Below are 72089 nucleotides of genomic sequence, written 5' to 3'. Positions count from 1 at the left end.
ACATTTTGTTAAATAAGCATCGGGAATTGTTTACTACCTATTGCTTCTTCTCCTGCGTGTGAGTCAGATGTTACCTACTCCAGTATCGGTCGCTTTTGTATTAATTTAAAAAGCAGGTGATCTGACCCTAATACTAACGAATTCTCAGTTCTGGGATATTACTTTAACCAACCCACCATTAAAAATTTCCCGACCAGAAACTGTTTTTGATTTTTCGCCATCTTCTTTGGATTCACTGTGTTTCATTTACAATAACAGTCTTGATGATCCCGATAATCACAAGAAGTATTTCTACTGAATTTCAAATTAAGACATTTTTGTATACAGGGTGCTTCAGAACGTATCCAAAAAAAAAAAAAATTCTGGATGTACAGGGGACCCTTACAAATACAATTTTGTATAGAAAAAATCAAAAAGGGAGTTCGAAAATGATTTAAAAATACACTTCTGCACGGCACTGGAAACTGGTGCACTGTAAAATCTGACCTCGCACAATGCGACCGGCATGGCGGACAAAAACTTTCGCAAGAAAATAAATAAATAGAATTTTATAGCACTTATTTTATATCGGCAAATTCAACTGCTTTTGTCTTTATTAATTAATTAATTTGTGTTTTTAAATAATAAAATCATTTGACATACCCGATGTTAAAACAATTGTTCAAAATTTTATCCACCAACGTGTAAACACATTTGGGTCCGTCTTAATCAGTTTCTACGAACTAACACAAATGTTGTCTTGCTTCACCATAACACAAATGTTTCACCATAATACAAATGTCTCGCTTTACCATAAATTAAAACATCAACTCCGAGTTGCTATACACGCAAACCATTTTTGACAGTAACTACTAAAAAACTATTGTAAACACCACAGATAACAGGTAAACATTATCGCAACGACGATTACAATATCGGATTTCAGTATTCGGAGTCGCTGAGGCCACGTGGCTCTCCACGGGTATTGCTAGTTGACGCTAGAGACTACAGTTGTCCTGCTATGTAGGTAGTGGTTGAATATACTAGAAGTAACTTCAATAATTTTTTTCTCGGAAACTAAGGATTTTACAAAAATTTTTTTTACGATATCGACTCCAATTCTCATGCTGCAACTATTCCCAAATTTTTTTGGATAAGTTGTGAATCACCCTGTATAGGTAAATAGGGTTAAATCGTCGTATTATTATTGTGTTTCCGAAAATACGCAGATAATTCAATGATTCGCTTTTTTGTTACGCCCTGTATCTTATGCACATATATATATATATATTCTATATCTAACTAAAGTTATGAGTAAAAAAAATAGAAAAGTTGTAATATTGAAGATTTTAGTTACATTTCCAATATGTGCAAAATTGATGAACTAGGTCTTTATTACAAATAAAAACGCCCTCTTACAATAGTTTAGTTTTTGCGTCTAGATGTTCACGTTTTTGCCGTAAAAAATTTAACTTAAATTTGTTTATTCATTTGAATATCTTAGCTTTCCAAAAATAAAAATTTTATAAAAATAATATTCTAAATTAACATAGAACATGGCGATATCAGAGTATACCGATAGGTAATTTGTGTTAATTTAGGTAAAAACTGATGATGTTTGATCCAAGTAATATTAATAAAATACAGTTTAAAGGTAATAAAATGTAGTTATATGTTATATATTCATTATTCGGAAATATGCAAGAAAGCTATAATACACGAGGAAAAGTCTATCTATTATTACCCATCGCGCATTCACCATTTTCTATAATGTAACTGAATACTGTTGCGAAAATAAAGTTTTTGAAGTGTGCGATATATAGAGGGTGTTTTCAAAATAAGTGCACAAATGGCACCGGTGAATCTATAGCTATAAAGAACACGGCGTTTTGCATAAAAATGACCTTAGTGAAATGTTTACTTTACCCCTTAGAAACTACAGCCCAGATACAGTTAGTTAAGAAATATGGAATAGCAGCATTAATTTGAAAACTAATAAAGGTATAATATTCAAATTTTACACTAATTTTCTACTAATGCATGTGCAACAATTTTTCGAAAATTTCTGGTTGTGGTCACTATTTAAACAGCCATAGTTTTCTCCAGAAACATTTTAGAAATTATGTTCACATAAACATTTTCTCCTAATTTTTCAGTACCGATGGTCTCCCTTCAAATTATAAAAGTGTAATTCTCGAATATCATGTATTTTCAGCATATTCAATTACGAAGATATTAATTACTTATATAATTTCTAATCGAAATTCGTAGGGGATATCATAATTTCACGAGACAAAAATTCTTTAGAAAGCATTTCATATTAAAAAATGTAAAAGAATCAGTAAATACTCTTCCTTTCTATGTGAAATAAATTTAATTAAAACCAGTGGCGGCTCTTCACTTCCATACCATGGAGGGCGATAAATTGTAGGCACCTACAAAGTATTGAAAAAATATATATTATATAATTGGGTAGTTTTATTTTAAGTAGGTACTTTTGTAATATAGGAAAAATGTTCTTATAATCTAATTTAAACTTTTACAATATATTAACACACAAAGAACAATACATAGGTAACAACATTTTATACCACACGCAATAAGAAAAAAAAACAATTGATAGCTATCATTTGGTTATTGGAAGACTAAACAGAGGCCAAAATGCATAATAAATATGCGCTACTCCCTCTCCGTCTTTCACTGTTGCACGACGGTAACCATGATCACCGCTGTAAACACTTCACAGATTTAGGTTCGAGCTACAAAGAGCCCACGAATTCAGTGTTTTTCAAATGGATTTTGCAAGTCGAGTTAAATTAACTGCACATTACAAATTTAACAATTAATTTTTAATGTGTTGCATGAGTTTAATATATTTAATAGATAACATTGTAAACTAAATATTAAATCAAATTTTTTACCATGAAAATTCCTAGGGAGGGCGGCGCCCCAGAACCTCCCGCACCAGCCGCCGCTGATTAAAACAGATTGTGATGTCACTTTGACGTCATAACTAATTTGATAAAACTGTTATTTTTTAGAATTGATTTTTAGTATCATGCAATGTGGAATGCCGTGTACACAAATCTGTTGGCAACATATTGCTGCTGATATTTTAAGAATACAGTCAATGTTCAGTAAAACTGAATCTATAATTTATTGTTAAACAAATTTGAGAAAACTTGGTAATGTGATACCTACGCTTAATATGTGGGTACAATCAACTGCTGCTTTAGAATAATAGAATTCTAGCCCTAATATCTGTATACATGATACATGTTCAATAATTGCGACGTTTGCTTAGGTAATTGACCTAAATCGGCTTATTTTGATCCCAACAGTCTGTTGTCGAGTGGTGTACTAATCTTTCTGGGACACTCTGATGAATACTAGAGGATTATTTAAGTTTGTTGTTTAATAAGTGTAATATTGGAATTTTAGCCCTAGTATAATGCAGAACATGGAATTTTTATTGTGAAGTGGAGAAATATTTATATAGTTAATTTCCAGTGCGATAACAATAGGAAATGTCGGTAGACGATAAATTGTTGCACTTAACAACGCTATATCATAATAAAGTTATTTACCTTTGAGAAATAGTGTTAGGAAATCTTTGAAATGATATGAAGTCGATCAATATCAACTCTCATTTAATTTGACTAACTTAAGAATAAAAAACCTTTAAATTAAGTTATTAATATTAACTTATTAATATTATTAATAGAATCTACAGCGTCACAGAATAAGTAATGTCGAGACCTCTATAAGAAGTCAAAGCCTTGAAAATAAAAAATAAACCAAAAAATCCTTTTTATTTATTTTTCTTAACGTGAGTTAAAATAAAATTAATTGAATGAATTAAATCTTGGCAATGCAATGCAGAATTACGTTAATGCATTAATTATACAGAGTGTCCTAAGAGAAAGTGTATAAACTTTAAAGAAACATTTTTCAGGTAAAAGTTACCAAAATAGTCTATATAAACATTTGTCTGGAGAGATAGATCCCGGCTTTCAAACTATTTTAACAAAATATAATTTATTTTAAAGTGTTAATAATAATAATAACATCATATAATTAATCAATATTAATAATATTAATAAAATTGTGTCTTCTATTTTCAAAATATTATCCAATTAAAAAAAATAAACAATATTCATCTAACTATAGTCTGTTTGGAAATGAAAGAGAGTAATAAAACCCCGAGATAAGAACCGGCCATGGGCGTGGTAATATTTCGTTTCAGGTAATTATCGGGTAACACTAATGCTAACAAAAATGACAGGGATTGGAAAATCGACTATCTACAGACTTTTAAAGGAAACAAAAAATGAACAAGATACTGTAAATCCCCCAAAATCATCTACAGGGAGGTCAAAAGTCGTTATAGATGATTTCTTCAAAAATGTCATTCGCAGAAAAGTACACTCATTTTATTTTAAAAAAGAAATACCAACGCTAAACAAAATTTTAAGTGAACTTTCAGAGGACAACGATTTGCCAAAAATCAGTAGAAGCAAATTATGGGCCGTCTTACGAGAGTTGAATTTTTGCTGGGAAAAGCAGAACAGGAAGTCAGTTCTTATCGATAAAGATGAAATTATTTGTTGGCGAAGATCCTACTTAAGATCAATTAGAAAATTCCGTGACGAAGGGAGGAATATTTATTATCTAGACGAAACTTGGGTCAACGAGGGATATACTGTAACAAAAGTATGGCAAGATAAAAATGTAAAAAGTTTTCGACAAGCATTTTTGGATGGACTTTCAACAGGGTTCAAGGCACCTTCAGGTAAAGGGCGAAGATTAATAGTGACACATATAGGTAGTGCCAGTGGTTTTGTAGATGGCGGTTTACTTTTATTTGAATCTAAAAATACAGGTGACTATCACGAAGACATGAACGCAGATGTTTTCGAAGAGTATTTTACACAGATGTTGGATCTTATTCCTCCGGGGTCTGTAATTGTCATGGATAATGCCAGTTACCATTCACGGCAGACCGAGCGGACGCCTACGACTGCTTGGAGGAAAGCCGATATAATTCAATGGTTATCCGGAAAAAACATTTCTTTTGAAACAAATATGGTGAAAAAGGAACTTTTGACACTTGTCAATCTTAATAAAGATCAGAAAAAATATGTTATCGATGAAATGGCAACAAATCGCCAAATAACGGTACTACGGTTACCACCTTATCACTGTGAACTTAACCCAATCGAATTAGTCTGGGCGCAGGTAAAAGGAGATGTAGCGCGAAATAATACGACGTTTAAATTAAGTGACGTGAAAATTTTGTTAAAAAATTCCTTGGAACGAGTAACTGCAGATAACTGGCAAAGATGTATACATCATGTACAAAAAGAAGAGGAGAAAATGTGGGAACTCGATAATTTAATTGACGTTACTGTGGAACCTATCGTTATCAATCTAGGAGACGAAGATAATTCATCAGAATATTCAGAGGATGAATTTTAATATACCTACTTTTTTATTTTCTTTATTGTACATTTATACAACACTACATTTACTCACCATAATTTGAATTTTCAAAATACATATATTTTTGTGTGGAATAAAAGTCTATTCATTAAATTTAAATAAATATTTTGATAATAATATTGAATAATTTTATTTGAATTACTAAAAACCCTCTTAACCCGGTTATGATGCTTAAAGTAGCCTCATGTTTTGAAATGCTGTTTTTATATTGTTTACTTATAAGAGAAATGGACCGAGAAATTGAAGCGGCATAGACAAAGACGGGTTGTCTATGCCGCGGGATTAAATTTTAGCTACCTGCTACAATTCAGTACAGTCCAATCACACAAAGTTTTTTTAAAAGTACACCTCATCTATACGGAAAATACATAATATAAGCACCAGTACTACATTTATTTACGATTTGCATACATAATAAGCTTTTATTATTCTCTTTCATTTCTAAACAGACTATAGCGAATAATATTCAGAAAAAAAATATAGGTTACTGCTTGAAAAAAAAAAGGAATTGTGAGTTTAAATAACTAAATGGATTTCACAGGGTCTAACGACACTTACAGTGTACGATAATTCAATAAACAAAGGAATCTAAATAAAAAATTTAGATAAATTTGGAACGAATACACTGAAGATGATTTTTTCGAGACAAAACGTCTGAATCTTGTTCGGGCTGAGGCAGTATAGTATTGGGGGTCATGAAGGCTTGCAAAACATGCAAAAAAATTTCCAGGGTCGTATTTAAAAAAATGAAGTTGATGATGGCCCTGGAGAGACGAAACGTTGCATATAAAAATTGATTGTGCCATTCGATAGAGGGCAAAAAGTGGCCATGAAAAAGTGTTCCTCTTTTGTTAATATCACCTCAAACAAGGCTGAAATGAAACAAAAACGGATTTCCAAAATTTCGGTTTTTTCAAATATTTCGAAAACTAATCATGTTAGCTTTGATTTTTTAGAGGCATAATGTTGGTCCTCTGATTACGCAACTTTGCCCCCATTTAAGCTAATTTGTATATCTTACCGTTTTCGAGATCCCTGTAGTGAGAAGCGAATTTGTAACAGCCTGTATGTAACATTAGTAAAGTCCCGAGTTTGTCCTCTCATTCTAAAACATTTACTCTATAAATCTTCTACATGAAAAGTTAATTTCCAAATCCTTAACTGTCTTTACTCTTTCAAGTTTAATATTTTCAATAAAACACGACAACCAAATATTCGTTCTACGAGTACAAGTAATTACTTTACACATTTATTATGGTTTAACTAAGTATCGTGGAATTCGCCACCATTTGCCTAATTGATTCAAAGCACTCTGAATTGCATCAGTATTCTTAGAATCCTGAACACATAAAAATAACTTCAAATTATCAGCAATCATTACATGATTTCAAGTTATGAGACAGGTCATTAACAAAAAGAAGAAACAAAATGGGTCCCAGATGACTACCCTGAGGAACACCAGATGTTACAATTATTTCGCATGAAGTAGGTAAACCCTTTAATTTTCACCATTTGAGTTCTATTTACTAAGTATGACGTCATAAACAATAACATGAAAAATTTCCTCACCACTAATCAAATTTGTTCATGTTTTTAAGCAGGTTTTACCATAACGGAAGGGCAGTAACTGTCACCAATGCATTTTAGATATAAATCTAATTTAATTATCATCAGTTGCAAATTATCATCATTTTTAACAGCACTTAATCTAAAATAGATTGTTTCCTCTCAGATTTCGATGAGTCTGTAAATTGTGACTATCAAATTTGAATATCTGTGATTATTTTCATTTAGAGGGTTAAATCTTATGCATTCGATGAGAAACTGCTATTCATAGTTTGCCGATTGAAGAAAAATCTGAAATGAATGAGATTTTCTTTGATGAATTTTGTCACCAAAAATAGAGACAATTTTCAATAACTTAAGTGAAACCACATTCAACGGCAAGGTTGTAAACTATGCATAAAGCATTATTCAGTTTAATTAATTAATTTTTAACGATAACTATAGAAAATGTGTTAGTGATGATTATTAAAATAATTAATTACACGGAATCCGTTAGCAATACTAAGACAGAAAACTTAAAACAAGCCATTACTTTTATTTAAACATAAGAACTGAAGTTGTAAGGGCAAAAACAAAGAACAACAATTTTTATTGGGAGTGGTAATATTATTATTATTTCCTTCAGTGTAATAGCTTGATTTTTATGTCGACATTTATGTACAAGCATACCAAAATTCATTTAAATTGTTTAAAGCGCTTTAGACATATTTGGAAAAACTGAAAATATTTACCATCTTTGACCACCTATATCGGCTAAACCAAGCAATTTTGAATAAGGGTAAGTTTAGTTAAGTAGATTTATTTTAACCCCTAAAATCTAAGAGACTTGCCCACGGAATATTTGGTCATCCTGCCTACGTATTTACATGTAAATAAGTAAATAGTTGATTGCTGAAATTAACAAATGTAATTATTTGTTTAATTCGCATTTACGTGCCTCACAACGACGTAAATTATAAGAATCTCAAAAATTTCATGAAATGATGCAACATAATATTAACGCCTACTTCCTATTTGGAAGTCCTTCAGAAGTGAAAGGTCAAGTATATTATTTGTAAAAATAATAATAATTTCTCAATTTATTAGAAGGAATGATAAAGATATTTATATTTCCAAACGATAATCTTCTAAAATTTCCACTGTGGGTCATGGTTGTTTGCGTTTCTATAAATATCTTCACGCAAATCGTATTTTTTTGCACATTACGAAAGCACGCGTTTCCCTATTGCAAAAAATGTGAAAGAAGTTATTTGTCCAGCTTATTTTTCTTAGAATCAGATAAAATTAATAGTAATTTTTTTGTGTACCTCAACTTATTGCTGCTTACGTGTCTAAAGTATTTATGAAAATATTTTTTCACATCACATTACAAAAACATATTTTGACCAAAATATCGAATTGATTATGGAAGACAATTTTATCTAGATAATATAACAAATAAAAAAAAATCATAGATACAGATGAAATATAATTATCTAGATTAAGATAACAGATAAACTAAAATTTCAGATAACTGTCGGTAATGTTATTTCTATAATGTGTCTCTAAATTGGTGAAACGAGCATTATAAAAAGTAAACAAATTCCAGCAAATAAAATTTAGGTTTGGTTAATTAGAAACTAATATAATGAGAAATCAAATTTGGTATGGAAACTTAAAACATTCTCATTTTTCACTGTTTAATCTATAGAAACAATTTCTAAAAACATAAATTATGCACATTAAATTATCAGTGCAAATTTTCATTACTTATTTAATAATAATAATAATGATTTATTTTCCATTAAGACAGTATACATGTATAGGATTCGTCACACACTTAATCTAACATAAAAAAATTAAAAACTTCAATTTAAAAATTTAAAAACTCCGACACACTGTAAAAACATTTATCGAGCAAATATAGCTTTAACTTTCGTTTAAAAATATTTACAGACAAACAGTATTTAACGGCGTTTGGTAAACGATTAAAACATTTTGGACCCAAGCAACAAGGAGCATTCAGGGCTACTTTTAGTTTGGCAAACGGCACTCTAAGATCATCAGCATGTCTCGTGTTATAGTTGTAATTATCTTTGTTAATGTCAATGCTTTTCTTATTTCTATATACATAAACACATAATTCGTATATAAACAAACAGGGAAGGGGTAAAATGTTTAATTCCTTAAAATATTGTCTACATGACTCTCTGTCTGAGATTTTTAACATGCAACGGATGATTCTTTTTTGTGCAATAAAAACACTAACTGAATTGGTCGAATTGCCCCATAAACAAATTCCGTATCTGAGTCTTGAATCTACTTGGGCATAGTAAACGTGTACAAGCTGGGGAAGGTTCAGCACCGTTCGCAAATTTAAGAAAAGAAACTTCAGAGAATTCATTTTCGAAATAAGTTTATCACAATGTAATTTAAAGTTCAAAAATTCATCCAAATAAACACCCAGAAAACGTACACCGTCATGTGCATTAGTCACAATTTTATTATTTATTTTAATATGTAGATCTTCGATAGTTCTTTGATAGTTATGTATTCTTAAAATATCGGTCTTGTCCAAATTAAAAAACAAATCGATACTGTTAAAGTACTGTGAGACCCTGCCCACTGCCTCTGCGGTTCTACTATTCAATGCTTCTGAATCCCTTGACGATAAAACCATTGAAATGTCATCAGCATAGGCTGTATAGGCGATATGTTTTGTGACACTTGATAGATTGTTGACATATAAAATGAACAAAACAGGTCCTATTATTGAGCCTTGAGGTACACCTACATCCGAATTTAAACAACCGGATTGCATAAAATCTATAGACTGTTTAGATTCGACCCTTAAAGACACATACTGTTGACGACCCCGAAGAAATGTTGATACCCAGTTAAGTGCAGTTCCTCTTATGCCATACTTTTCTAAAATAGATAGTAATAAATTATGATTTACACAGTCAAAGGCTCTGCTCAAATCACAAAAAATAACTGCTGGACATTCGCCGGCTTCAACAAATTCAATGATTTGATTATAAAGAGATAACATTGCAGATGATGTCGATCTATTCTCACAAAATCCATGTTGGTTCGTAGATAAAATTTTAAATTTATTAACAAATGATAAAAGGCGTTCTAAAAATGCATTTTTAAATATTTTGGAGAACCCATACGGAACAGCAACAGGTCTATAATTTTCCATTAAGGTCGGATCATTTTTTTTAAATAGGGGAATAACTATTAATTTTAACAATTAAGTTCAAACGACTTGTTGACTAAATACGTCAGTGGCACTATAATAATATCAATAACCTGTTTTAAAATGAAGTCCTGAATCTCATCAGCCCCTGAAGACTTTTTATTTTTCAGTTTTCGGTTTAATAAAAGTGATAGTTCCTTTGGCGTATAAGGGGTCAGATCAGTGGCGACGCGTGAACATTGATTGAATGTGTTCTGCTTAAGGTTGTTACATTTGTTGAATTGAATTCCGGGATATTAAGTGCCCGGAGTTTCTAAATGGCGCNATGTTGGTTCGTAGATAAAATTTTAAATTTATTAACAAATGATAAAAGGCGTTCTAAAAATGCATTTTTAAATATTTTGGAGAACCCATACGGAACAGCAACAGGTCTATAATTTTCCATTAAGGTCGGATCATTTTTTTTAAATAGGGGAATAACTATTAATTTTTAAATTTTGCGGAAAAATACCAAGTTCAAAGGACTTGTTGACTAAATACGTCAGTGGCACTATAATAATATCAATAACTTGTTTTACAATGAAGTCGGGAATCTCATCAGCCCCTGAAGACTTTTTATTTTTCAGTTTTTGGTTTAATAAAAGTGATAGTTCCTTTGGCGTATAAGGGGTCAGATACATTTAATTGACAATAAAATATAATGGAATAACATGGGGAAAAGATATAAAACCAGTTCATTTTAATTACTTGTAGAAATAGTTTCAATTAATTATTTATATGGCGGATGGAAGTTTATCTGTTAAGTTAAAAATAAGTATTGACAAACAAGGAAATAAATGGCAAGCAATAATCTTGAACATACAAATTTTTCAAAGCTAAATCCTTGTTCAGGTTTATCTATTGATATCACCAATGCATTGAATTCGAAGAAGCATAAATTTTGTTGCAGTCTCTTCTACAATATTTGCAAAAGTGTACAGTATATTTTTATATCTACATTTATTGTGTTGACATATAAAAATTGATTGTCTTTTTGTCGTGCAGCACTAAGTTAAAGCTTCAGGTAAAGTTCATCTAACCAAATCATAAAGGAATATTGCATGTAAAATTGAAAACAATTTATTTGAAATTATAATTATGAAATAATTTTATATTTAGTAATTTCTTAGATTGAGAAGATCAGTTTCTTCAAATAAAATTGCTAATATCGAGCTATCAACAACTAAGTTATAACAAAATTTATTACTTATATGTTAGCTACTTCAGCATATGCTTTTGAAGTTTTTTTAAATTGTTTTTATTATATAATTTTATGATTTTTATTTTATTATACTTTGAAGTAAAGAAATAGTTTCACTTTTTTCTTCATCGTCAGAAACATTGACCATATTACCATTCTGAGGTTGAAGACAAAGAAGAAACTACTATTGTGTATTGAGCAAGTACAACTAGGTACCCAATATTACAAAATTTCCTTGTTGAAGCCTGAGAGAAGTAAAAGAGTCGTTATCAATGATGTCGACGTTTACTTCGTCTTGGATCACTGTGACAAAACAACATGTGCACAACTTTAAATTTCAAGTAATTCTTTTAAGAGACGCTACTGAACTCGGCTGCAAATACGTACACAGGTTCAGCAAATAGAAAAAAATTACGCTTGTCATATGCAAGCTCAGTACAGCTATGATAAAACTATGTAAACAAAAGGATATCAAAATAACTCGATTGAATAATACTTTAATAAAAGTACCCCGGTTAAATGACGATTTGTAGAGGGGGAGGGATAATGTCTCTTGCCTCGTGTCTCACGATAATGATATCAGTATCGCGATGGCTCAACCCTCATCTCAAAAACTATATATATAGATCGTAATCCATTAAGAAAATTAGTTGTTAGTCATTAGTTAAAAAAATTAAAAGTTATGAGAAACCATACAATATTTGTGTTGATTTTCTTTTTATTCTGGAGGTAAGAAAGCATTAGTAATGAAAACGTTGTATTTTTTTTGCACCACTTAAATTTTTATATAATCTGATTTTGTAAATCAAGAATCATTGGGTCAGAAAATTTTCTTTCACAAATCGGTGTAACTTAGTGTTGTGAATAAAATTTTTCATAATATTTAGAATTTTACATCTCTTTTAGTACAGTTAATTGTACTTCACAATTATCTTCAATATCTAAATATTGTTATTCCTGGATAGTAAATATCTCAGTAGGTAAACAGCTAATAGACAAGGCAACGAAATAATTATTAAGAGTTAAAAAGAAAATTAAACATATATATTTAATAAAGATCATATACCTACATAAAATTTTCAAAATTAATATTGTCATTTCTGCCCTTAGTAATTATTACTAGAAATAGGAATGCGCTTACTTAACTCTTGCGGATTTAATTTAATTCAATAATATCAAAATGATCAAAATACGTGTTTCTCATTCGTTGTTAGTTATATTATTACTGCACTTTTGAATTCATACTTACGTTTTAAAAATAGAAATGTTATCCCACTTTATCACAAAAATTATTCACAAATCTCAAAATCTCGATATTCCCTTTTCTCAATTGGAGCAAACTGTAGGTACTAATTTATCATTTTTCTACACGTGTTTCTTAAGATGAGTAATAATATAATAACAAAAATATAAACAGAAATGACTTTTTCATTTTTCTAAGTGATCTGTAGAACACAAATTTAAGTAAAGCGCATAAGAGCACTGGAAAATTAAAAAGTCGTTTTCAACTTGACAATACTTTAAATCAACATATTTTGTGTATTTGAAGTCAGATAAATGAAAAAAATCGAGTACACATGTTTGTTATTGCAACTTATGAGAAAAAAACACGATATTAACCCAAAGATTTATAAATAAGCTAGTAGTAAAGGTCGCTTTTATATCAATATTTTTCGTGGTCTGGTAGCACCTGATAATTAAAATATACGCATCATTTGGTGTTAGTTATTAATAAATATACTGTTTTCTATTAACCTAGTAACCTTCATTGCGTAACTGATAATGTAAATATTTATTTACTTCACATTTTTGTTCGTTGTTAAGTCATATTTATTTGATATTTCGATAATATTTTTTTACGTCATAGTACGAGCCCATATTACAAGTAAACAAGATGATAGGACGTAGAATCCTATCGTCACAGAGATTTGTCATATGTTCGTCATGGATAGTTCAGGAATTGCTTCTTACACTTAGAGAAAGATTTTAGCACAAATTGTTCTGCATAAAATAAAATATATTAATGTTTACAAGTTTTACCATAAGCATGAGGAATGAAAATTAATATTTCGTACAAGAACATTTGCTTTGAGGAAAGAGTATGGGAAAGAATATAGGTAAACTGGATTATCAGCAAAGAATAAAAAGTTGCAATTTGAAGTTACAGTTATAGTTACCTCTGTGGCACTTCAGAACAAACATTAATTTCATTCGAGGTGTAATCTCTGATGATGTTGTCACCTAAATAAAAAAATGAGATTTTGGTTATGAGTATTTATTATTATTGATATTATTAAACATTTTTGATAAATTTGTATAAATACGGTAAACACTGATACAAACGCTAATTTACAAATAAATCAAGAGACATTTCCAAAACGGATTTCTAAGGATTCCATTCAAAAATGGAAATTGAAATATGTAGAAAGCCTGTACCAAGAAGCTTGATGATTATAATGCATTAAAAACTTTAACTACTTTTCAATGCATTTGGTAGAGTTGATCATGAGTTGTTAATAAATGCTCTCAATGCCTTTTTGCTGATTTGTTACATGTAGTCACTATGTCAGTAATTCCTTATCAATCCGTTTCAATTTGTACAACATCATGGTTTTATGTGTGACATGATATGTTAGCTTTCAAATATTTTTTATAATATACAGGGTGTAACGGATGCTGATGGCCAAACTTCAGGGGGTTATTATACAAGTAGTTTTCAACAAAAAAGTATTATAAGATTTTTTTGGAATGTTGATAGTTGCTCTTTTATTTAACATTTTTTGATTTCAAAAAATTTTGTGCCTTTTTTCATAAAAACAAAAATATCTCTGTTATTCTTACAGCCACATCAAATTTAGACATACCATCGGAAAGAGCATTAAATTTACTACAAGACGAGCATATATGAGTGTTTAAAAAATCTTCTATACCAGGTGCTGTAAAAAGTTAAATGTAATAATTGTGAAATGAGCAAAATTAGTGGTATCTCCTTATTGGTGGTAACGCCAAAAATTTGTTAATGAGGACGTGTTTTTTCTTCAGCAAAAACTACTGTATTTAGTAAGCTCTTCAACGATATATCAACTTTTGAGTTTACTATTTTTTTTTGGCAACAATATCAAGGGCAAAGGTAATAAACACCGTAAAAATCGAAAATACACAAACTTTATAGTACTTTATTTTTATTTTAAGACTGCTTTTTTAAATTAAAGTAACAAAATTGTTGAAAAAATTATTTATAACTTAGTAACATATTTACAATGACTTAATAATTTTCGATGTAACCTCCCCCTTGACGGATACATAAAGCGCACCTTCTCCGCACGGAAGCAACTGTGCGACGCACTTCTCCATTTTGCTGTCGAAGTAGCTCCCAACAAGCAAAAATCCTTTGTTCGAGCTGTTCTCGAGTTTCAATTGGTACTTCATATACCAAAGATTTTAATCTACCCCACCAAAAGAAGTCTAACGGAGTTAGATCAGGACTTCGAGGAGGCCACCTAACTGTACCAAAGCGTCCTATCCATCTATCTTCATAATGCTCATTTAGCCATGCGCGAATCTCCCTGCTGTTATGTGCAGGGCAACCATCCATTTGAAGCCAGGAATTAATCCGAAAATTTAAAGGAACTTCTTCTAATATATTATGCAGTTCGTTCTGAAGAAGATCAAGAAATGCCTCTGCATTTAATGTATTTTCTAGTATAATTGGTCTAAGAACGTAATTTCCAATTATACCCATCCATACGTTAACTTTGAATCTGTATTGATTATTGGAGGGCCTGACAGCATGAGGATTCACAGGTGCCCACGTATGGTCATTATGATAATTAAATATGCCATCTCTGGTAAATGTTGACTCGTCAGTCCAAATTATATGCTTGTAAAATTGGGGATCTCTATTAGTTTGTTNATTTTGTGTATAGCCACAACCGGGGACACAACGCAACAGAAACAAGTTAAGAATGAAACATAGTGACCTAGGTGCCCATAAGTGTGGTCCGCCTCGCCCAATCCACCTATCTATCACCAAATGTTGCGTTGAGGTAATTTCTAACTTCGCGACTGAAGTCATGAAGTATACCTTTTTTATAGAAAAGTAACAGGGCTATCAGCCTGCAAGGGCGAAATGTCAAATTTGGCAGCTCTGTCAAAGTTGCCTAAATTTTAGAACATAATTTCGACCGTCCTTGTATAATAAAAAATATTTAATTCAATTTTAAATGTACAAAGATACATTTGAATGAGTTGCTTTGATCCCCCAAATTTCAATTTAATCAAAGTAACCCTTTAAAAATTATGGGCATTATTCATTTTTCAACTTTTTACTTTGAGTGACAATAACTCCTCAACAATGGTACCTAGGAAAAAAGTTTATATGAAGTACTAGCACTCTTTTGACCTGCTCTATATAACCGTTTAATTTTTCCCCGTAGTTACCGGACACCCTGTATATCTCAGGTTATCGATGAAGGAAGTCAGATAGATGTTATATACGAGTACACTGACTTATCTAAGGCATTTGGTAGATTTGATCATAGGTTGTGAACAAATGTTCTCAATGACTTTTGTGATTGGTACATCTACAGATTTCAGTAATACGTTATGAATTTGTACAGAATTGTAGTTTCATGTCTGATATGTTGTGTTAGGCTTTAGATACTTTTGACTCGAACGTTAGACATTTATCAATATCAACAGTAGGATAAAGTAAAATAAGTTCAAAGTAACACAATTTTTAATTCATCGTTAGTGTTTCGGTGTTGCATATTCAGGGCTCTAAAATACATACAAATATGTTTTAAAATTTGTTTAAAATAAATAACTAAAATTATTAATCAATATAAAGTTTGAATAGTTTTAGATATAATTTATTTACTTATTTTCAAATTTGGGGATACATGCAGGCTAAAAGTCCAAAACTGCATCCTCTAATGCACGAAAAAAAAAGAAACTAAACATTAACAGTGAGAATTAACATTAACTTAATTACATAAACAGTGGAAGAACTTAAAGAACTTAAAGATCGACAACAAATTATTCTTAGATGAAAACCAATTTATATTTTTAATACTTATTTTAAAATTACTAAAGACTATTTAAACCCATATTGGTATGCTGGGTCGCTACACATGTTCACACCTCTGTACTTCTATCGTGAACATTATAGATACCATTAACCCTAAAATTAAGATATACTTAGAAAAAACCTATTCTGAATTCTTTCCAACCTTATTTTATAGACATTTATTTAGCTGGTTGGATATTTTATTGACAATAAATAAACTCGTTAGCCTTTCTCAAAAGCATATAAAGCCATAGCAATAAAAATTAATTGAAATCAGAATGGATTGCTTACTGCAAATTTGTCAGCCTAAACTTCAGGTTATTGAGAAATGAATGATCCAATAATTGATATCAAGTCCTTCGTTATATTCTGTGTATGTACAAATTGATGTAATGCAACCATTTTTCTAAAATTCAGAAAATACAGGGTGTCCCGCATAAAAACCCACACAGGGCAGGTGCATGTAGGGGTGTCCAAAATATTGTAATTTAACCGAACTTACCTATATATAAAGTTGTATCCCTGAGGAGTTATTAGCCCCCAAAGTGAGGCCCTAAATTTTGAAAAAATTAATATCACTGCAACACTTTACCGTAGAAGAGCCAAATTTGGTACATAATTTAGGTTTATTACTGGTCTTCTTTGACTGTGATTTAAAGTTAATTGAAGCACTACAAGGTGGTCATTGGGGATGACTCACTCCTAAAATTGTACCGAATTTTTTTTCATTGACCGAATTGAAAAATAATAATATTAATTCACAGCAGAATTTAATTTTATTTTTTTTACTCTTGTTAAATTTAAAAAAACTTTAGTCAGTAGTAGAGTAGGTAGACTTTATCTTTCAAATTTGACAAATGGCCAAATAAATTTTACTTCACTTCTCTCCTAATTCTACAAAAAAACGATAGTGTGTTTTTTCAAAAATGTACACCTCCATTCATTATTACATTTCATACTGTATTATATTTTTTTAGGAATACAGATGCCTTAAGCAACCACACATTTCCATCATTCTTCAAGTTCGGGGTAGCCACCGCTGCATACCAGGTGGAAGGTGCTTGGAACGAAGACGGGAAAGGAGAGAACATATGGGACCGTCTGGTTCACAACACTTCCATAGTAATAAACCATGATACTGGTGACGTCGCATGCGATTCATACCACAAGTACAAAGAAGATGTGCAGCTGTTAACACAACTAGGCGTTAATTTCTACCGCTTTTCTATATCTTGGTCTAGAATCTTACCCACAGGATACCCGGACCAAATTAATAAAGCTGGAGTTGAGTATTATAAAAATTTAATAAATGAGTTGAAAGCGAACAACATAGAGCCCTTTGTTACCATTTACCACTGGGACTTGCCGCAACCTCTACAAGAAATCGGAGGCTGGCTGAACGAAACACTGGTGGACATTTTTGCTGAGTATGCAAAGACTTTGTTTACTTTGTTTGGTGATGACGTCAAGTATTGGATGACTTTCAACGAACCCAGGCAGATTTGTTACGAGGGGTATGGGCTTGGGTGGAAGGCGCCTGCCATGAAATTGCTTGGAATTGGACCTTATAGATGTGCTCATGTACTTATTAAATCTCATGCCAAGGCCTACCATATTTATCAAGATAACTTTAAAGAGAAGCAAGGAGGTAATTTTAAGTTATATTCCAATTTTGTTAGTGTGTTAACGTTGCTCATATACTTATCTTCATGTTTTTATTCTTTTGCAAACATTAAATTTTTATTATTGAATATAGTTGGTGATCATTTTAAGTAATACTTTAGCTAATTGGAAGTTTTTACTTTTTCCTAATTTTCCCAGTTGAATAACTTTGTAATTGTTAAAAAGAAAACGTGGTTGCTTAGAATGTGTAAAGAACAAGGACATCACTTGTATCACCATTCTATTTAAAATATTTAGCGTTCGGTGCTTGTCAAACTAGTTCTATAAATTGAAGAACTGCGTTTATATTGCATAGTACTTTTTTACGTAAACTTTTGACTATAGTTTAATTATACTTTAATTGTAACGACATTAATTTTCAACTAGTACTACATAGTTATATTAAATAACTGAAACGACTTTCTTAGTGTAGTATACGCCATACAGTAGTAAAACACAGACACATATCTTTTTTAATCCATTTATTTTACGTTAACCTAGTTCTGCTATTATGGCTAGGCACTTACGCCAGGAGAATAGGAACTCCCAACCTGGAAAATTTGCCGAACCCTCTATTTGTCATAGGGAGGGATCTTTTACTTGCCTAACGTTGCTTAAACAACCTTCCTAAGGAGGATGAGCATCGCTAGCCTTCCCTGGATAGTCATTCACCCATCCAAGTGTTAACAGCAATCAATGTTTCTTGAAATTTTATATCAATGACATGAAGTCGCTAGGCTGCACTCATTAGAAAGGATATTTGCTAAATTTGATCATTCTTAAATAAGTATTAGACACGTTTTTTGTTTTCATATTTTTAGAATTAGACTCAGTAATACATATTGGGCGATTCGCTAGCTTTGTTGCAAGTTTTTCTTATACTTTTGGACACAAATCATAAAAAAATGCATAAACATAGGCCAGATTTTCTTTTGTTAATGAATTCAAAGTTTTATACGCTGAAATTGTAATAACCATAAATTATTATTAATAAACAATTAACATTAAGAAACACAAATTAAATAATTACAATAAATATTGAAACGTTAACCGTTCATCACGGGAATTTTATTCGCAAAGATGATTCAAACTTTTTTGATAAAAGATGCAAGGTGTTTTTTATTAATAAACAATTAACATTAAGAAACACAAATTAAATAATTACAATAAATATTGAAAGGTTAACCGTTCATCACGGGAACTTTATTCGCAAAGATGATTCAAAATTTTTTACTAAAAGATTCATGGTGTTTTTTTATTAATAAACAATTAACATTAAGAAACACAAATTAAACAATTACAATAAATATTGAAAGGTTAACCGTTCATCACGGGAACTTTATTCGCAAAGATGATTCAAACTTTTTTGCTAAAAGATTCATGGTGTTTTTCATACAGATTGTGCTATCGTGTACCCTTTACACTACCTAATTTGTTTCTGTCAGTTATCTCATTGTGATAAGAGTTGCTTCAAGTAATTCCATTCAATTCAATAATAATTTTAGGTAAAGTAGGTATAGTTGTGGACACCGATTGGTACGAACCAGCCACTAATAATCCTCTGGATAGAGAAGCTGCAGAGAGGACCCTACAGTTTAGAGTGAGTTGTAATCATGTTCCTACTACTAAAAATTCATATCTCTCAAAGCCCGTCGATTAATTTGTATTTTACTTTAGCAAAATAACTATAGAGAACTGAATGTCGCAAATAGTCACTTCATATGGTATTTTTTCAAAACTAACATATGAATCGGTAAAAATAAAATATATTATTTTATTTCAGTGGGGATGGTATGCTCATCCACTTGTTCACGGTAACTACCCCAAAATAATGATTCAACGAGTTGCTATGCGCAGTAAATTGGAAGGCTTCGAAGGTTCCAGATTACCTGCTTTTACTCCCGAAGAAGTAAATTATATTAAAGGTGAACTATTCCAATTTTTTACAAGTCTATCGTTGAATTTCTAGATTTTCTAGGACAAAAAGAAGTATCTAAAATGGAAAACTTATATTTCCTGGTACTTTTTTTTTGTCGAATTTTCATATCACTGTGTTAAATTTTAGGATCTTACGATTTTCTGGGCCTGAACCAGTATGCGTCATCTTTGGTGAAATTTAAACCGGAATCTGAAATTGGTATTCCCAGTTACGAAAATGATATGGGTACCTTGACATTCCGAGATCCTTCTTGGGAAAGGGGTGCATCAGATTGGCTTTATGTAAGTGATTTCAGTATTTTCCCTATATTTGATGATCTGTATCTAAGGTTTTAATACATTTAAAAATTACTAACTTATATGTTGGTCCATTTTTTGTATTATTAACTCTCTACTTCACCATGTCCATTTTATCTTCAGGTGGTACCTTGGGGAATAGGAAAAGTTTTGAAATGGATTAAAAAGAATTACAACAGCCCTGAAATAATTATTACCGAAAATGGATACTCGGACTACGATGGTGCTTTACAAGATGACAAACGTATTAATTACATACAGGTACAATTATTAAAAATTAAATCCTTAACACCTAATACAAAAATAATCAGTTAAAAAGTCTAAATAAATAAAATAGAACGAACCATAAATTCAAACCCTTTAAGATAGTCGCCTTTTTATCTCAAACTTTTTGGTTTACTGATTTTGTTTATTAATGTTATGCAAAAATACGAAACATAAACTCTATCCAATTATCTAATAAAATACTTATTTATTTGTAGGGATACCTCAGCAGTATTTTGGAGGCCATATATGAGGATGGTGTTAAAGTGACAGGGTATACGGCTTGGAGCTTAATGGACAATTTTGAATGGTACAGCGGATACCGGTAAGTGGCTTAGATTTAACGTGTTGCAGTTTGAAGAAATAAAAGCTATTCTAAGCAAAACATTTTACTTATTTCCCATGCGTTAATTAGCATGTTTTCGTTATTTCTTCCTATACATAAGAACCGACATACAGCAGGGACATGTAGGGAAACCCGAAATATGGCGATTTAACGCAACTTACCTTTATACTAAGCTGCACCCCTGAGAAGTTATAGGCCTTAAAAGCAGTGACGGCTCGTGACATTGAGAATAGGTGATCATTTTGAACAATTTCTATAACTTATCAGTGCAAATTGTATGTTATTTCTGTTGTTTAATATTCTTTACAAAATGCTGAGTGCATTAGAATTAAACAAGAAGAATCGGGAACAATGACTGAATCAGTCCACCAGTTTACAGAGGGAGTGAGCGAGATGGACATAGTGTAAGGGTCAGTTCAATATGCATTCAATTTGCAACTGGACACTTTGCGTTGCTTTTAAATCTATTGTGTAAAACTGACATAATTGATTCCAATTAATAAATTTTGTTCTATGAAACGAGTTAAATTACTATTTGTATCGAAGGTATTTTTGTAAAAATCTACTAAAGAAATATGTGTCCAAATAAAGTAATGCCATATTTCCATACATCTTCCAAAATTTTGATTATAGTTACAGGGTGATTATTTAAATTTTGAATATTACTCTTCCTCTCTCCAAAATTCTTATAGTTGACAATATTCTGGGTTTCCCTACACGCCCCTGCTCTGTGCCGGTTCTTATGCGAAACACCCTTTATAAATACCTAAGTACTGCAGTAATGATATATTTATGGACATAATTTTAAAGATTCTACACCCGCGGTTATCAATAACGGCTACCTCGCGAGGAGATTTGTGTAGCTTTTAGAGTTATTGTAGCTCAGGATTAATTATTGGATATACAACTACATACATATTTATTTTTTTAGGGAGAAATTTGGGTTGTTCCAGGTAGACTTCCAAAGTAAAAATAGAACTAGGACAGCAAAGAAGTCTGCAAATTTTTACAGGAATGTTATACATTCCAGAAAACTGAATAATGTAGGAAAATCATAGACATAGATAACAATACATAGACAACAATAATAACAAATAGGAAAAATGTATTTATTTTATCTAAAATATCTTTTATAATTTATTGATAAAAGTGGTAATAATTATTTGTGGAATATTGTACCTTATAATATTTTTATTAAACGTATTTATATAGTATATAGTGTTTTAATCTAAATCATATTATGTTATAAAATGTATTTACTCCTTTACATTTTTTTTATCAAAATGCAAAACTAAAATCTTTGGAAATTGGAAATTAAAAATTATCGTTGAAAAATGTCTTCCAAATTGACCACCGCACTGTTATCTTCAATACTGAGTACGAGTTGCTGCATAATTTTATAGGATATAAATGAATTTAAGTTCGTTTGGGTCTTTTTTGAAAATAATTAAATGAATATTATTTTATATCACTATGTATTCATTATACCATACAGTGTGGTCCATTAAGAACCAGAATACTCCTTTAAAATTATTTGGGATCCGCAATTTGACTGAATTTTTTTCGATATACATTCATGGGATTCTAAATGTTCTTGTTGAACCTTACACAATGATTTTTGAAAAATTTAAAGATCAAGCATCACTTTAAACCATTTTAAACTTCGTTCATTTATAATACTAAATATTTTTTTATGTAGACCTTAAATTTTAAATTTATGAAATTTCCGTTTCAATTTAAAAATCCAGGAAGCTTAGGAAGACTTGGAGATGAAAGAGAAAGAAATCGCAGTTTTAAATTGATCAGCAGATTCTGTTATTTGCCAGTTCAGCAAATTGTTCGTTTTTAGAAAACTCCAGTCTTTTAAATTTTTAAATTCAAAAAATTAAAAGTGCATAAACAATTGTTCTGAATAATACCTAAGTAAATTATAAATTTATGAAATTTGAGATATTGGGGTTTTAAATGAATTTAAGCTAGGTAGCCATGTTTATAAGAAAACATATCTGAAGCCGTTTTGCGCAATAACCGCTTCTAAACAAATTCGCAGTAAGCTATGGACTACCAACTGGTTCATCGTAATTAGTTCAACAACTACATCTAAAAAGCTGCTATAAAGAAACTCATTCGAATTGTGCATCCTTAAAAGAATTTAGAAGTGTGCGCTGGTTCTTTATGAGTTACACTATATCTATAATTAATTACAAATGTTCACAAAGGTATTATTTTACGCAACTTATACTGAAAATAATAAATATTAGATATATAATATAATATGCAATATTTGTTCAAGTTAAGGTGGTGTGTTTTTGTTCCTTGCTCAATTATAAAGTAAGTTATAAGAACTGGAATACCACTAAAGTTCCCAGGAGGTATATCCAACACGCTGATATTTTGTTAGCCCAACTGGTAGGTATTTTTAAAGTTCTTGCCAAAGTACCATAGAAATCAGCCGATTTCTTGGGTGTTCTGGGCCTTTCAGGGTCGGTGAAATTTACTTGGTAAAGGCCAAAATGGTATCTGAAATATAACAACAGATAATAACATAATCAGCAAAACAAAAATGTTTAATTTTTAAGATTTATTCAGTACTACTCAAAGTAGTTCATCTAACAAGGTCTTATTTAGATAATTTTTGGATTGAGTATGATTTGTAAGGACAATGAATATTTTTTCAGCATAATTACATGTTCTTCCACAACAGAAATAATAATTTATAAACATTTAATTCTTTCACAGGACTTTTAGATATATTTCCTTATTTATGGTTTATATAGATTATGCTTACCCATATCCTCCCGTCCATTCAAAATTGTCCATTAAACTCCATGCAGTAAATCCAGTTACCTTCACCTCATCTTCATATATCGCATCTAACACCGAACTTAGATAACCCTGAAAATAAAACAATTTTCAACGGTATAACAAGCAATTATTTTTTATTACTTGTAACGATTGTAGTTTTTTAACCGTGATCTTAAGTCAATCTAAAAACTCTGATCGTTATATTTAATGGGTTTTTCTTTGGTTGTGGAGAATATCTATAATCATGGTATACCTATAATCTCTGAAGGCTGTTGCGAATGTAGAAGATACAAAGATATTGAAGATAAAAAAAGAGAGCGATACAAAAAGAAAAAGAGACTCAAGTATATCATGATTGCAGATACAGTGTCTGTGGGTTAGGAATATAGTATACTAAAGAACTATTAAATATGATAATGTAGAATTTGATCTGATTTTTGTATTTTATGGGTGGTTTTCTGGAGCTCATATGAAGTTGATTAAATCTGTTCAGTATTCGTCAAAAATAGCAATTTTAATATAATTAATTTTAGCCTTAGTTTAGTTTGCATTCAAAATAACCCGCTGTTTTGTTCGGTTTTTTATTATTTTGTGTTTAAAATTGCGCGATACTGACTTGCGACTAACACAGCTACATAGAGATGGAGTAAAGTTCGAGTCGTCCATTGTTAACGCTTAAACGCTAGTTTCACGAGTGCTGCTATTTAATACAATATCCTTTTGCCTTAATTAAAACTTAAGTGTGCCGCAATTTTGTTTTGCCCTGGTTCCATTGCCGGACTGGAGACTGAGGGCCCTCTGCTACAGTGAAGACCCAGGAAAATCTGAGGTAAGTCGCAAGCCCCGTACAAAATTTACCTTAAAAATACGTTACGTGCCCAGTTCCATTCAGCTGGAGTTATCAAAAGTAATTATAAAACACATTCAAAATCTATGAATATTCAATATATGCAATGAACCATTCCTATATGATACATTAACTATGCCCTAGGAGAAATCTATCTAATGCATAGTTTTTACTGCTTTTTTTAAGTTTAGTGGTGGCTATATCTTTTAAAAAAGGGTGATGGAGCATTTCCCTTGGCAGATTCGATGTTTGAGGGTGCAAATGGAACAGATAACTTTTTGTGCCCGTATTAATACAGGTTTTGAGAATATTGAACATGATCTTGTGAATTTTCAAAGTTTATTATAGGGCGTAATTTGTTAAAAATTAACAAGCTTTTGTGGAAAAACCTTTCCAAATTACATGCAAAGGAAAATTTCTTTATCTGCAAAGCCATCGACAATTTGCTTTACAAAGTATATTTTAATGTCTTATTTGGCTTCATTTTGGGGCTCTAGCAACTGTTTTTTACTAGCATTAAATATGGTTAACTATTGGTCAGTAACACATCTTCAAATTACTGTGTCCCATTTATGTCAAAAGAAATTAATTTGAGCACTAGCTTACCTTATAAAAATCAATTCTTATATCATCTTCTAATGTCGACCCATCATCTATTACACCATTTTCGGTAATAAATATTTCGGGATTACCATATGTATCTTTTATCCATTTCAGAGTTTTCCTAATTCCCCATGGAACAATCTGCAAATATAGGTACATTTATTTTGTAATGCGGTATAGGACTCAAAAATGTGTGTAGTGTTTTCTGGCTACCTAAATTAAACTTATGAACAAGGTGGGCTGGGCATAATTGACAGCTTTGATGGCCACCTAGATCGCCAGATATGAATATACTGGACTTCTTTATTTGTTCCTAATAATTTTAGTGTATGCTGAACCAGCTAAGAACTCGCAGGTTTTACAAAAACGAATGAAAGTAGGCTGCAAGTTAAAAATGGAATATTTTAGAGGATCCGTAATTCATTTTTAAAAAGATTGCATTGGCATGCAAGAAATATACATATTATTAATTTAATTTACTATCCGTTTCTTTTTCGTTTTCAATATCCTATACGAAACAAATTCATAGGAACTTTATTATTTCATCTCAAAGAGTACAACATTCAAAAGTGACAATAATGAGAATTTTTGGATATCTTCAAAAAGAGTTTAAATTTTTTTTTAATTAAATTAGTTTAGTGTGGGTAAAACTCAAGTTAATATTATAAATAAATTAGGGTAAAATTCACATTTATACTAAATTTCTCCAGAAAAACATATTGAAAATGATCTTAAAAATTTTGGTAGCATTTCATTAACCAAAGCAAAAATAATTATTTTCTATCTAAAATGACAGTCTTAGTCCTGTCGAATTAGAGTTTGAACGTAAAAAATTATTATTAGAAATGTTATTGCAGTTTAAGAAGGTGAAGGCTAAGGGACGCTAAGTTGGCAAATTGTAAATAAGTAGGAAATTTACGTGTTTTTCACTTTTTTACTGCCCATGAAATTCTAGACGACCTATCTGAAAATTAGTTATTTACACCATAAAGAAGGTAAGTATTATTTACCAGTCGAGGACGATTTTGCGTCCGAGTGGAGCGAGGGCTGGCAATAGAGCCCGAGGCTGGTAAATTATACTTAACTGCTGCGTGGTGTATAACATTTTATCTGCTCCTACCGTTCTTTATGGTTCATGAAATAAAGATTAGGTTTTATTTTTTGACATTTCTTAATCAATTCATTTTGACATTATTCGAAATCTTGCAGTCGCCTTGGTTGTTTGGATTTTGTCGTTTCTAAGGTGTTTATAAACAAAGCTACATAAAAGTTTTTTGCTGGTTTTGAATTATTTTCAAATAGTGCAGTAAATGCTGCCCGCGAATTTTTATTGCCCGAGAAGTTGACGAGCATATAGAAATTCCAAAGAATGATGTCAGAACAAAGATACTGGTGTGTTTCTGAAATGTCACTGCTAGCATATTTCATGGAGAAGTCAAGAACTTTAAAGTTACCGGCGAGTTTGTGGAGTGAATACTTAATGATTAAGTCAACTATTTTCATAGAGGAGAAGGTGGATATATCAAGCTGAGAGCATTTTTGAAACTTAAGAATGACGGTTATACACCTAAAAAGTCAAACGTTTTTACAAGAGAACAAGTCAACGATTTTCTCGTTCAGGCAACCGATACACATATTTGCTAATGAAGGTAGTGATGGTCTTAGGCATTGCATGAGCATGCCGTTCTGATGAGGTATGCAAACTTAGTTTGGACAACGTCAATTTAAAAAATATCGACGATTACATTATTGTAGTTACAATTCCAGATTCTAAAAATGGTATGTCACGTACGTTTACAATTACTTACTTCTCGCCTGAGTTCTGTTTCTCACCTAGAAATTCTCAAGAAATATATCAAGATTGGATTGGAAATTAAAACTGAAATTTCACGCTTTTTTATGCGTTATCAAGCAGGTTTAAAGTACTTAAAGTCCTATTTCACCAATTTGTTAAATGTAAAATAAAGGTCGAACGCGGAAAATTGCGCATTATTTTTGCAAAAACCCATGGATGTTGATGAAATTTATGGAAAAGACGATTAGTCCAATGACCACCATGTGCGCTAAAGACTGATTCGATCGACCGTGAAATAGTTGGTTCAGGTATTTGTTAATTAATTTCATTTTCTTGCAACTAATTGTTTAATTACTAAACGTTAATTTTAATACCGTAGATATAGGTTTTAATAGATTCACTTATTTGCAATTTGCCAAATTAGCGTCACTTCTTTCGCAAATGGGTCCTGATAATATTTCTTAATGTGTAATTTGCTATTGTGCTTCCATATTAGCAGAACCATTGGCAATAATTTTTAACATAATTCTATCTACAAATATTAAGAAAGTAAGTAAATGAAATTAGTCAGTACCGCTCTATTACCATCATTTGCAATTTTATAAAAGTTTTTGAATTTGCCAAACGTGACATTCTAAATAATTAATTAAAAAAATAGAATTAGTTCCAATCAGCATGGTTTTATAAAGGGCCGTTCAATATCTATCAATTTGGTATGTTCAACATAATGTATATCGGAGGTCATAGACAATCATGGTCAAGTGGATGTAATCTTTACTGATTTTTTCAAGGTCTATCGATAAACTTCCTCATAGTAATTTATTTCGTAAATTAAGTAACTGTGGGGCAGCAATCAGCTAAAACTTTTTAATTCATATTTCTGTCCGATTACAATATGTATCCTACAAGGGATTTGAGGTTTTATCTGTTTTACCTCAAGGTTCAGTATTGAACTTTACTCTCATTTATTCAACTTACCTGTTATACGGTGTAAAAATGTACTATATCTGGAAGATAAATTCCTCCTTAATATAAATAAATATTCAGTTATGTCTTACTCTCGGAAAAAATAAATTTTGAGGTTTCGGTATAATATCACTAAACTGATTCTAAAAAGACCTGAATATATGAAATAGAAGTTAGGATATTGTTCAGTTATATGGTCTCCAAATTGTATAAAATATATCGATGCAATAGAAAGAGTGGAAAATAGGTTATTGCAGTACCTAGCAGAAGAAGATCATGTAAGTATATTTTTCAATGGGTCATTCTCAAAATATACTTGTATTGCGATTTAAATTTAATTCACTAGCTTTGCCGTAATTTGCAGTCATTTATATTTTTGTTTAACATTTGATATGCCTCAAATTTGACATCGAATTTTACTATAGTATGTATATCTCTAAAGTCAAGATATCATTTTAACACTTTTTATTTACAGCTTAGAAATTATGATCTAGGTAAAGACGCCATTTACTTGTAATATCTCACTTTGTCCCAGCATCATATTTTTTTAAATTGATTATTGGCATTATTTAATTTCGTTTTTCGTTTGTTTCATTTTTGACAGTATATTAAATAGTTTTTTGTGTTGTTCTGTTGTTTTATCATTACTGTTATTTTTTTTTAATGTGTGTATCTTTGTAATTGGAACTTATTCCCCCTGTAGAGTAAGTTAAATAAATAAATAAATAAATTATAAGTGTTTTATTACAATGGCGCATAGTTATAAGTAATCATGAACTGAATTGGATATGCTATTGGTCATACCGATTTCGTAGAAGACCTCAAATTAAGTGTAAGTGTAAGAAATGTAATCTTAAGTGTCAACGTCAAATATTCCAGTAGTTCTCAATATGTTTCATTATTTGTTAATTAAGGTACCGATTTGACCTGTTCTTCATTTATTATTTTGCATCGTACGGTTTATTATCTTTAAAATATTATTTTCAAGTCTGTAAACACGATAATATGGACATTGAATATTTGAATGAATATATGGAGTAATCTACACAAGAGGTAATTAAGCAAAACTACATACTGGATTGCCGTTTGGACTCTTTTCCCAAGAAGGATCCTCTGTCGAAAGTACTCTAACATCCCTGTCATAACCGATATCATCAAAATCCTCTTCTTCTACGTCAGATGCAAGGCGAGTGTAATAGTGGTTGAAGCCCAGATAATCGAAAGTACCGTTTATAGTACTTATTTCGTCTTCAGTGAATTCGGGGAGACGGGATCTGGTAAAGTTTTCTTTTTCGCTTCTGAAACTGACACGATCTTTCACCACTTGCGGCCAGTCTCCGAGGAAGATTGGATTGGCGTAAAGACCAAACTTCAAAACAATTGAAATGTGAGTAATCGTGAACAAATTTTTATTAGAATTAGTTGTCATACTAATTTAAAACATGAAGTTAATGTTTAAAAATATTCTATATAAAATATTAAATTAGAAGTAGTAATAATATCAGTAGGTAACCATAACTTGAAAGTCAATAAAAATGAGGGAATAAATCCACAACTACTTGATGTAACTGACTAATATTCTTTTGTTTTTCAAAACTTCTAAGTTTGAAAACCAGTTATACATATAGTATGATATAGAATGCTTTTTCATTATTTAAATCATTTAATATTTTATTAATCTATGCTCGAATATCTACCTCAAAATGCATTTTTCTTTCTGCAGCTTCTGTATCGGCTGTACTATTGCTAGCTGGTTCAGCCCATTGACCATCAAAGACGATTGACATTTTGCCTAAAATGGAAACAGAAATCTTTAGACTTATGTTAAGATATTATTTGAAGTTGTTTATTTGTGCCATAGTTTTCATTTTTCTTTATCTATTAGGTATTTTGCTACCTGTGAACAAATTTAAAAAAATAAATAAGCCCTTGCGTCAAAAGGAAGGGGTTATTTTTATGAAAATAGTTTTGTCTAACAAAAGCAAACAAAACAAAATTCACATCACTATACAGGGTGTAAATAAATAAATGCGAAAAAATTGATTCGCTGTCGAAAAATAAGGTGGGTCTTTCATATTAAAAAAATACATTTGAAGATACAGAGGGTGCCAAGAAAGTAGTTTTTATTATTTTTTTTAAATACCAAGAATGTTTGAGAAATGAAATTAATAAGACGTTTTCTGCTATCGAGAAGGCGCTCAGTTAACAGGGGTAGAAAAAGCCATCCTTAAGACTTGTTTCATACGTAACTTTTTTCTTCAGATAGCCTGATTCATTTTAAACAAAAAAAGGTTGTAATTCTTCGTAAAATTAACGACTTTTGAGCAAAAAAATAGAAAAGTGTAAAAAGAAGATGTAATTCCTTAACAATATTTTTTTTTTGTTTTCTTGTCGGACTGGCGTCTTAACCCGGTACTTTTGTCGGACTCAACTACTTTTCGTTCTAAGATACATTATTCCATCATGTATTACTTTTGTCCGACATGCATGTATGAGGAAATATAATCTTATTATTTTGACATTTTTGGGGTGTCGGACTACTCGTACGGTACATGATTTTTATCGGACAAGTTGACCACAGTTTGTTTCACAAATTACTTAGGCAATTTAAGTAAAATGGAGCTTACATGTATAATAACATAACATAATGACGCTATTTTGATAATTTAGAGATGGTGGACAAATGGGAACGCGGCATGATTTTTCTCGGACAAATATTTTTTTAATTGTTTTGTCATAGAAACTGACCATTCTGATAAAAAAAGAGAATTGCATGTATCGGATTGTAGCATAGCGTCAAAACGACAATTCCCGGAATGGCTTGTTCAAAAACGCGGCGACGCCGAAAATTTTCAAAGAGTTTGTCAGATTCGTTATAAAGAAGGCACTCGCAAAGTTTGGCACTTGCTTGTATAACTAAAACGCAATGAGTGACTACTACTGGTGACTATATCATTGGCATAGGGTAGAAATTTTATCGAACTGTAATTTATAACATTCAACATTCATTATAATTAGTTTAATAATTTATAATAGCTTGTTTTTTCACATATTTAATAAAATTATTGAACTAATTAATAACAATTAAGTTGCCATTACAAAATGTTTTTTGGCACTTATTTGTTTTTACCTTGTATATCGCGCACTTCAAAATGTTGTTAACATTTCGAAAACTATCTGTTTTCGTCTTCTGAACTACTAACGATTTTTCGTTCTCTGACAGTTCCAATTTGTTGCTTTTGCCTGTTTTTGTAGTTAGGTTAGGTCGATAATGTTTAATCTATTATTTACTTACTTCACCTTTTAGAATTTGTATCTAAGGAGGACCGAATTTCACAGAATTTACAGAACAAATTTAATATTAGAATTTTAATATTAATTTTAGACCACTAATACTTTACAGATTTCATTGTCAAAGAACACCCCACAATAATGCTTTCCAAAATTTAAAAAACTGCATTTAGAGCATACCTTGTGAATGCAATGAACATTATGTTGGAGAGCGATTACTGCGTTTTACTTACCTTTTAGATCTGGAAAATCATTTTTGTACATATGATACACTTCAGCATGCGACTTCACTATGATGTACGGACATATGTAATCGGCGATACCGTTACTGGATATTCTTGGGGCCAAGGATCCCACGCCATAACCGGCTCTACAAACTTGTTTTGGCTCGTTGAAAGTAGCCCAATACTGAACTCCGACCAAATTTTCAATCATGACTCGAGCATATTCCTTAAAATATGTTACCATGTTTGGGTTGGTCCAACCACCAATTTCTTGTAGCGGTTGAGGAAGATCCCAATGGTAGAGGGTCACTACGGGTTCAATATTCCTAGCTTTAAGTTCCTTCACCAAGTTTTGATAGTAGAGTAATCCTTTTGCATTGATCTCGTTGGCAAAACCAGTTGGCAAAACTCTGCAAATATTATCGTGGTACAAATCTTATATTAAACTTCAACGCATATATTCTCGTATGCAAATATTGCCCTAGTGTTTTTTAGATACATGGTACTGAAATTTTCAGAAAATGTTATTGTCTTTAAATATTTTTAAATTGTTGAATGGAAAGTTTGTGTGCCCTTTATGCTCGTATGGGAATGGCATTCAATGGGAAATAATTAACAATAGTTGAGCAATATCCTTGCTATGTGTTGTTTCAATTTATTATTATTTTTATTATTAATATTATTATCATTTTTATTATTCTTTTTTTGCAGCTTTCTCTGGTGTATCCTCCTGATGGACGAGCTAAAACTAATACCAGAAGTTAATTTTTTATTTAAAAAGGATGGTGTTATACTACACGTATAAAAAGTAACTGCTTTTTGTGAAATGGTATAAATATTCTGATCGAAATAAATTTTAGAGGGATGTAATAAATATCCCTGAATTAGTGTGGTGTGATATCTGTAGTTAAAATAATAAGCGGTATGATTTGTTTCCAATTCGTTCTATTGCCAGTTCTAGACATACGTATTTTTTCTTTTCTTATTAGCACCTATTCTTAAATACTTTGCATATATCTCGGAAAATAAGTGCATTTATCATTTGCCATCGTTTTGTCCTTGAAAATATGTGGGGGACTCTATCGGAGGCTTTAAGAGATTTAATTGTAAGTAAATAGTATCGACAGGATTCCTACAATTAAAAGCAAGAGATCACTGGTTTAAACTTGGCTACAGATTGGTGGTAGTAGATCTGTCTGGAATAAAACCGTGTTGTGATTATGTTATGAGTTTAGGAGAAATTCATAATTCTTTCAACAAATTTGAGGCAAATGGGCATCCAACTGGTTTACCAACAACTGCCGAGATCTGTTTATCGCCTTTTTTAATATAGCATTTGTGATAGGTACCATCTAGTCAGACGGGAGAGATGAAGTAGCTAGAAAAAATTGAAATATAAAATATAAAATCTTAGCTATAGCGCGTATTTCAATACAGAAGCCGGAAAACCGTCAGGTCCAGGAGCCAAATCTGCACTATTTGGATCAAATGAGCAGATAGTTTTAAATGGAATTATTTGCCGTAAATGTTATTTTATTCTATTCAAATGTATATACTTTCGTCAAACCATGTGAAATATTTGCTGTAATCTATAATTTTTCTTAGAATTTATATTATTTGTAAGGATATATAATTTAATTCAAATCTTTTGTAGTTTTGAAATTTATTATCTCGGACTTTATCTACAATATCTCTTACAGTTCATCATAAACTGCACACATATTTGTTTCAAAACTACCAGTTCCTTAAAATACATATGTATATTTAAAATTTAGTATTAATGTAATGAATGAATGTAATGTAATGAATAATTCTATTCAAGACAAATGTAGCATATTATAAACAAACTTATGTTTTCTTGAAAGAAAATTGTAGCAGGTCACAGAATGGCGTAGGTGGGAAGTAGCACGATAGATGGAGCCACTTACGATCTATGTATACACATCTCCTTGTGACTAACGACATGAAAGCGGCTGGATCATTCTAAAGCCATAATGATGAGGATCACTAATAAGTTCCAAACCCAAGCCCAAACCGACCTGTCTGGTTGGTTAAACTTACCAACGATCCTAGCTCTTGTTTGTAGGTGTTGTGAGTTTTTAAAAAACAATATATTTTTTATTATTGAGAAATATTTACATCCAAATATATTCTTAAAATAATTATATACAATCAATAATTTGACCAAAACTATTCAATTTTGTATTAAACAAACAATACATTAATCTACAATACAAAACATGTTTTTATAAAATCTATGTAGAGCATAAAATTAAGATCGAATAGAATTCTTTTAACTGTAAGTATCAAAAATTTATTTTAAATGCTGCCTATTTTTTAAAGTAAGGTATTATATTTCTGGGTAGAATAGTTATTTAAAGCATTTAAATAAATAAGTAGTTTTCTTGAAAGAAGATATTTTTTTGCGTAAATATAAACGTGCGATACCTTAAAATCAAATGTACATTTGAAGCAAGAAATTATATTTTGGGTGTACACGAATGTATTGGAAGGCTGCTGCACATCAGTCTTATCAAAATTTGCAGTTTGAACATGCTCCTGTCTAAATATGCAAATGCTGGAATGTTAGAAGGAAGGGCACTTCGGTAAATACGTATGGAAAATTGGTGGCTAAAACTTCTGCACATTTCATTCCACAAGTACCCTATGACGTTACGAATCAACGGAGATTTTAGACTAAACAAAATTTCTAGTATATTTGAAAACGGGCTTTTGATCTAGTTTTTTCGCTATTGATTTTCATAATTCAAATAAAACATTTTCAGAGAAAAACTTATAAATAATTATACTGTAACAATCTGTTTCTAGAAACTAGAGGCTTTTGACCTTTGGTTCTTCAAGCCGTTTCGGTCTAAAATTACCTAAAGAACAAATTTTTGGAATTATGGACAAATATTTAGAAAGCATCATGTATTTAATGTTGCTCCTAGTTTCTCGTTAACAGCTGTCTATTACTTTAGTGTATGTAATTTCCATATTTTGTTTTCTAATACTATACCTAGACCAAGAAACAGAAAACCGATAATGGGTCAGGTTAAGTCCTGCGATAAGTTCAACGTCTTCCTTGTATTTGTGATAGGAATCGCAGGCAACGTCAGCGGTATCATTGTTGGTTATGCTCGAAGGGTCAGTGTGTACCATGCGATCCCATATATTTTCTCCTTTTCCATCTTCGTTCCAAGCCCCTTCCACTTGATAGGCGGCTGTGGCTACTCCAAACATGAACCCATCTGGGAACGTTTTGTTGTTTTCAGCTTGGGCAAAGCTATAAAAATTAACAAACTATTAAAATCTAATTATAATATATAATAAGTTATTTCTATTTTTATATGGAAATAACAAAAATTATGAAATACAATTTTTGTGAAAATAGGTTAGGATATTTGAATAGACTACATTCAATTCAAAGGTGTTAGAAGTAAAAGGGCATCAGTAATGCTTTTTGCTAATTTCAAATAAGAACAATTTTTCTTAAATTCATAATAATTCATAATCCTTAAATTCTTAGATTCAGGAGGGGGTCGAACTGACAAGATAATAGGTACTTAAGGTATAAAAAAAGAGAGACCCACTTTGCCCTTAAAGGTCTGAATTGGTAAATAAGAGAAGAACAAAACTTCCGAACCCAAAATGGGCAAGATCGAAGTAAAATTGTTGAAATCATTGACCAAGGCAGTTCTCCTTGGGTTTCCACACCGTGCGATCTATTTAGAGTCTAGGGTAGAGTCTAGAGTCTAGTTTATTAATGTATAATCTTGATTCCAACTTCTGTCATGTATCCGCGATTCCTGGAATCTAGGAAGCCACGTTACCGCGTGCAAAATAGGCATTTATATTGTTTCTTTGAATCTGATGTATTATATTTGTATTGTGAGATTCAATTTTATACATTGTTATTAAAAAACTTGCTTAAGAAGTTCTGATACTTTTCTGGATTAAACGCTACGTAAGCAAATGAACAGTAATGATTGCAAAAACGTACAACATTTCTAACATATAAATTACCCCTTTACCTACTGCATATGTGATACCTAAATATAATGTCAAAATATACATCTCAGCATGTGTTATACGTTAACTAATATATATTTATAGCTAATATGAGTGGTGTGTGTAGGTCTTCACTTGTCTGCTATTGTTTTCTATATCGTGCAAACAATAAACACGTTTTAACCTGTTTTTACTGCATATGTGATACCTAAAGATAATGTCAAAATATACATCTCAGCATATACGTCAACTAATTTATAGCTATTATGAGTGGTGTGTAAAGGTCTTCACTTGTCTACTATTGTTTTTTATATCGTGCAAACAATAAACACGTTTTAACCTGTTTTTACGTATTCAAATAAAGTACGTTTTTATGCTGTAGTGCTAATAAAATTTCCTGCGGCTATGTGTTTAATGAAATATTATTAACTATAAATTTTTTTTTTGAGTTGATTAAAAATTAATTATGTTTGTAGAATGTAAAAATTGTAAGAAGTTTGTTTACAAAGTTCCTGGCAAAAAAATTATCTCCGAAGAAGAAGCAAGATTATACGGGGTGGTCCGAACTTTATGCAGGAAATTTAGAGGGCTAATAGATCTCCTTAAAATAGTTTGCCTTATAAACATAGGTCTAGAACGGCATCGTTTTAGAAATACAGGGTGTTGAAGTTGTAAAAAAAATAGATTTTTTGTTTATATCTCCGGAATCTATTAACCGATCTCAATAAAATTTGGTACAGATAATCTATGACAGTAGGCCTTACATTCCTTAAAATATGAGCTCTGAAGGTTCAGCAAGTGGTGTACAACTGGACAGGGGTCATCCTCTTTTTATAAAAACACCTACGCCACTATATTTTTACAAATTATTGTACGGATTTATATTCTAAATACATAAAAAAGGTAACTTGAATTTTTTCATTAAGATTCCCGTTCTCAAGTTATTCATACCAATACAATCCGCTTGTGGCAGACACTTCAAACCATAATATTACAAGAATATTTATGTTTATGCTTAAAAGTAAGTGCAATTTGTAAGTAGATCAACAAAATTCTTTCCACATCACCTGTGAGGTACTGTTTCTAGTGTGTTTTAGTTTCCCCTGGAGGCCTAATCCACTATCATTACAAATAAGAACAATTTAAATCAAAATAATAATAAAAATATGTACATTGACCAAACAACAACAAGTATACAAAAAACAAAATTAACGTTACGTATTTACAAAAATTGTTCAAAATTCGAACCAACCACATCGATACATTTTGACATCTTCTATTAATGGAACCAATTGAAGCTAATATCATGTGGTGGTTTTCTTTTCATTCATTACACCCGTCTTCTATTCTGTACAGATACTCTTGTATCTATTGGAGTAGAGTAAACCTTACTTTTCAGATAGGTAACCCTAAACATAGAAGTCCAGGGGATTTAGATCTGGCGATATGGCTGGACTCTCTGCACCATTATGGTTGACATTTGTATTTGCTCTTCTACCTATCCATCGCTCCATATAATTTTCATTATAGCCATTCTTGTATTATTCTCCTAAAATGCGCAGGAGCATCATCCATTTGTATCCAGCTATTTTGTGGTATAGTTAATGGAACATTCTCTAATAATTCAAATAGATGGTTTCCTAGAAAGTTTAGAAATGACTGGGAATTTAGATTGGGTGGCAAGAAGAAAGATCCACAAACTTTATAGCGAATTATTCCGAGCTACACTTTCACAGAAAATTCGTGTTGAAAAGAATTTCATGAGGATTTTCTTGAGACCAAATATTGTGAAAATTTACTACCCATCGTCCTGCGAACGTATCGGTATTGCGAGAATTTTCGCGAGACCAGGTGCGCAAATTATGTGTTGTATTTATACCATTCCGTGTAAAAGTTGCCTCATGCGTCCACAAAATAGAAAAAGAAAATGTATTGTCTGCTGCGTTTTGAATTAAAGTCAAGTTACAAAATTCTAATCTTGTTTCATGATCTCCCTCATGTAGTGCCTGAGTGTACTGGTAATGAAACGGGTGTATCATTTCTCGATTAAGTGTGCGCCAAACGAAAGAATTTGATACATTTTGTTCAGTAGCTATACGGCGAACACTTAAACTATGATTATCTAATACAGCATCAACTACATTTTCCTCATCGTTAACATTGTAACGTTGTTCACGTTCATTAGTGTTACTATTGGTGGTACCTGTTCAACAGATTTACAAGGTTGACAACTATTAGGAAACCGTCTTCGATATTCGCGGTTAGCCGCTCTACTACTTCCATCACAGAAACCATAAATATACACAATATCTGTATATTTCGAAGCACCAAAGTACACCATTTTTGCATATTTATAACAATAATAACAGCTACTGTCAAATCGAAACGTAAGACATGCATTTTGTCTTTCATGGCACTCTAGAAAACAATGTAGTATTTCGATGTCTATTGATATGAACAGATTAATTTTCAGTGGAAGCATAAGAATTTAAATAGGTTTTTCTGGAAAACCGTTGCAGATATCGTAAAGAAAAAAGTATATCTTTTTTATGTAGAAATCGTTAGGGATTTCGATTTTCGAAAAGAGAATTATGAATTTAACAAATAAAAAAATTACAGATTTTGAACTTTTGCTTGCCTCCCGTAGGGACGCTCCTGAACACAATGTGTCAATTTGGTTTAGATAAAGTAATTCCTCGTAATAAATGGTACCTCTGAATAAAATTTTATCAATTTATTTCCAAGCATTTTCGAGATATTGTAATAAAATTGCTTTTAATTGTCCCCCTTGAAGAGGCGTAGCGCCACAGGGGGGGGGGCGTTTTCGGCACACCGGAAATGAAACACCCTGTATATTATAACACATGCTGAGATGTACCTATATTTTAACATTAACTTGAGTATCACATATGCAGTAGGTAAAGAGGTAATGATAATGCACATTATGTTTCTATTAATTGTTTAAGTTTGTAGTAGAAAAAATAAGGTTTTCATTTTATTACTTATAAAGCGCCTTCGGAATTTTAATGAGCTTTGTTGTAGTAAAAGTACGTAATCTAAAGAGTATCTAGAATCTTTTTGGTTGGTGTAAGTATGTTAGAACTTAGAAAAAAAAATTAACAATTATTTTTCATTTTTTTTAGACCAAAAAACTATAATATTCTCTAAAATATTCCTCAAAGATTCGCATATTTTTATCTGTTGTAATTTTTTAGAAAAACTAATTTGAAATATAATAATCTCTGCACGTTATCTCAAAAGTAGTTTGACTGGCGCTAAAATAGTATGTATGATGTTTTCATTGTAAGCTAATATCAAAACTACTATTATTTTACACATTAGTCATGGGGGCCATATCAACATGCTTATCCGGTTAGACCCTTTAAAATTGCTATGCTAATAATTTTTTTTAGCTTATGATTGTATTTAGTAGGTATTAGGTATTCTTATATATATTTATTTAATTATTGAATATTGGAATGGATATACTCGGAATATTGAAATTCTTTTCTTGGAAACGCCAATACACTTATCCAATATTAAGTGACGTCGAAGTTCTAGGATTCTTAGTGACGGCATCTCGCAACATTTTCGCCACATTTTTGCTTAAGTCATTACTTCAAGTTTTATCAGCTTATCTTACACATCGATTTAAATATATACTTTTTCAAACTTTAACATTTTGTATTTAGAAAACGAAACGTTCTTCAACCTATATTTATATGAACATACGTAAATTGATAATTTAACGGGAAAGGTGAATGATTATTGTATTTAACTTAACTGCGCAACTGAGCTGTTCAATAACAAAATGGGGTAGTGGATGAAAGGAGTGAGACATTGACAGGATGCGCAGTAGTATACGTCTTATCTATCTCTTCTTACATCTACGATTTTATTATAATAATATAAGTGGAAAGAGAATAAATAAGTACGTCAAATAATATTTGAATTTTTTTTCGTGTAATATAAATACCTACCGCGATGTAGATAGTAATAAAATTTTGTATAATTATGAAGTAACTTGTTACGTCTGAAGTACATAATTGATATACAATTAACTGATAAAAAGAATATTTCTCATGTGCATCATTCCACTTCATTTAACAATTTTTAGCATAACTAGAAAATCATGTGATTTATAATTACAATTCCTACCGATAGCCTAGCTCAGTGCATACATAAACTATAGATATAAAAACTTTATTATTAAATGATAATTGTAGCGGTGTGATTTTACACAATCTTTTGCTAAGCCATTGCAATAACATTTTATTAAAGGAATTATGAAAGAAAATCTAATTGCATCCTTAATACGAGATGTCCTGACAACAAAAGTATATACTCCAAGAAAGGTACTTTGATCAAGTATGGCAAGTCCCTAATTTGGGCATTTTTCTGTGTATTTGAGCGATGTGTATGAGTAAAATTGTCTACGTGATATTTTCTATGTGCTTAAAATCACACTAATTTTGGTATTAGCTGCCAGAGTTTATTGTTATCGCTGACACAGTCACATGGTTTGATTGGTACATACTTAACAATTATAAAATTTTTGCTCAGACTTTTTGTTCCAATGAAATTGACTTGAATTTAATTTATGTTTTTAAAACCACAAAAACAATTTTCTTCAAATAAAAACTAGCCTATATTTTTTTAATTAGAAACATATTGCAAGTTACCTATCTCAAACAAAGGCGCTTTTTCTACTATAAAATATGAGTAGTTTTCGCTACCATATTGTTATTTTTTTTAATGTCGATAAATACATTAGGTACAGGTACATATATGGATACAAATATTTTTTTAATTTCAACTTGAACATTGCAACTATTAAGTTATATTATTATATTTTGGCCTCGGGATTTTCTGGTACCATTTGCCCTGCTTTCTAAATTTTACATGCTATCCTAATTAATTTATGACATGTCTAAGTATAGCATACTTGCTATTATTCTTTGTACCTACCCTTTAAACAAAAAAAATTATATTTTACTCTTTAGTTTTACAGAGTAAAGCAGTAAACATATAGACGAAGTTGAAATGGCTACTATTAGATTTTCACAAAATCCATTTTTATATAGATATAGACAGTAAACACATGTTCATGCTATAACAGAACTGAATTGTTGTATCCTTCCTGAATTAATAAAACAACTTTTATATCTTACCTTGCTAAAGCTATGAAGCAGCAGCACAATAGAAACCTTGTCATATTAAGATGATTTTGATAACTGGCTCCAAAGATTCCTGTAATCGTTTTTTACAATTTGAGTATTTCATAAACAGCAAATAGCGCAAGATAATTCTAATGACATATTATCTGAATATATACTTGAAAACCTTGACTACTGCCCCTTAAGATACTACTTTTTACTTAACTCTGAAATAATGCGAGATAACGTTAACTACTTATTAGTAATTATTTCATTTTAAATATCTTTTGTGGTTATGCCTTTATATAAAAAACGCTATATTGACTGTAGTGGCAAGTGAGTTATACTTGTGTACAATTTAAATAATAATAGTCATACTCATATTGTCTATTGACTACCTACATACAAAGTATATATACACGTCAAATCACAATGGAAGAACTGTTATTAAACCTTTGGTGGTCTCAAGAAAAGAACAACAAAAAATGCGATTTTTGATCAACATTTTTGTTATATTCAATTCCTTTTCAGTAAATTTCTTTTTACTTTTTTAAATCTTGAGGTCTCATTCTTAGTTAATATTTTTCTAGTTATGGGTGTATTTGCAAGCTTGAAGTAAATGTAGGCGTTAATTAATAATACTTATCATTCAATATATTTTAAATTTCCCGCACCGTAACGTCTGCTTTTACAAATAACATAACCTCACACTGTTATTGTTGGGGACCGTCTAGCCGGATGTCATGTCCAATAGATTTCGATCGGCCGAGGTAAGCATTACGGACGCAGGCTAGAACTTGAATGGGTGACCTAAGGCAGGCTAGGGGACGTGGTTGTGGCAGCCTACCAGAGACCTAGGTCGCTCAACACCTTCCGCCTGCGTGTGGTCCCCGATAAAATGGTAATGAGAATAGAGCAATAAATTTCTGTAACTCAAGACCATACATTAAAAATTGTACGAGATTTACCACCAAGCAACCCGTGTAGTAATAAGATGGTTTGAAGAAAAGTTCTCGAGTAATGAAGGAGGGTGTACAAGAGGCCTAATAAGGCCTAAGTGCCGGTGGAAAAGTGCCGTAGAGAAAGACCTCGATTCGATGCCGGTTTAGCGTAATGGCAACAATGCATTGCTCTGCGATTATAGACTTTAATCAAGTGACATTTAGAGAGGTTAGAAATTTCAAAATATGAAATATGTAAATGAGCTGTAAAAATAAGATAAATGTGACTTTTACAAGATTTAGCACAGGTATAAAAAGTGGAATTTACGCACAGTTGACTTGCAGATGTGTTTTAATAGGAAATCCCATGTTCGGTAAATTTAATTGTACCTACCTACTAGATTGTATAGTTCAATTTAAAATTGATTGATTCTAAATCAACTTGGGTTACCTATACGAAAGATCTAGTAATGCGTTTGCCTTCAAAAAACATTCTATAAAATTTTAGCAAAGAAACACTATATGTCTGAAAAATATCTAAGAATTGTTTTGAAGAATTTTCAAATATACAACGTGTTAATGATAAGTTCAAAAAAATTAAAGGGGTGAAAATGGGGCAAAAACAGAGTTAACTGATGTCACAAACTTGTATTGGATGTTTAAGGTCATAGAGAAAAAAGCTAATTAAACATGTTTAAACACAACTGTTTTGGAACTGCTGAAATACATGTATCGCGGCGAGTACTGTAACACTTTTTTATGAGTTTGTAGGTTTCTTATGATGCCGGTGTATTCGAAAGTCAGTTTGTAATACATTGTTGTAGTGATTGCTGAGTAGCTATATTTAATTGCCGTATTTCCAAGTTTACTTTTGAAAACGGCGCATTTATTTAGCAATCGCGAATGTTATGATATGCTCATAATTTATGGCGAAGCAAACGAAAATGCCCACAGAGCTTGTCAAGTGTACCGTGCAAGATATCCTGAACGACGTGCCCTCGCACCACGAACATTTGTTGCTGTAGTGCAAAGAGTTTCTAGAACCTGAAAAACAAAAACAAAACTGAAACAAACCCAAAACTCTTGTTTCCATCAAGCGGGCTACATTTTGTTCGAGTTTTGTTTTTGTTTTCGGTCCTTTTCCACTGGTTGTCGCGAGGAAGTCAGAACATATTTTTCCAATAACCAACCAACATGTTTAGAGAAGATTTTTTTATTCTTAGTTTTAGGTTTATACTGAAGTCCTTGAAAAAAAGTAAGTGTCTACAGAGTGTCCCACCTCGAACTCCATCGATGGATATCTGGGAAACCGCTGGAAGGATTTTTTTGGAATTGTGATGGTGTGATACGGACCGTGGGGCCCAGCAAGTTAAAATATTTTGAAGGTCATCGTACTTCCGGTTATACAGGAAGACGATACTAACTTTCTTATTTTAAATGGAACCCTCTGTATATTATTGCATTTTTGGAAACATCATCCATTTTTAAGTTGAAAACATATGGCACACTCCATACTTAGGATTGACCGTTTCCGAGATATTTCGATTTTTAAACAAAAATTGACGCAGACTGTCAGCAAAATTTAGTTTTCCCGGTTTATTTTTTTGTGCAAATTGGACATTTTGTAGAGGAAGACCTACTTTATCGAATTTGCCATGAAAATTTTCCAGTTTTTATACAGGGTGGTCAAATTTTTTTTATCGAATATGAAGTTCAGAATTATGTGGAAAATTCGAAATTTTTAAATGGAAACCCCAAACTTTTTTTGCAATAATATACAGGGGGTTCCATTTCAAATAAGAAAGTTAGTATCAACTTCCGGTATAACCGGAAATACGATGACCTTGAAAATATTTTAGCTTGGTAGGCTAAACAGACTTGAGTTTCAAAACACGTCGAAACCTTTTGATGTGACCGCTTTCGAGCGGGACCCGAAAAACAAAACTCCAACTGTCGCAAAACACGCCAGTCTTCAAAAAGTTTGCGAAAAGTTACAGTTTTGTTTTATTCGACAGAAGTTGTGTTTTGTTTTTGTTTTGTCCGCTTAGTGGAAAAACCGCCTTTTTGAAGCGGGACCCGAAAAACAAAACTGCAACAGTCGCAAAACACGCCAGTCTTCAAAAAGTTTGCGAAAAGTTACAGTTCTGTTTTATTCGACACAAGTTTGTGTTTTGTTTTTGTTTTGTCCGTTTAGTAGAAAACCGCCTTTACAGTTCTGTTTTATGCGACACAAGTTTGTGTTTTGTTTTTGTTTTGTCCGTTTAATGAAAAACCGCCTTTAGACACCGGTGAAGTACAACCCAGTGGGGTTGGCGCAACGGCTCTCTGGGCCCGTGCGCAAAGTACATAAAAGGCCTGCTCTCTCTTCCAGAAATTCCAATAAATTAAAAATAAACGTCTAACGTACTGTAATAACTTTATTTCGATAAAAATAAAAAACAATAAAAATAAATAAAAACCATATAAATAAAAGTAAAACTCCATTCTATCACAAATAAAAATAAAACTCCATCCTATCACAGTGAAAATCAAAATAATTGTACTTTTAAAGACAAAAGCAAAAGTAAGACACGCAAAATAACCATAACATTTGGTTACGTTAGTTTAATATTTAGAACAAGAAAATACATATTTGACCATGATTTGACATTCTATCAGTTGTGGTAATTCCATGATACCTAACCAAAAGATGATACGGTGTGAGAAATTATTATTAACTTAAACAAAACATTTTTTTAAACACAGATCAATTATTAAAATTGCACTTTCCGGGCCTTAATAATAGAAAACGTATTAACTAGTTTTTGAATATTAATTTTTGAGGCTTTTGGTTTCTCTATTTCCAAATCTCTACCAGTGGCGGTTCGTGACATTGAGAATAGGCGATGCATATTAATTGATTGGTTAAAAAGAAAACAAAACGCCGCAGGCGAAAATTTTTTAATTTTCAAGGTCAAACGACTTTAAATGAATCTGGAAATTTTTAGTTGCATTTGTAATATTACCGAAAAACTGACATTCGCCAGAAGGATTTTCATTTAGATTTTATAAAAAATAGAAACACAATTAAACACGGCATATATACATACAGGAAAGGCATACAGGCATATAGAAAAGTTTTTTTAAATAAACACTTATACTCCGAATACCATTCATTCTGAAACATCCGAACGTACACTTTGTCTTTTGACTTCCCCCTTTTTTCAACATCCAATAAAAATACATACTGGATCATACATACTAAACATTTTTACAATTATTGATACAAAACTAATATTAACAAGGAACCGTTATAATCGTGCACTGGGCGACGTATCGTATAAACTGTTTAAAGTAAAGGCAGACGATGGGCGATGGCGATGCTGCTTCAATTTCCGCGTCACTCGTTCCCCCACGCTGTTGTTTACTTTCATGTTGGCCGCCTCCTTGCCATGACAACCGCCGTAAACAACGCTACGAAGTGAAGCGAAATACAAACTGATTTCGAACCGCGAAATACAAACTGATTTCGATACGCGTCACTTACTTATGCTATACGTTGTACGAGGTTGATATTCCCGCTCAACCAAGGCACTGTTTTTTATAGAAGGTGGTCACCGCGCAACTATTCTGTCTATTTCTGCGTATAAAACAAACAAACAAACACAATACATTTTCAATATAGAGTTATACCTAAATTTTGAGATTTATATAAAATTAAAAATAATTTTAAATTGCGCAACTAAAAAATTTTTTAGCCCGCAGGGGCCCCCGTCGTGGCTTGGGCCCGTGCGCATTGCGCAACTGTAGCTACGCCACTGGTACAACCGCGACGGTTGCCCATGGCGACCACTAAGAATCTTAAATGGCGAGGAGATGATTTTAGATCTCGTCGAAGAAGATCCACATTGTAGCATCAGAAATGTCGCACAGCAAGTAAATATTTCGTACCGTGTTGTGTGGCGAGAAACTCGGTTGTATCCATTTCATATTCAAGCGCTTACTCCTGAGGACTTTCCACTACGTCGAGGTTTTTGCGATGGTTGCTTCTGGAACATGCAAGAAATCCTTAATTTACAGTGCAAATACTTGTTACAGATGAAGTATGTTTCAGTCGAAAAGATGTAAGTAACGTCCACAACACTCACTGGACTATCGAAAATCCACACGAATTTCTTCGCGGTGCCTTTCAGCAACAGTTTTTTGTAAACATGTGGCCGGTATCGTTAATGACACTTCAATAGGACCTTTTGCATTGCCTAGAGGCTTAGACGGCGCTTCATATCTAGATTTTTTGTAAAATCGCTTGCCGGAGTTATTGGAAGACGTGCCATTAAATGTTCGGTAAAATATGTGGTCACTGCATGACGGAGTCCCCGCTCACTTTTTTCGGAGAGTGCGCGACTTTGTAAACATTACTTTTCCCGATCGCTGGATAGGCCGCGGCAGCCTAGTTAGATGCCCCCCATCCATTTAGACTTCTTTTTGTGGGGAAATGTAAAAAGTGTTGTTTATTTCACGGAAATTTGTGACATCGACCAACTGCGACATCGTATTGCCGAAGCTTGTAATACGACTCGAGAGGATGTGGCAATGTTGCAATGCGTACGAGCGAATTGGATACGTTGCGCTGAAGCTTGTGTGCAAGCAAATGGTGGGTATATTGAACATCTTCTATGAAAATCAGCAGTTCTCAAAAGGTGGCTCCTTGCAGGAGGTAAGTTAGATTTTAAAATTACATTTTACTCAACAAAAATCCGTGTATTGTTCGTTATGTGAAAATAATGGACATGTGGCAAAAGATTTGACATAAGTTCACTAACACCCTGTATGTAGTATACACACAGGTACAACAAATTAGTATTATTTCTTTTACAATCTAATGATAATACTTTTAATTAATTTAATTAATAAAAATCGACCATTCGTCATTTAATATTTTGTTTTTTATTTGTTATTGTAGATATTATTAACATCGACGATATCTAATTTATAATGAAGTACCGAGTCTAAATATTCTGATAAAAAATGTGGGATAGATTAATGTACTATTTATTAAATGATTACATTTCATATAAATGCAAAACCATTACAAACTTCATTAATGTATTTCAAACATGGACAGTTTTGATAACATTCTAACACAATCACACATAAAATCACAAAAAATGTAATATATTTACTGATAATTTTAATTTCTAAATTTTATAATTTACATCAGTATTTAATATCAAATGTAGAAAACTATCTTGAAGTACTACTTAAGTGAATATTTTTGCTAATTTAAAATCGATAAATACTATTACTGCTAAAATAAATAGGGACTGTGGCTTAATTCCATACGACGAACCAGGTGTAGATGTAGGCGGTTCTACTGTTGTTGGTGACCCTGTAGGTACTTCTGTTGATGGATTTGTTGTTTCCGATGACTCTATTGTGGATGACCCTGTAGGAACTTCTGTTGATGGATTTGTTGTTTCCGATGACTCTATTGTGGATGACCCTGTAGGAACTTCTGTTGATGGATTTGTTGTTTCTAATGACTTTATTGTAGTGTAGATTGTAGTGTAGGTGGCAGTCGTAACTTCTGTTGTCGGGTTTGTGGTTGAAGATACGATAGGAACATCTGGTAAAGTCAAACTCGTAGCTATCTGTTGATAATAATAAGCAGAACGCTTCGGAGTTCTAGTTCGGTTGGTATCTTCAAAATCCACAGAGAAAAGTCCTTCGTGGGCACTGAAAAGCATTATTTTTAATTAACCAAAATATTGTTTAAAGCATACAGGTATAATACTTTGTCACTAACAATGAATCACATCAATAAGACATTTTCTAATAAGGCTATAACCCTGTGATTTATAAGTGAACATTAGAAATTTCGTTCGAAATTCATCCATGTTTAGAAAAGAATTCGGCAATTTTCAAAAAACTATTCACGGGCACAAATTCCGTTGAATCTACAAGAACCATAGACAAACAATAAAAATACATTTTCACCCAAGTTTGGAAAATTTTCCGGAATTCTTCTACGAAGCCACGAATGCCATAACAGATGGAACCAGAAAAATTTGGTCGCAAATTTGATTTGTTTTTAATTATTAGTAAGCTAGAAAGCCATTGAATTTAGAAACTTTTTTGTCTCTTGATATTTGTTTCGAAAAACGCAATGTTTTTGAGGAAAATGGCGAATCACGATATGCATTCGATCACATTTTGACATTTTTCTCGAAAACATTGCGTTTTACGAAAAAAGTATAAAGAGACAAAAAGTTTCTAAATTGAATGGCTTTCTAGTGGACTGTTAATTTTTAAGAAATTTAAATATGCGACCAAATTTTTTTGGCTCCAAAGGCAAGGGGGCCCACGAAAACTTGTCTTAAGCGGGTTCCCCGCCAAAAATCGTAGCACCATCAGATTCCACATGTCATAAAACCCCTGTATACCAAATTTAGTGATTCTCGTACAACAGGGTTCTGAGATATAAAAAAAAGATTATTCTTAGGGACGGACTTCAGGGGGCTGTAACTCCGAAAGAGGGGGCCACTTAGCAAAAATAAAAAATACGGGTCCCCTAAATTTGTCTTAAGAATCTGTGACCAAATTTTGTTGCATGAATTTCGGAACACCCTGTATTTCATATTTATTGTTAATTAAATAAAAATTTTCAATAAATCTCATAAATCTTAAAAATCAAAACGATCCAGTTTCTCCTAAAAAATTAAAAGATCTCTACGCTTTTAAAGCTCACGTAGCGATTCAGGCTTTGTCCATTCTGTGGTCCTACGGGATATAAGCCCTTAAAGCTTCCATAGACAGGCCGTCTGAGTATTAAAGCTCCTAAATAAACTACAGCTTCTAAAGCTACCATACCACAAGTAAGCATTCTTAAGAGTCCACAAATAAGGTCAAGCTGCTTCCTTATAGGCACTCCAAGACTGCTCTTTCCAAATCCGCAATAAAAAATAGGGGTTCCCATTTAAAAAACTTAACTTGACCTTAAAATGACCTTGAAGATCAAAGTCAAGGTCAAATCCAAGGTCAGATAGCCAGGGAAAAATCCTTACACTTTTGTCTGAAAATTTTTTTCCCAAAATACATTCTTCGAAAGTTATTCTGCCGTACCAGGATTTTTGGATAACCCTGTATATGAAAAAACATGTATATAGGTCGACAAACATGGCATCTGACGCTTTCATTTGAGGTTAGCCTGTCCAGCGGCGGGGTATGAAAACTACGAGGGAAAAAATTTAGATAAAATTAGTTCTTGCGACGAAATTTGAGAAAACATATTTATGATATACGTATGTAAAGATCAAATGTAGCCGCCATATAAATGTGACCCCTATTCAAAGATATATCCTGTATATATATTACAAATAATTTATAAAACTTGAAACTTAAAGAACATTGAATAGTCCTTAAGTCATTCAAATTCTACGCGTGTACTTTAATTGTCTACCTGTATCCCAGTTTCCATTCAAATTCATCCAGCAAATTCAAAGTATAGCCAATAACTGCTACATTGTCCTCATATACGGCATCTAACATATAATTCAGATAATCCTGAAATGTGACAACATTTTTAGATACGCGTAACACATATTTGGAATACCTACATAAATAGATTGAATTCGGTCGTAATCATCTAATGTTCCATTAGTAGCGATTGAGTTTTGTGTGATGAGAATTGTTGGATTGTAGTAAGATGTTTTTAGCCAATTTAAAGCTCTTCGGATACCCCATTTTACAATCTGTAAGAATTATATTAATACGTACTGTTCTTTAAAACATTTGGAAAAAGTTATGTCAATATTAGCATTTTCCGTTCTGGGATTAATTTTAATGGTAATTTATATAATGTAATATTATCTAAATTAGTTAAATTGTTTATCAAAATAATGTAAAGCTCTGAGACAATGTACAATCACTGTTAAAGTTATATAATGAAAAAGAAATTTTTATTGTACGCGGAACACAGATGGCTCCATCCTCTTTCTTCTACGGAAGAAAACGACCTGCTAAAATTTGCCAGGTACTTTTGTGGCACGACTGTCGCCAACAGGGCGAAAACAAAATGCTTAAATTGCCAGTGTTGCGAGAAACAACTACTCCGCGGGCTATATGCCCCGACCGGCATTGCATTATACTCGCAACACCTAGTGCAACAACTAGAATCGTTCGTCGGTTTAACCTATCAGGCACAGACCGGTTTCGGACTTATTAGTCCTCATCAGTGTATCATAGGTGAGACAACTGACATATAGCCAGCGGAGTAGTTGTTTCTCGCAGCACTGGCAATTTAAATCTTGATTGTTTTGGAAATGATAAATATTTTATTGAACGTATATTATACCAAATGAATGTTATGAACGTTTGACAATGTAAGGGTAGGACTAAATTGTAACACTTGCCGTGTCTCCAATAATGCCTTTTAACCATGCATCATCAGCGTATATGGTAGCTCTCATATCGTGTTCAAAGCTGGGATATTCATAATCGGCTTCTTCGGCATCTGCCACGTAACGAGTATCATAGAAGTTAAGTCCGATAAAATCGTATGATCCTTTGATGAACACAATTTCATCGTCTGTAAATTGAGGAAGACGGGTTCTAGTAAAATTTTCATTGGCACTTCTTTCTTCAACTCGATTGATGACTACCTCAGGCCAATTTCCGTGTACTAAGGGATTCGCATATAAACCAACCTAAAAAAGTGTATGATATAACTGTTGAATTGCTTGGATGAAAGTAAATCATGTGTTGCAAATTATTTTTGCAAATATTACTCATGAAACTAAAAAGTAAACTATAAATAAACTATTGTACTAAAAGAAAGAATCGGATATACCAGGAAACAATTAGAGAAAGGGATCTTCTGGAAATTCCCAGCTTGCCAGCAAATTAAACAGTCACGCAAGGTAGACAAAACAAGCTTTGGGACAGCTTCATCAAATATTCTCGCAGAATATATAATTTATTAGACTTGGTAAAAGTAAGCACCAGATGAATCTTATTCTGTTTTAGGAACTAGTTTTAAGAACAAACTGAAAAAACAACTACGGGTTCACCCTTATCTCTATAATAGGCAAATAAAAATATGGTAGCTTTCTAGAACAAGTTACGGTTTTATACAGGGTGTCCCAGAATAACGCGTACAACGGAATACTACAGATTCGTGGACTCAAAATAGGCAGATTTAGGCTAATTCACCTATGTCCAAAATCGCTTCGTTTGGTCGCTAGATGGCCTCGAAGTTCGTGAAAATTTTTTGAATTTTGTAAATAACTCGAATACGTATTATTCGATTTTGATTATTTTTGGTGTGTGGCCTGCTGCTTTCCATCTACATATTTTGGTGTTGTACGGAGCGTTTTTTAAAACTTACAACTCCTACAAAATTTATGTATGGTGAAAATATCCGTTCATAACTTTTTCCTCTTTCTGGCAATAATGACAATTATTGTTTATTTGATATGTGGTGCCATTTGGAAGTTTTTTGGCCTCTTGTAGAATTTTTATTAAATTAGCAGTTTAGGTACAAAACAATATTTTTAAATGTCTACATTATCTTGCCACCCATATTACAATCGGTACTTAACAAAGTGCTAATAGGCTCTGATTTTCAAGATTAACTGTAATTTCAGTTTGATTTTGTTTGGGATAGCATTATTATTGGCCCTGTTATTCTACCCAATAGACTGAATGGGGAATTTTATTTAGAATATTTGCAGAACTCGAGTTATTGGAAGATGTGCCGTTATTATTCAGAGGTAACATGTAGTTTATGTATGATAGCGCTCCACCACATTTCACTGTAAACGTCCGGCAGTATCTGACTGAACCAAGAATTCCCTCGTCGATGGATTGGTAGAGGGGATAATATTCCTATTAATTGGCCAGTACGTTCACTAGACTTAACACCTTGTGACTATTATCTTAGGGGCGCTCTGAAAACAACAGTGCATGATTCCACATCTAATACTGAACTGAGTTGTGGAGGCATATCCAAATTGCCATAAATGTTTTAAAAAGTAGCCGTTTTTAACTTTCTTTGCCGAATTAACCTTTGTTGTAGAAACAACGGAGGTCATTTTGAACAGTTTTTATAAGTTGTACTAAATATAATAACCTCAACTTTGTTACTTTTCTATAAAATTAGGCACGTTGTAAATAATTCTAATTCGTCGTACGTGTGTGTATCCATATCGAAAAATGAAGTAACAGGTGGTAGGTATATCTCATCGTCATAAACACTCACTAAGAATTGTCAGATACAATGAGTCAAAAATCAGACTGAAATTATAGTCAACCTACAAAATCAGTAGCTACTAACACTATTATAATATGGGTGGCACGATAATGTAGACATTTAAAAAATATTTTTTTGTACCCAAACCGCTCATTTAATCAAAATTCTATAAGAAGCCCGAAAACTTCCAAATGGTATCACCTATCAAATAAAAAATAGCTATCATTATTTCCCGAAAGAAGAAAAATTATGAACGGATATTATCACCATCAATTTTGAAGGAGTTGTGAGTTTTAAAAAACACTCTGTATAACATAAATTTTGATGTAGATTGAAAATAAAGTCTACACCCCAAAAATAATCAAAATTGATTAATACATATTCGAGTTATTTACAAAATTTAACAAAATTTCACGAACTCTGAAGCCATCTAGCGGCCAAACGAAGCGATTTTGGATATAGGTGAATTAGCCTAAATCTGCTTATTTTGAGTACACGAAGTATTCCGCTGCACACGTTATTCTGAGACACCCTGTATATGTTGGTCATACGTAATATGGTCTTACATCACATATAAGGGTGTCTTATAATTATTAGTGTCCATTAATTTACCACTTGATTCTATTGCCAAAAATAAGAATATTTTCTCATATAAACATTGGTCGAGAAATGCTTCCTAAGCGAGCTACACCCCCCTGAATGGGTCCCCAAAAAATTAATTTTCATAAAATTTTTCAAAAATTTTAGTCAGGGGTGTCTCAATTGGAGGGTCGTCGGTTTCTCAACCCATGTTTATATGAAAAAATATTCTTTTTTTTGGCAATAGTATCAAGTGGTAAATTATTGGACACTAATTATTGGACAGGGTGTCCAATAATTAGTGTCCAATAGTATAACGACAATAATAAGCTTCACCATGGAGATTGAAGAAAACCTCCTCTGTTCCCAAATGTTATTGTTAAAAACAAACAGAATCGCATTCTAGAGCACAACATTATAGAAAACCAACTCATTAGAATGGATATCTAAACGCTGAATCTCATCATCATCGGACCCAGAAGCAAAGTCATGTGTAGTGCATCGCATACATGCCACAATATATTTAGAACACTTGAATGAGGAATTACAGCTACATATGATCAGCTTTCACAAGAAATGGATATAGGTACTGCAAGAAATATTTTTCAGAAGAGGGGGAATATTTGGTAATAACCTGTCTATTCTATACATGGTCTTTCATTGACTATGTTATCTCTTAGAAATTGTTATCTTCCTGATTGTCATCAATATCCATTAGGGATAAACACTTTTCAAGATTCTTTGATTTCTTGGAAAATCTCAATAGACTGATCTTTTGATAAATAATAAGAAGAGCAAAATGTTCTCTTTTCTCGGAAGAAGGAAAATTTTCAGTAACGTATTTCTTAATAAATCATCGTTTTATAAAAGATTTGCATGCTTATTTTGAGTCTCAACTGAATTTCGGCCTTCATATAAATAAAATCATTTCAGAAGCTAATAAAACTTTAGATTTTTAATACGTATTGCGCGAAAATAATCGAACTCTGCCATTATAAGAATGTTAGGTAGGTAATTGATTTATTAGATATGAGCCGGAGTCTACTCGTAGTTGGTTATCAAATTCCAAAAGCCATATCCATCTGTTGGACAGTACGTAACGGAGATTCTGAAAGTTTTTGTATTACATAAATAGTGACAATATCTTCCAGTTCCCTACTGTATATGTATAATTCAATAGAGCTAAGTAAGAAAAATAGAAACAATTTTATGCGAGACGGCAATTAGTTCTACCTAGATTTTGGAAATGACAGGGACTACTAGTCGTGCAATGGGAGGCTATGGATCAGTGTACACAGAAAATATAAGTAAATATCGCCCAGAGTCTTAATGTCCACTTTCTGAGGAAGAGATAGACATACTTTCTGAAACGTCAACAAAAAATCTAAACTGCTGACGTGGTGACTGTGGTCTATTTAGTCTTGTTTGCACAGATTTTTTAATTCGGCATAGAGTTAAACATTTCGTATAAATAAAAAAAATTGCAAAAGCGTTTCGTTAATAGCTATTCCTATTACCCCTTTCTGCTTACAGCAAACTGAGTTCCCGCAAATTTAATGAAGAAAACATTTGTATACGTGAACCTCCAATTTGCTTACCGTCTGTCAGAAGAGTATCACAGCTCTCAGGATTCTAGCAACATATTAATGTCCAAGAATTTTGACATACCGATCTCTTCAAATGATTTATTTCAAGCAAACATCTATTACCCGCAGAAAACACTAGCTTACACTGTCAGCAATGAAATGTTGTTAAAACAATATTTGTATTTTCATTGCTGTAAGAAAGTAATAAAGTAAATTAAAAAATTCTTACCTCAAATTGATTTCTTCTCTCAGCTGCTTCTATATCCTGTGCTTCATCACTGTACGGTTCAGACCAAGGTACATCGAGTACTATAGCTATTTTACCTGCAATGAATTTATTTTCAAATATACGACAATTTTTTAAAGTTGCTGTAAAAATGTCAATTATAAACAAAAAGTAATAAAACTTTCGAAAACTATAATTCAATATATATACAATAATGACGCTAAAGCCGAAAATCAGAAAAGCAAATCTTTTTGTTCTATAAGGTGTTATACATTCATCGGCATCTGAAACTCGAAACTGCCAAATTTGTTCGAAGCTTTGCTGACACTTGAAATTTGGAACACACATAGTGTAAATATGCAGAAACCAAAAGCAATTTGCAAAATTCAATTATCTTCATTTTTGCAGTTTTGGTAAGGTTTTATACGTCACCGTTTTTTTAATTTTTGGACGTATATTTATGTACATTTATAAAATATTCCGTTACGGTAGATTAGCCAGCACAATTACCTACAATTAAAAAGATAAAATAAAGGTTTACCCCACACGTACGATTTTGTTTTGTGTTGATATGTTGAATAATGTAAGACTACGGCAAACAGGCGCAAAATGTTAAGTAGCTTAGGATCTAAACGATGAAAATTATTATTTTTTTAATTGTAGGTAATTGTGCTGGTTAATCTACCGTGATGGAATATTTTATAAATATACATATATATTTTTCCAAAAATTAAAAATAACGGTGACGTATAAAACTAGTGTGACGTATAAAACCTTACCAAAGCTGCAAAAATGAAGATAATTGAATTTTGCAAATTGCTTTTGGTTTCTGCATATATACACTATGTGTATACCAAATTTCAAGTGTCAGCAAAACTTGAAACAAATTTGGCAAAGTTTCGAGTTTCAGATGCCGATGAATGTATAAAACCTTATAGAACAAAAAGTTTTGCTTTCCTGATTTTCGGCTTTAGCGTCATTATTGTATATATTGAGATGAAATCATAGTATTGAGAGCAATTTAAAAGTTAAATTAAAATTCTACTTGAATACAACACGGTGAAGAGAAAGGTTGAAACAATTTTTATAAAACTAAGAAAAATATTTGATTAAAAAAAAATTGTTAGTATTAAATAGGTATTATAAATCATTAGCAGAGAGTCGGATTACTGGAACAGAATAAATTTCAGAGATTTAAGTATAAAAATATTATTATTTTGGTCAAATAGAGTACATGCCAAAGGTGTTATTGAAAAAACATAATTAAAATTAGAAATCGCAAATGACATGTATCAAACGAAAACTAAAATGTCATAGTTTTATTAAATAGTTGTAATATGAGTTAGAAAAATAAGTAGCAAGAGATATTAAGGTCTAAAGTAAAATTTATATATCAATAAGATATAAGATAAGTCATAAAATAGTACATATAAAAGTCAAATACAAATATAGAAATAAGGAATATTTTGAAACATAATATAAATTTTTGTAAAGAAACTGGAATAGGATTGCAAATTTGTTAAGTATAAAGTGAAGTGACGTGAAGTGTAAAAGGAAGACGGCATTTAAAAAAAAGGCATATATGTGAAAAGGCCCTAACAAGGCAGAAGAAGAGTTGTTAAAAGAAGTAAATTGGGAGAAACCAGATACATATAAGTAATTATATTGGAAAAGTGACTCAATAAGATTCCAGGAACGAGGGTTAAGAAGAATAAAACAAGCAGAAGGTCCGGCGTTCCAGCAATAACAAAAAGAAGAGAATTCCAGTAGCAGATTCCGGAAATCCAGTGAGAGCCGAAAGACGAGGATGCCATCAGCAAGTTCCGGAAATCCAGTGAGAAGAGAAAGACGAGGATTTCAGAACAATATCTAGGCAAAGTATACGCGGGAAGCCAGTCGACAATTGATAAATCAATAAGACGTACAGAAAGGTACCTTTTCTTTACTTTTTTTTGTGCACAAAGTAGACCAAAATCGTATACGAAACCGCTAGCTAGCTAAAGTAGATTGAAAAATACAATCAAAAAGGGCATAATACAAAATTTTCATATAATTAAAATTTTCATATCAAAGAAATTTGGTTTCACTATCTAAATAATTATCAAAATTTGGCCATTTTAAAATTTAATAGATATTAATTTTAGAAAAAATCGATTAATATTAGATAAAATATTTTTCAAAATGTTACAAAATATTGTAGGAGACTTCTAAATATTTTTTAACTGTGTTTGACATTCCACATTGGAATGTTATTGCTATATAAAAAAAGACAATCTAATAAATAAATTAATTTCTAAATAACATCTTTTGTTTAGTGTGGTATGTTGTGTGGTTTCATGCTGAGTTGTACCTTCATATGAACCTACTACTGAGAAGGGTCGAGAGCTAGCCAGGGTAAAATAGACAACCAACATTACAACATAAACATTTACACAAACAAATTACATATTACTATACATAAAAAGATTGGCGCGTACACAAAGACATATTCATACCCATAGCAATATATATTGAACTATAGCTTTCGAAAGTTTTATCACTTTTTATTTATAACTGACATTTTTATAGCAACTTAAAAAAATTAACATTTTATACCGTTTTTTCAATCTTTGTTATTGCTATCATATCCTAAGCAATTTTTCGTACAAAGTCATCCCGCTGAGTTATTTAAAGAAAACTACTAAAAAAATTTTTTTTCACGATTAAATTGTTAATAACTTTTTTCCTGATAAAATACTTTATCAGCAAATTAGCCTGTTATTGTACTTATCATCTAAAGTATTCCTGTGTAGTTATTTCCGAGTTATCAAGGAAATGTCACCAACAGTAACTTTTTGGCCTCCGCCGACTGGACTATATCGAAGGTCACAGAATTTGATTTCACTGGGACAAAGGATTTCGGCGAGATTTGCGCTTCAGCAACATCTAAAGCTTCCCTCTATCCATTCACTACACGAAAATCCGGTTTTTATTTGATCCAAACTCATATTTACTTATTACCTAAAAACAGTAGTACATACCTTCCAAATCAGAAAATTCTTTGCGATATAAGTTGTAGACCTCAGCATGCGCCTTTATGACTACATAGGAACACAAGTAGTCGGCTACACCGTCGAGGGCTATTTGAGGAGCTAGAGTCTCCGTTCCATACCCTCCGCGGCAAATCTGTTTGGGTTCATCGAAGGTAACCCAATACTTAACGGTATCGAAATATTGAAAAGCAGCTCTAGCGTATTTTACAAAGTACTGCACCATGCTTGGATTTGTCCATCCTCCGATGTCTTGAAGTTGCTGTGGCAAGTCCCAGTGGTAAAGAGTTACAACTGGTGTAATGTTGTAGCTTTCTAACAGTTCAATTATGTTTTGATAGTAGGAAACTCCCATGAGATTGACTCCGTTGCCAAGTCCATTAGGAAAAATTCTAAAAATAACAATTAATTAATAATTGTAATAATGTTTAAATAAGAAGTGACATTATAAACATATAATAATAATAATAATAAAAAATTCTAAAAATAACAATTAATTAATAATTGTAATAATGTTTAAATAAGAAGTGANCTATAGTAGGATCGTATACGATGCAAAGTAGAGCAAAAAATTGTCGGCCTTTTATCAAAGGAAAATCGTGTCATCATTTTTAGGAGGCGTAAGATAAATCATTTCAAATTTAAAATGAAATTCAATGTAAAATCTGAAATACCGCTGCATACGCACTGTGTTCTGGTAGTAGCTGTAGTCGCCCAGGTGCATCGAGTGTACGAACTGGTCGGTTATACGTCAAATACTAACCTGGCGAGCTTTGCCGTCAATTAGAGAGCGCTTCCAAAAAACAAGTAAACAACAGTGGCGCGTACAGAGGTAAAATGTAGTACATATGTGGAATTTAGGAAACAAATTGGATTTATAATAAATTACATTTAAAATAAATAGTTTATGAGAATAAAGGAATTTTTGTAGCAACAAGGGTGCCAGACCTGAACTGATCCCCTCGTCCCTTCATAATGTATAAAGAAATTATTCAATTTGTAAAACCCTTAAAGGCGTACTTCATTGGTTCCCTTGACAGGCAATGATTTATTACTTTGCATCGAATATGATCGTACTATAGTATATCAGATAGATATTTACAGTAAAGTATAGCCTAATGTAAGTAATTAACTAACTAATTAAAATATTACAACAGTATTAGCCAAGAGAACAGAAGGAAAAAACCAACAAATAAGAAAAACAATTTGGTAATGTAGGATAACCTAAAATTAGCAAAAATATAGTTGCTCACTGATTACTAAATAAGTATTCTGAAACTTTGGTTTTTAAATTCTTTGAAGAATATAATTATAGTCCGCAAGTAAGAACCTACAGAGACCCAAAAAGAACTGACTGGGCCTCCTATAGAACGAAGTTACAAGCCAGGACTAGGGAAATCTGTACAAAATTAAGGAACACATATGATCTTGAGAGGGCTGTGGAGAAACTACAAAACGCCGTCACAAGATCATATGAATACAGCTGTCCTATCAAAGTGAGGTCCGACAAGCACACCGTATCTTGGTGGAGCAAGGAACTCACACAGTTGAGGGGACAGATAAGGAAACTATTTAATAGAGCAAAGTGGACATGAGAGTGGGAGGCTTATAGAACAACCCTCACTGAGTATAATAAAGAAATTAGGAAAGCGAAGGAAGTTCTGTGAGGATATTGATAGTGTCCCATTGTGTGTTAAACTCCAGAGACTTCTCTCTAAGAATGGAAATACGAAACTCGGGTCTCTTAAAGCACCGAGTGGGGAATACACTAAAACTGGAAGGGAGACATTGGAGTTACTTCTAAATACTCACTTTCCAGGCTCCAGGTAAATAAACCACGAAAATGAACATGACTGGGATCACCAGCAGAGGGTAACGACCGGGTCTCGACAGAACTGGGAGGTTGCCAAGACGGTGGTGAGTCAGTCACGAATAATATGGGCAATAAGTTCTTTTGACTCATTTAAATCACCCTGTCTAGCTCCGGTTTTAATTCACGTCTTCAGAGCCAGCATTGCACTTAGTTATATACCGCTGGCACGGAGATCGACGAACGTGGCGTTTATTCCTAAACCAGGGCGTCCATCGTATGCCCAGGCAAAGGCATATCGCCCGATAAGTTTAACATCTTTCCTCCTGAAAACGTTGGAGAGAATAGTTGATAGACATATAAAGGACGGGGTGTTAAGGGCAAATCCTCTACACATGTACCAATACGCCTATCAGGCAGGCAGATCAGTCGACATAGCCCTTCATAGCCTAGTCTCTAGGATAGGGAGGGTGATGGACGACAAAGATCTAGCTTTAGATATTGAAGGGGCATTTAATAATACACCTTTCGAATCTATTAATTCAGCAGTTTGCAACAAGGGCCTTGATGACACTTTATGTCATTGGATAGATACCATGTTGAGAAACCGGACAGTAACAGCTACCCTTTCGGGAGAGACATCCAAGTGTAAGGTAGGCCGGGGCTGCCCCCAGACAGGCATACTGTCTCCCTTGTTATGGGGGTTAGTGGTGGACGGCGCACTGGAGGGCCTTAATCGAAAGGGATTTTATACACAAGGCTTTGCGGACGACTTAGTCGTTCTCATAGTCGGGAAACATAATATTATCGTTTCAGAACTCATGAAAGAGGCTTTGAAATGGATAGATGACTGGTGTAAGGGGCAGGCACCGTCAGTAAACCCTGACAAAACGGTCGTAGTACCCTTCACCAGGAGAAGGAATTTAATTGGACTCTCTGAACCTATAATAGGGGAGAGGAGCATTAGGATTTACAGGGAAGTAAAATATCTAGGAGTGATACTGGATAATAAGCTTACCTGGAATGCGCACTTGGAAAAAGTGGTGAGTAAGGCGAAGCAGACATTGTGTGTACGCCGTCGCCTTATTTGGAGCACCTGGGGACTGAAACCAAAGATGTCATACTGGTTGTATACGTCGATAGTAAGACCTAGGACTCTCTACGGCGCCGTGGTATGGTGGCAAAAAACAACAGACCACAGCGAGGGAAAAACTGAATAGAATTCAGAGATTGGCCTGTTTAGGTATAACGGGGGCGATGGAATCGACCCCGACAGCTGCACTAGAAATCATGCTAAATCTACCACCGCTGCATATAGTGGTGGAAAGAGAAGCGCGGCTAGCAGCATATCGACTCAGGAATAACAACGACTGGAGGGGTAGTTCCAGGATCATAGACACATCTATGTCGGAACCAGCTTTTGGGATGGTATCTGACAAGATGGTTCCAAGGTTTCACTTCCACAAGCCATTTGAGGCTCGAATAGGATCAAATCAAATGGGAGGAAAGGTTTAATACCCTGGAAAGGTGGAGTCTAGTATGGTTTACAGATGGCTCCAAAATGATCAGAGGGACGGGTGCAGGAATATATGGACTCAGACCCAGATGGAGTGCAAGCTACAGTCTGGGGGAGTTCCCTACCGTATTCCAAACAGAAATTTTCGCGATAATGGCGTGTCTGGCAGAGAATGTACGTAGAGGTTATAGACGTAAACTCATATATATATTCTCTGATAGTCAAGCTGCAATTAAAGCTTTAGCCGCACACAAGGTAAGTTCAAAACTGGTGTGGGACTGTTTACAAATGCTGACTGAACTGGCCACCAACAATACAGTCAGACTGTGTTGGGTGCCAGGGCACAAAGGCATTTGTGGAAATGAGAAAGCGGATGAACTTGCTAGGAAGGGATCCGAGACAGTGTTCATTGGCCCGGAGCCCTTCTGTGGCACATCTCCCAGTGTGGTCAGGCGGGCTCTGGGCAAATGGACAGAGACAGAACATAGGAAATACTGGACTTCAAGGCCAGGACATAGCCATTCTAAGGAGCTTATGGAGTATCCTTCGAAGGGAAGAGCGAATGAGCTACTGAGCTTGAATAGAATCCGGCTCAGGAGAGTGACAGGACTCATAACGGGACACTGTCACTTTAGGAAACATCTACATAAGCTAAAGCTTGTAGACAGTCCGGTCTGCCGAGGATGTGAATCGGCGGATGAAACTTCTCTGCATATCCTGGGCGAGTGCCCGGGATTTGCACGTAGCAGAATGGCGCTCCTTGGGAGACCCTATTTGGAACCCAAGGAACTGAGAGAAGTGTCAGCAAGGAAGCTTTTGGACTTTGTAAAAAGGACAAATCTACTTGCTGAATAAGACTAGTAGTGGGACGCACAATAGGCCTAATCAGGCCGCAGTGCTATGGGACTTATTAGGACCAACCACTAGAAGTAGAAGAAGAAGAAGAAGGTGTTAACGAAATACTCAAAATTGGAGGGTATGCAAAACGTGTCGGAAATGATGAAAATATTAGTAAAGTTTTTGTCAGTGGCGGCCCTAAGGGAGATACAATCCATTGAAGGGGCAACTCGGGAAACAGTTTTTATTGCATAACTTCAAAACGGTTTAATATTAAATCGCGAAATTTTGGGGTTATATTACTATTTATATGCTTAATAATCGGCATAATATACAAATCAAAATTTGCTACAGGGTCGTAAGAAAATGACGTGAATTTTTGCTATTTTTGAGCTGTTTTTTTGAGGTTAGGAAATTCCTGTGATGTGATAGCTCAATTATGACACCGGATTTGTGGTCAGGAGACAAAAATACTACGGATAATGTCGCATGAAACGTACAGACAACTTTTTTTTTTTAGGACCTATATTAGGACCTATATTAAGTAGATTGGTACTATAACAAGCAAAAGGGAAGTATTTTTATCAAAATTTAACGTAAATCTGTTGTATTGAAACCACTGTATAATTTTATTTAATTCGCATTCTACGTTCCTTTAAATCATTCAGTCATCAGTTATCAGCAAGCCTAAGAACTGTACCTGCCATGTTAGACGTTAATAATAACTAAGTCTGCTCAACAAGAAAGTACGGCTGCTTATCTGAAGTAATGAACAGCTATATGAACATGAACATTTTTTCTTAGAACAAATTATAGACTGCATTTGCCAATACTAAAACTTATAACTAGTATAGTTAAATTGAAAGATGCAAGCTGATAAAACTGTAATTATTGGAAAACTAATGTGTCATCTGCCACATTTTAAACAAATGACATGATCCACCTATGACTGAATTTGTTAATAATATTTGATAAAATACGGATCCGTCTCTGCCCCTTATAAGATTTATTATCGGCTTCGCCTCACACGAGAATTTGTCACACGTGCACGGAAAAATTCTTATTTCCTAATGAAATATACTACTACATTTTAGTTAGAACAAGAAAGTAAGTTAATGATTTCTTTCATTTCAGTACCTATGTTTAAATTTTAGTTACGTAAATGTAAAATCAAGGAGAGCATGAAATATACTTTTAAATAACCCACATTTTTTCATCAGAACTGGATAGTTTGTTTTTCTAAATACGGTTTAATATTACTGTTGTACTAACGATCTAAAAATTAAGTGATTTACCTTAGAAACTTTTTCATTCTATGTCTAAGTGATTCTAAAGTCAGAAAAATGTCATGTTTATCAGAAACAATTTATAACATTTACATTAATTTATAACATTTAACAAACATCCATAATATCACAGTAAGGCTCGGTATTTTGAGTCTCCGTTAAGGCTTGATTAACTAATCAGGCGATTAGACTGTACATATTCTGATTTATTTTATAAAGTATAATCACAGTCTAATTGCCTGATTAGTTAATTAAGTCTTAATCAAGACTCAAAGTACCGTGCCTAAATGTTCAAATTGAGCACCATTTGCTACTGGACGGTACCATTAAGGTGAACAAATTTTGTACATTTCAGATATTCCCAATATCGCCATGATGGCAATACTATTTTGGTAAATCCTCGAAATTATTGTTATTTACCTAGTTTAAGCATCTAACGCCAGGTACACGGCTGTCCACGCATGGACACAAGAGAAAGTAAAAAAAAAAAACAAAAACAATGACAATCTCTTTGTTTTGTTTTTATAAATAGAAGTATTCTTTGAAAAACTTATTCTTACCTTGACCACGATATGGAAAACTTGTAGTGCCTTATTCCTAGGTCAGCAGCAAGTGCTACATCTTCAGCATATTTATGGTAAGAATCGCACGCTATGTCACCAGTGTTATTATTGACTACGTAAGTGGGTTTATGGTGAACTAAATAGTCCCATATTGTTTCTCCTTTCCCATCTTCGTCCCATCCACCTTCTACCTGGTACGCTGATGTAGCTACTCCGAACATAAAATTATCTGGAAAGGTTTTATTGTTTTCTCCGACAACAAAGCTGTAACATATTTTTTCTATGAAAGAACTGAGTTTACAGAAATATAACAATACTGGCTCATTTTTCACATTGCATCTAAAGAGGAAAATGCCCTGCAAAGAGCCAATTTATTTTATTTATATGTTAGGTAGAATTTTCACAATTTTACAAACGATGTATAATTTAATTGTAAAATAAAAGTTATGGATAAGTTCTATATCTTATTTGTCTTATGGTATTTTCATTTAATTCATTTTTACTTGGAAGATTATTGTTGACATTTAATAAATTAAATAATAAATTAATATTAATAAATAATAAATTAGTGCTGTGTTAGAGAAATGTTGAAATTTGAAATAATTTAATCAACGAAAGAAATGATTAATATACCTAACCTAAAAAATTTCAAAAAATATAATTAATATCAATATAATTATTATTATTAAAGGAATTACCTTGCACTTAAAATTACTTCTAAACCAATAAATAACAGCTTGTTCATGTTTGATAATATATTGTAACAAACTAATTCAGTTATATTCTAATAAGAATCATAATGGTAATACATTTCTTATCTTCTTGAATCTATTGAATATCGTTTTAAAAGATAAGATATATTTTTTTTATCTAAAAATTCAAATTATCAACATCTGAGAAGTTTTAAAAAAATCCCTAGTTAAGTTGTTATTACATAATTAATTTTTGTATTTCCTTGAATGTTTTGGATAATCTTTTAAGTAATTTAGCAACAATTTGAAAACCACAATGTCGGTTTAGACTACTTGACGTTTCGCAAGATACATCGTTCTCTTCTTCATTCTTGTTTAAAGACATGTGGTAGCACTTCTGTTAAAACTGCTACTGTTATATTTAATTTGATATTGCACGTGGAAAGTTTCATATTTTTGTCTAACATACAAAAGTGGCATTAGAAATTATACTGAGCCCGTTGTGCTTATTTGCAATGTTCGAAAAGGCCTTTCACAATATTTTACATCGTTATCACAAACTACGTCAAAAATATTATAAGCGTCAATCAGAATTTTATGAACGGCAGACCATAGTACAACCCATCTTTTATATACAACTCAATAATGTCATAAATTTTAACCACGTATTCGTATTCCATAAAGACAAAATCGGAAAAAAAAATTTTTCTCGACTATTAAAAATGAAGGAAATCAACCCATAACTCCCGCTAAGAGGGCGGTTTATTAAATAAAAAAAGTCGGTACACTAAATACCCGAATATACAAAATACACTAACAACGTTACAAAACCATTAACAATTTAAAGCGTTTATTCAAATCTACCACCCTCCATATCTCTCGCATTTTTCCCACAAAGGAGTGAACATCATGCCATGCATATGGAGAGGGGATGTGGATTGGAAAGACACACGAAACCGTTAGTTTAGTTTATTTCGGATTGTTTAAAGTGTCGGTCGTGATGGCTTTGTATATGAATGCCGAATATGTGGATATGGTGATTTTATACGGAGAGTATGTACAGAACGCAAATGCCGCTGCAATTGAATATCGGAGACGTTTGCCTGATAGACAGAATTTCCCAAGCCCGTGGACAATTGTGCAAGCCGTCCAACGTCTTCGTGACACGGGGTCTATCATACCGCGCAGAGAACGTGCAGGACATCGACAAAATGACAAATGTGATAGAGGCTGTTTTAAATTTAGTCGAGGAGCAGCCTACTGTTTCCACAAGATCAATTTCAAGGCGATTGGAGATATCACAAACCAAAGTTTGGCAGATATTGCGCGAGAATTCACTCAACCCGTACCATTTTCAAAAAGTTCAAGCTTTAGAATCAGCTGATTTCCCCAATCGTCTTGAATTTTGCAATTGGTTCCTAAATCGAAGTGTAGCAGAACCTAACTTTATTAACAAAGTGCTCTGGACGGATGAATGCTGTTTTACTCGTGCTGGCATTTTAAACAGGCAAAAACATATTACTTTCTCAAAAACAATAAGTACCTACCTAGGTTACACCAAAATTTACATTAACATTAAAGTTTATATTTATTATGTAAACTTTGGTTATTTAACATAATAAACGATAAAATGTGAAAACGTTAATAATATTAAAAATGATAAATTGTAATAACCGTACATTCAAAAACAATCATCCCTATTCATTTGTTGTTTTAGCATCAAAATTAATGAATAAATAACAATTGTTATCACAATATTTAAGGTAAAAATCTATTTATCATGTATCGAGACAAAAATGTTTACGTCTTGTTCGAGTTCTATAGTAGGATCAAATTCGATACAAAGTAGTAAACCATTGCCTGTCAAGGGATCCAGTGCAATACGCTTTTAAGGGTTTTAGAAATTGAATAATTTCTTTATATTTTATGATGGGACGAAGGGATCACTTTACGTCTGGCACCCTTGTTTCTACAAAAATTCATTTATTCTGATAAACTATTTATTTTAAATGTAATTTATTATAAATCCAATTTGTTTCTTAAATTCCACATATGTACTACATTTTACCTCTGTACGCGCCACTGTTGCTTACTTGTTTTTTGGAGGCGCTCTCTGATTTACGACCAAGTTCGCCAGGTTAGTATTTGACGTATAACCGACCACTTCGTACACTCGATACACCTGGGCGACTACAGCTACTACCAGAACACAGTGCGTATCGGGCGCTGTTTCAGATTTTACATTCAATTTCATTTTAAATTCGAAATGGTCCATCTTCCTCATAGGGCCTTTCTTCCTACCAGGAAATCTGGACGGAAACATGTATCCAAATCTACTCGATGATTGTGGAAGTATTGGAAAATGACAACGCTTTGTAAGAAGAGGCTGTGTGGTTTCAGCAGGATGGTGCTCCACCACATTATGCTGTAGCTGTGCGTGATTTTCTTAATCAGAACTTTCTAAATCACTGGATAGGTCACAGAGGTTCAATTGCGGCCTTAGACTTTTTTCTATGGGTACACTTAAAGTCGAAAATTTATGCAATACGACTGAACTCACTTAAGGAGCTTCGTCGGCGAATTGTTGAGGAATAATCGTCCGGAAGTGGAGCAAAGATTTTATTATTGTATAGAAGCGGAGGGAAACCAATTTGAAAATTTAAAAAAATAACATTTATATTCTTTAAGCGATGATTTTATTGTCATATCCAAATCAAAATTAAAAAGTCGTATGTTGTCTTGAGCAGAATTGAAAAAGCTTTAACATGTGGTGTCACTCAAAATAGGGTGCCATTTAAAAGTTTAAGGGTATTTTAACCCCGTGCCTAAGGGGTAGCTTCCAAGACATCAAAACTTACTCCATCAGGTGTCCTGCTTGAAAAGAAAATTGACGTGTCCCAGGTATTGATTGTTTTTTTTTAATTCCGATATTTTCCAGTTGGGAAGTTTTAATTGGAATACCCTATATATGCATACGCGTAATGTCACTGATGTTCCTATATGAATATTACATATCTTTATCACATATTTATATTAATTTTTATATAACATTTTTACATTTCGTTTGTATTTGTGTTTCTCTTCGTATATTAGTAATATTTTATGTCTGAAATTTCTATTCTGTAATTACATTCAGTGGAATACTGTACCTTAATAAATAAATAAATAAATATACAAATAATTATTCACATGCGGTTATAGGGACATAATTCCTCCTGACGAATAGCAAAAGAGAGAAACATTAATGCTAAAATTCTAGGGAAGTAAGTTTTTTGGAGAGGCAACAGAAGCTTACAACTCCTACAAAATTGATGTATGGTGATAATATCCGTTCATAACTTTTTTTCTTTCGGGCAATAATGACAACTATTTTTTATTTGATAGGTGATACCATTTGGAAGTTTTTGGATTAAATGTCTACATTATTTTGTCACCCATATTACAATACCTACTTAACAAAGTGCTAGTGGTTTGAACTTTAAATCATTGTACCTGCCAGTTCTTAATGAGTGTTTATTACGATAAGATATACCACATGATACTTAATTTTTCGATAGGAATACACACACATATAACAAATTAAAATTATAGACAGCGTGCCTAATACTATTGAAATAATTCGTAAAAACAATCAAATACAATAAAAAATTCTGGATATAAAAGTAACAAAGTTTATGTTATTAAATCTAGTACAACTTATTATAACTGTTCAAAATGACCATCTACAACAAAGTTTAATTCAGCGAAGAAAGTTAAAGGACATCCTTTGCCGTTCTTATGGGCTATTTTTTTAAAATATTTATAGCATTTTGGATATGCTTCCGCAACTCTTAGTGTTAAATGTGGAAGCATACACTGTTGTTTTCAGAGTGCCCCAAAGATAATAGTCACAAGGTGTTAAGTCTGGTGAACGTACAGGCCAGTTAATAAGAACATTATCCCCTCTACTGTTCCATCGACGAGGGAATATTTGATTCAGAAGATACTGCCGGACCTTTACAGTGAAATGTGGTGGAGAGTCATCATGCATAAACCACACGTTAGCTCTGAGTAATAACAACACATCTTCCAGTAACTCGAGTTTTACAAAAATTTTAAATAAAATTCCCCATTCAGTCTATTGAATAGAATAGTAAGGTCAATAATAATGCTATCAATGATCCCAAACCAAATATTGATGCGAAATTCATGCTGATATTGTTTCACTTTGACAACATGTGGATTTTATTGAGCATACTCATGTTAATCGTGAATATTTATTATTCCGCTTCTGGTAAAACAGAATTGGTAGGTACAATGACTTAAAGATCAAACTGAAATTGCAGTCAACCTGCAAAATCAGAGCCTATTAGCACTTTGTTAAGTATTGTAACATGGGTGGCAATATTTAAAAAATATTTCCAACCTATCAAATAAAAAATAGTCGTCATTATTGCTCAATACATCAATTTTGTAGGAGTTCTAAGTTTTAAAAAACACTCTGTATAATACAAAAACATTAGATTGAAAGCAAAAGTCCACACCCCAAAAATAATCAAAATCGAATAGTACATATTCGAGTTATTTACAAAATTCAAAAAATTTTCACGAATTTGTGGCCATCTAGCGGCCAAACGAAGCTAAGTCGGGTATAGGTGAATTAGCCTAAATCTGTCAAATTTGAGTCCACGAATCTGTGGTCTTCCGTTGTACACGCTATTCTGGGATACCTTGTATAAATACTGACCAGACGATTTAATCCCTTGTTTCAGATTTTCTTCTAAATCGACAACGTGGCAACGTGTCGGAAAATTGTTCAACATTGACAACTGTAACGGAAGCTTACAAAACAATCTAACAATTCGAAGAGTTGAATTTCTCCCATTGTTTTAAGCAAATAAAGTTTATACTTATCAGTTTTCAGCTGCTTAAAAGAGATATAAGAGAAAAACATTATTCACATTTTTCAGGTTAGTAATTTTATGCATGAATTTAAATCGACAATTTGATAACATTGTAAGTTAGAAATGCTATTAATTTTGCAAGGGAAGAACTAAATAACGCTTTTGTTAATTAATAGAAATTGTTAAGTAATTCTCTTAAAAATACAACACGTATTCATACTCTTAAATATTTAATAAATAAATAATGTTAAAAAAAAATAAACAAACTTTGACATTATTTTAATTACCTAAATGAAAAGAAGCGAATATTTAGGAATAAAATAGTACTTCTCTTATTTTTTTAAACAAGTTTTTTTTTCTTTACTTAAATGTAGACAAACAAGTTTTCTTTAAATTTTTGGCAAATAATAATTAAATAACAATAACAGTAGGACAAAATAAAATATTAAAATAGCAATAGAGCTTTTAAACCACTTCGGAAGGCTATTTAAAGGATATTATGTTATTCGAAGCGACACCAAAAAATTTACGTTAACTTGGCACACATAAATAAAAAGCTTAGAACTAATAATAAGGTATTAGAACTAAATATTCCATTAGCAGAACCATGAGTGCTAGTTTCTGGTGGAGAAGCGCTTGTAGGAGTATCTGTGGTAGATTCTTCGATAGTTGAACTACCGTCAGTGGTAGGTTCTTCTGTTGTGATACTGTCAGTGGTAGATTTTTCAATTGTAGTACTGTCAGTGGTAGGAACAGGAATGGAAGTAGTTGTTGGAATTTCTGGTAGTTTATGAGTGTTAACTACATCTTTGTAGAAGCTCGCCGATTTTTTTGCTGTCCTTTTTCTATCCGGATCGGTAAAGTTTACGTGGTAAAGTCCAAAACGAGCACTGAAAATATTTAGAAAGTTAAATCACAAGGACTTGGAAAAAGGTTTTTGCACAAATCCCTAAACTATGATCAAAAAAGTAAAGGGTGATCCTGCTCATAAAAATAAAGGTCCGAGAGTAAGAGAAGAATCATACATGACGTAAATGACAGAGGCTGATTCAGGACACCACACCAACTTGTTACCGCTTCATGTTACAATTTAATTTGAAATAATCTTTAATCCATTATTTGTTATACACCTTGAAGTAAACTATGCTACATATTTCTTAAATTCATCTGATAAGTAAATTAAAATTAAAAAATAAATAAAACAATTATTAAATTGTACTGTAACACTGTTTTCAATGTTTTGTGAAAACAAAGTACGAATCTGGGATGTACGATTTAATGTCGTACCCAATAGTAATAAAGTTTCATGACCTCAGTGTTATTATTTCTTTAAATTATCGTAATACTTTGCCACAACATTGTTGCAGTTATGTTTTTGATGAAGGTTTTGGATGATTTGTATTACGTTGTCCGCTCAAATCCCAATGAATTATTATTATTATTTTTAAATTACACAATTTTTATTAACGGAATAAATGTAATTAAAACTGCTCCCATAATATTTTAATGGTAACTACATAAAACATATTTTTTTATTTAAATGCTGCTTGGTTTATGCTGCAGACTACATATGTAAATGTTAAACTAGTTCTAAAATAAATATGAAGTGTCGTTAAAATTTTTTTTAATAGAATACGCTAAACTCACTTCATTGAAATTATTTAAAAAAGAAATCAATAAATATCGAAACTTCTTTTTAATTTTTTCTTCATATTTTAAGAATCTTATATTTATAGAAAAAAATTGTTACCTATATCCATCAGTCCATTCGAAATTATCAATCAAACTCCATGCAGTGTACCCAAATATTTTTACTTCATCCTCATACATTGCATCAAGTACTGCTTTAAGATAGTCCTGTCGATAATTAAAAGATTATTTATTGTTCTATAAGAAGTTAAAATACGTGTCTCAACGAAAATTTTACCAGCTGTAACGTTGTTCAGAGCAAATTAATTTTAAGAATTAAATAAACAAATAAATACTAATGTTAAACAATCGAAACAAGTAAATTGTATTTTGAACACGATGTATTATGACATCAGATAAAAATTGTTATAAGAAATGCACACATTTTTTACATTTCTAGATATGAGTTTTAAGTAGTCAGCACATAACTATTAGAAAAAGCATACCTGATAAAAGCTGACCCTGTCGTCGTCTTCCAAAGTACTGCCATCATCAGCGACGCCATTTTCCGTGATGAAAATTTCAGGGTTGTTGTATGTATCTTTTACCCACTTTAAAAATTTTCTAGCTCCCCAAGGCACAATCTAGATTTGAAAAATGATTTATTATTAATATACTTGATGTAACTTTAAGTAGGATAAAGTTTTTAAGGGGTAATAGTATCTCTTCGCATACTAATCTGAAATCATTATTTTTTAAATCAAATTGTCGATTTATAATTAGTACCTTAAACTCTATAGGTATTTACGTAAAACAGTTTTTAAATCTACAAATAGTTTTTTATTTTACACTTCTCAAGCTTTCTTTTGAATGCCACTGTCCTTATTACGTTTACTTTTTTTTTTAAATATCAGTTATCGCGTCTTTACTTTAATTTCTAAATATTAACCACACAACAAGTTGTTTTCTTACATAAATACTGTCCTTACAATTACCTTTATACAAAACACCATTATGTATATAAAAGGATGGGGAGGAATGACTGAACCTTTTACCTTAACCTTTCACCCTCTCTAGGGAGTCAGCAGATCGAGGTTCTAGAGCAGGGGTCGGCAAGTAATTTTAGGTGGGGTCCGGATACTTTTGAAAATGTTTAACGAGGTCCAGAAAAAAAATTCATTGCTTATTTTTTTATGTTAATTTGAACTCAAATTGAATATGCTTACTAACCAGTAAGAACTCACACCATTGTAAAATACTAGAAAAAATGATAAGATTGGCACTTAAACGTAAAAAACATTTTTTAAATAATTTATTTGAGTAATTTATTCTTTCAAAAAATTTTTGGCGGTCCAGTATTTTACCTTCCGCGGTCCGGACCTGGACCGCGGTCCACCAGTTGCCGACCCTTGATCTAGAGACTATTTAATTGTAAGAGGCCCCTTAGTAAGATTCCTGACAGTTCGATTTGAGGAGTAGGCAGATTGAGACCTCGGTATCGTTCAGTCATCCCTCTATTCAAATGTTAGCGACCCTTACAATG

The 72089-nt window shown here is 32.4% G+C and overlaps 4 protein-coding genes across 4 annotated transcripts in view; 1 reads left to right on the top strand and 3 right to left on the bottom strand.

Moving 5' to 3' along the window:
- Window positions 1-12091: 12091 nt before the first annotated feature.
- Window positions 12092-22257, top strand: LOC108906617 (myrosinase 1-like). The gene is made up of 8 exons (XM_018709923.1): window positions 12092-12197; window positions 17514-18184; window positions 19704-19798; window positions 19982-20123; window positions 20264-20418; window positions 20557-20694; window positions 20916-21022; window positions 21975-22257. The coding sequence occupies exons 1-8, from the start codon at window positions 12151-12153 to the stop codon at window positions 22099-22101; spliced, it is 1482 nt and encodes a 493-aa protein (XP_018565439.1). The 5' UTR covers window positions 12092-12150; the 3' UTR covers window positions 22102-22257.
- Window positions 22258-22499: 242 nt separating this feature from the next.
- On the bottom strand, window positions 22500-40832 carry LOC108906616 (myrosinase 1). The gene is made up of 8 exons (XM_018709922.1): window positions 40757-40832; window positions 34594-34860; window positions 31584-31984; window positions 29757-29851; window positions 29135-29428; window positions 25302-25439; window positions 23832-23938; window positions 22500-23563 (listed from the first exon to the last, which is right to left on the bottom strand). The coding sequence occupies exons 1-8, from the start codon at window positions 40798-40800 to the stop codon at window positions 23380-23382; spliced, it is 1530 nt and encodes a 509-aa protein (XP_018565438.1). The 5' UTR covers window positions 40801-40832; the 3' UTR covers window positions 22500-23379.
- A 5988-nt stretch (window positions 40833-46820) lies between these two features.
- On the bottom strand, window positions 46821-64124 carry LOC108906604 (myrosinase 1). Its single transcript, XM_018709908.2, has 8 exons — window positions 64041-64124; window positions 63340-63606; window positions 57322-57722; window positions 54305-54399; window positions 50073-50366; window positions 49278-49412; window positions 49121-49224; window positions 46821-47397 (listed from the first exon to the last, which is right to left on the bottom strand). Exons 1-8 carry the CDS (start codon window positions 64085-64087, stop codon window positions 46923-46925), a joined length of 1818 nt encoding a protein of 605 aa, XP_018565424.1. The 5' UTR covers window positions 64088-64124; the 3' UTR covers window positions 46821-46922.
- Window positions 64125-69193: 5069 nt separating this feature from the next.
- The window catches only part of LOC108906614 (myrosinase 1), a 30636-nt gene continuing 27740 nt past the window's right edge, over window positions 69194-72089 (bottom strand). Inside the window, exons 6-8 of the mRNA XM_018709918.2 lie at window positions 71053-71190; window positions 70668-70774; window positions 69194-69807 (exon numbers count right to left, since the gene is read on the bottom strand). Coding sequence (XP_018565434.1) covers window positions 69444-69807; window positions 70668-70774; window positions 71053-71190 — 609 coding nt within the window. The 3' untranslated portion in view covers window positions 69194-69443. The remainder of the gene's footprint in view (window positions 69808-70667; window positions 70775-71052; window positions 71191-72089) is intronic.

The sequence above is a fragment of the Anoplophora glabripennis genome, unplaced genomic scaffold (genome assembly GCF_000390285.2).
Source record: "Anoplophora glabripennis isolate ALB-LARVAE unplaced genomic scaffold, Agla_2.0 scaffold278, whole genome shotgun sequence".
NCBI lineage: Eukaryota > Metazoa > Arthropoda > Insecta > Coleoptera > Cerambycidae > Anoplophora > Anoplophora glabripennis.
This window is presented reverse-complemented; position numbering and strand designations above follow the sequence as displayed.

Bases quoted from the DNA above. Each gene is read 5' to 3' on its own strand.
- LOC108906617 (XM_018709923.1), top strand. From the start codon at position 12,151: ATGAGAAACCATACAATATTTGTGTTGATTTTCTTTTTATTCTGGAG. The intron at 19,799-19,981 runs GTGAGTTGTAAT...ATTTTATTTCAG, and splicing joins AGAGGACCCTACAGTTTAGA to TGGGGATGGTATGCTCATCC. The intron at 20,124-20,263 runs GTGAACTATTCC...GTTAAATTTTAG, and splicing joins AGAAGTAAATTATATTAAAG to GATCTTACGATTTTCTGGGC.
- LOC108906616 (XM_018709922.1), bottom strand. From the start codon at position 40,800: ATGACAAGGTTTCTATTGTGCTGCTGCTTCATAGCTTTAGCAAG. The intron at 29,429-29,756 runs GTAGATATTCGA...ATTGTTTTGAAG, and splicing joins AAAGAAAAATGCATTTTGAG to TTTGGTCTTTACGCCAATCC. The intron at 23,564-23,831 runs GTAAGCATAATC...GTTATATTTCAG, and splicing joins GAATGGACGGGAGGATATGG to ATACCATTTTGGCCTTTACC.
- LOC108906604 (XM_018709908.2), bottom strand. From the start codon at position 64,087: ATGAACAAGCTGTTATTTATTGGTTTAGAAGTAATTTTAAGTGCAAG. The intron at 50,367-54,304 runs GTAAGAATTTTT...ACACTTTTTTAG, and splicing joins AGAGAAGAAATCAATTTGAG to GTTGGTTTATATGCGAATCC. The intron at 49,225-49,277 runs GTAGGTATTCCA...GTCACATTTCAG, and splicing joins ACCGAATTCAATCTATTTAT to GATTATCTGAATTATATGTT.